The sequence below is a fragment of the Coffea arabica genome, chromosome 10c (genome assembly GCF_036785885.1).
Source record: "Coffea arabica cultivar ET-39 chromosome 10c, Coffea Arabica ET-39 HiFi, whole genome shotgun sequence".
NCBI classification, from domain to species: Eukaryota; Viridiplantae; Streptophyta; class Magnoliopsida; order Gentianales; family Rubiaceae; genus Coffea; species Coffea arabica.
Window position 1 is genome coordinate 4,068,627 of NC_092329.1, and position 57,941 is coordinate 4,126,567.

Here is a 57,941-nt window from a genome sequence, read left to right on the forward strand (position 1 = left end):
AAATTGATTTTCAAGAAAGTACAAGATTGATGATGCAATCATGCAACAATGAGATCAATGACACAGAATAATTTACCACTTCTACTAGCTTGTATTCCAGTGTTGCAACCTCAAGAGTTGCCGGTTTTTGTGGTTTCCTGTGGATTAAGGATTGTAAATTTATCAAAAGTCTTAACTGGCTTTGACAAAAAAGACACTAGCCTTTCCGGGGTAATTGGGGCCTCTTTAGGACTTAGCAGCAGGTTCCCTACATAGGTTAGTTCCCACATCGGGGTTGGGGAGGATTTGAGGTAGATTTATAAGTCTCCTCAGGAATCTCAAGAGTTGCCGGTTTTTATGGTTTCCTGTGGATTAAGGGTTGTAAATTTATCAAAAGTCTTAACTGACTTTGATAAAAAAGACACTAGCCTTTCCAAGGTAATTGGGGCCTCTTTAAGACTTAGTAGCAGGTTCCCTGCATAGGTTAGTTCCCACATCGGGGTTGGGGGGGATTTGGGGTAGATTTATAAGTCTCCTCAGGAACCTCAAGAGTTGCCGACTTTTGTGATTTTCTATGGATTAAGGATTGTAAATTTATCAAAAGTCTTCACTGGCTTTGAAAAAAAAAAAAAAAGTATTCCAGTGTTGCAATCAGAGCTTCAGGAAAAAAGTAGTGTATTGTCTCAGGCAATAGATTTGGGCAAAATCACAGAAAATCGACTTGAGGGTTGTCGTATGGATAAGGTTAAAGCTGTCGTTTTTGGAATTCTTTTACCTCATTCCAGATTGGTCTTCTGCCGTGTAAAGTGCGTGAGTAAACAGTTCTTAATTAATGAAGAATGGAGATAGCCTTCTCATCACCGACTGTACTCGGCGACTAGAATGTTGCCACGTGGACAACGAAACCAGCTCTTTTCCGATGTCGTTTTGTTCGAAGGAAGCACGCGAGACGCGGCGCAACTACCCACCTCGAAGTTTCCATGTCTATACTCTTTCCCCATTTTGATTTTTCTTCGCATTTCGGACTACGGATTCCAATTTCCAGATCCCTCAGCTGTGCTCGGCAGAGCTGATCCTTCCAATTTTCAAGACCAGCGGGAGGAACAGCAAGGCCTCAGCTATTTCCCTTCAGCAGGTCTGTCATCTCCTTCCTCTTGCTTTGTCAAATTTCTGTCTAATCTGTGGTTGAATCTTTTTTATTTAGCTTGTTCACTTGTGTTCCTAAATGTGAATTTTTAATCTTTACCAGATCTTGTATTTTTGATTGTTAAATTAGTTGGTTTCTGTGTGAAAAGTCTTTGGGAATTTATTTTGATAGTGCTTAGGAATTAATTTTAGGTGCATTCACTTAGATGCAATTTTATATGTTTTCCCGCAATTTTTGCTTCCTTTTGATAAACTTAAACCCTGTTCCGATACTGGTAAAAATGTTTATTTACCTTATTTTGGCAAAAAGAAAAGATAAAAAGACAATCTTTTGATTAGGGATGGGTTGTTTACAGAATTATTGACATTTTCATATTAAATATTGAAAGAGAAGATATTCATAGAAGTTGATTTCCTGGAAATCTTACTTTAAAGTTGGTTTATGAAAGACTTTAAAGTTGGTTTATCAAAGAGAAGCTGTTTCTTCTTCTTCCTTCACTAATCTAAGTTTCTTCTTCTTCTACATGCGACTATATCAGTTTGATGATTAGATTGTTATCAATCATGTGCTATTGTTTAGTGCGGCATCAAGTGCCTCTTCTCTGATCGATATAGACATCTTCCACCTTCCATCGAGCATCCACTCTGCTCATCCTTTTTTCCCAGGGGCTAAAACAGAAGTATTGGCATACAATTTGCTCCACTCATTCTAAATCTCTGAGTCTTCAAACATTTTGTTCCATAACTTCTTCAAGAGTTATACATTATAGAAGTACTCATCATTCCATAAGAAAAGAATCAACACATGTCAAGTTGAGCTGTCTGTTCAAATACTTGCCTGAGGCAATGCACTGCATCCCACCATAACTGTCTATGGCTACCAGCATATCAAGAAGCCTAGCAACTCATGTTTGGTTTAAAATGCACCAGTGTCAAGCCTGAAGACATGGTATCCTTGTGCTGATTGTTGCTATTTGTTCAATCCGATGACTTTGCTTTCTGCCGTGATTGTCAATCACTATGCATTATATTAAGAGGCAATGTTAAGATCTTCTTTGAATTCAACCTAGAAGAGTTGGAGAGAGTTTGCTTATATGATTCTCTTAAGGTGTTGGGTGTGAAGAAGAGAAGGGACAAAAGAAGTTGATCTGAAGGAAATCGTGGTCCAAGAATTTCTACTCCAAGAATTTCTACACGAAGCCCTTCTCTTGTTCACTAAAAGAGGCAATGCACTCTTTGATTTCTGTATGTATGGAAGCTAAATAAAACCGTGAATATTTCTTTAATTTTGTACAAACATATGAAGACTTGTGGAAATAACCCTAGCTGTGATCCTTATCGAAGATGTATTAACAGCTCTTTTCAATGATCCTTGTGTTATATGTTTCTTTGTGATTGAATGAAGGCTTCTACATGTTTTTGTTATTTACTGGATTTATGACCTTTTTTTGTTTTTTTTTTTTTAAGTATAGTGGTTTTTAGAAAGGACTTTTGTATGATTTTGCAGGGCACTTTGAGAAGTCTAATAAGCTTAAAGAGATGGCAAGTGGGTTTGGGGAATCAACAAGTAGAGCACCTTTAAGTCCATTTTGCTCAGGGAATACTAGTAATAACAGTGGTGATGCGGGTAATTTTGAGTGTAACATTTGCTTTGACTTAGCTCAAGAGCCAATTATTACACTCTGTGGTCACCTCTTCTGCTGGCCTTGCCTTTACAAGTGGCTTCATATTCACTCTCTTTCAAAGGAATGCCCAGTTTGTAAGGCCCTCATAGAGGAGGAGAAGTTGGTTCCATTATATGGTCGCGGAAAGAGCTCAACAGATCCGAGGTCTAAGTCGATTCCCGGGGTGGAGATTCCCCATCGCCCTGCTGGACAACGACCCGAGACAGCTCCTCCTCCACCACCAGATAGTAATGCTTTTGCTCAGCATGGTTTTGGGTTCACTGGTGGGTTTGGCGGATTTGCTCCGATGGCAACTGCAAGATTTGGGAACTTTACCCTCTCTGCTGCATTTGGAGGTCTGATTCCATCATTATTCAACATCCAAGTGCATGGATTTCCTGATGCCAATATGTACGGGGCGGCTGGTGGTTTCCCATACGGTTTTAGTAACACATTCCATGGTGGACACATACATGGTTTCCCTCAACGCACAAGTCAGCAGCAACAGCAGGCAGATTTCACTTTGAAGTTGCTCAGTTTGATAATTGGCATTGCTGTTATCCTTGCTCTAATTTGGAGTTGAGGTAAATAGTCATAAGTCTTCAACATCCTGGAGTACCTAGGTTAAGCGTTTGTACTCTGTAATCTGTAAATTTGGTGGTGTAGTAGATGTGATATTTTCATTTTAATTTTTTTTTTTTTTTTGCACTTGTGTTGGTTGATAGAAATTGTATGGCAATTCTTGTTGCCATTGTTATCTCCTCGCCAATATGTTCGCCAGCTTCCAAGGCTCAATGATATAATTGTATCTGTTTGCACCCTTGTATTTCTCATGCTTACAGATAGAGCATAACACACAACAGTGTCATTTGTATGGTATACACTTTACCTTTTTTTTTCTTTGGCATAGTATCTATGTTTGCTCATATTACTTTTGCTTTTACTTGGAAGATGAGTACTTAGACATTAGAACTTTACAGATTGTTCAAACCAAGTAATTAGTTTGTCTCTTGCACTTCCCTCCCCTTGCATGCATAAAATTGTGAAAGCTCAAACAGAAGTTGTTGGAACATAAATGAAAATTTCCGTTAAATTCTTTTTCACTAATTATACCATGTTGGAAGAACGTCAATATATTATTTGCACCTTTTTTCTGAAGCCTGCATGTCCAAAAAGTTGAGGTTTTAGTGGAGCTTAGAACACCACTGTTTGCTCATACAGCTAACTATTATAGTTGCGTCGATTATGCAAATTTGAGAATGTTACTTGGATGAAGTTTTAAAAAACCTTGGAGCTTGTTTGCTGACATCACTTGGTAACTCTTAAAATAGGATTGTAATGAATATTGTGAATCAATATCATTTGGTTGAGCTTGAGCTTCACTGGTTTTGTTTGGTCTTAATTTTTCGTCTCTTTCAGTTATCTAAAATAGCGTTGCACTTGCCGGTGGTCTCTTGTTCACATGGGTCCTTTCACAAGCTTTTTCCATCCTTGGCAATAGAAATTGGTAGATTGCAACTAAAATGCAGAGTATACAAATCCTTCTTTTCTTATTTGCTTTTCTGATGATAAAGCATTTTCATGAAGCAAGATGAGGATGATTATTGTCGGAATCTATATTCTTTTCCAAATTCTAGTGGAATTATTGCAAGCTGTTAGTCCTTGTTCTCTTGTTGGGAAGGGATACAAGTTTCTACACAGAAGTGGCAGAGGAGGCTGTTGTGGTATCTTAGGTAGTGCATTTGCTAAGGAGTTCAGTATCTTAAGATTTCTCACTAAAAAGAGTGAAGGAGCATTGTACTGCAAGCTTTTGGTTGTTGTTTTGGTTCATTTTCTTATCAACATTGTGCTCGGGTTCATTAGATATAGCAAAGGAGTCTTTGTAGTTCTTAAACACCTTTTTCAAGTTCCTTTTGACTCAATAATGTAAGCACCCTTGCAGTAGTAAGCTGACATTCATGTAGTTCTTTAAATTTCTGGTTTATATCTGCCATTGGCTTCCTTATCCTCCCCATTCCCTGAATTGTCTAGAGATGCATGTAGAAGTCCATCGTGAATGATATGGTAGCAGTGATTTTTGGTTTTCCCTATTCTTCTTTTAACTCATGGACTGGCTCGTCTTGCTAAGATTGTAGTGTGTATGTGCGGTTCTGCTGCTTCATTGAGTGGTGGATAAGTCTTTAAATTTTGTTAAACAAGATTATCTTCATCTCAGTTTTTCGCCCATGGACCCATTTACCTTTTGGTCGAATTTGGAAGATTTCTTTTCTCCCCTCTCCAGCTGAAGTTCTGTTGCTCCAGCCATATATTCTTTACATTTCTTTTTGCTGAAAAGATTCTTGAAGAAGATAATTAGCATATGAGATCGGGCACCAGCCTTGCCTGTCTTGGAGCCATGACACCGGGAAACCATAGTGCTTGTTGTGCTTAAGCTTTTCTTTGATGTTGTTCGGTTCAGTTGTTTTTTCTGAGTAGAAACTTCCTTCAGTGCCTCAGAAACACTATTCTGTTACTAATCAAACCTTGGGAGGCTTATTACATCTCTCCGTCTAACTTTTGGCTGCTAGGTTGGTGTATGGCAGCCAAACTTACACCTTTAGGTATATCTCATTTTTCTAGTGCTTCTAAGAAAAAGTGGTAGATTTCGCTCTATTAATGGTGGGTTTGCACTTTTTTCTGAAGGTGCATTAGGTAAAGTATCCTGAACTTTGGAAATTTGAATTTGATACTTGAAATGTTTGATGAAGTCAATTCATAGGAGTTGCAGTACTATCTACTGTTGTTGGTCTCATTGTTGCATGAAATTGTTGGCGTAGGAAAGAGATTCTCTCGTGTAATACTGGGCCTAATCAAATGGGGCGTTTCATAAAATTGTGGTAATATCACATCTTACTCAAGGTGGTCCTGATATGGTTCATTTGTGTCTGCATAACGTGCCTTTTCAATGGCATTATTTGCTATTGGAAGTTGCCTTCCTAGAACATGATTTGCTTTTAAGGGTCCTTCTCCTAAAGTAGCATCAGGTGATTACTCGTACATTAGCTTCCTAGATGACCTCTCAGTTTGATTTTTGATCACCATAAAATCAGTAGAAACGCAAGGAAAGCGAGCCCAAGTTTGCTTGCACGCTCCTGTTGTGCTCTTGTAGATTAGTTCACTATAATTGTACTTCATTTTCACATCACATCTTGCTCCAGGTGGTCCACATTTCGGTTTATTTTTCTTAGTACCTTGCCTTCTCAATGTCATCATCCACCTTTAAAAGTTTGCTTGGGACAGCTGAAAAAGAAAGTTGCCTTTGCTGGAACATTAAATATCTTGTATCGCTCTAAAACAACACAAATTTCACATGTTACGAGTTCTTGAGATAATCTTCCTTTCGATTGTGTTTTACTCAAAAATCATAGGAAGTCTGACACCTAGTGGCAACTTGCGAGGGAAATTTACCTTAGATTGCTAGCAGGCTTCTGCTGTAATCTTGGTGCATGGACACAAAAATTTTAATTTGAAGAGATGCTACTGAGTTATCTGCTCAACCTAGTTTCCTGCCTGTTGTCTTCACTTATTTGTTTGTTTATTATTTTGGGTGAAAATCCAAAAGCCATGAGAGGCATCATGAGATAAATTAATAGGGAATTTTACCTTTTACTGGCATGTCATGAACAAGAAGCGCAGGGTCTGCCAAGTCTGGCATATATGTGGGCTATGAGCCTTGTCTTTTTTTTCTTAGATTCACGCAAGTTACAATCCAATGTTTAACTCTAATAATTAGGCATCGGCAGCCAATTTCCAACTCCAATTAGACATCAGGAAAACGCGGAACAGGAAAAAAAATTTACTACCAAGGAAGCAGGCGATGCAGTAGAACTCCAATTAGACATCAGGAAATCGTTGGTTGTCCTGTAGCTTCGAGGCAAGCATTCTGCTTAGATGTTCCCACGCGGAGTACTGAACGTAGAAAATTCTGAGAGTCCCTGTTTGATGACCATTGACTCCATGATGACTGCGTGTCTGCATACACAGAATGTGCTGGAAATTTTCATTTGCATGTAGCACAACTTTGACAATATAATAGCAAGGAAGGAAACAAGAATTTATCCCTCATGTGCCATGTTCAGATTCAGTTTCCTTCCCACTAAATGATTATCGACTTCCACACGCACTCCGTTGTGGTACTATGACGACCTCAAAGTATCCAAGTACGGGGTACTTTGACAAAGAAGAGGATGTTACAGCCTCGGCCTCACTGGATGTACAAGTTCCTAGAGAGCCTAGGCCACTAAGAGCCCGAATCATGTTCCCAATGCATAACCATATTTGTGACTTTTTATGGTACGTGACACAAGCATCATCTGAGTTTGGAAAAATTTTAGCTAATATGGGGTGGTGTGATTGTAGCATCTGATTCAATAGAAGGGAGGTGAGTCTTGACAAACGTCTCCTCTACTTCTTCGAATCTCAGTTTTAACTACTAGATCAAGATCTCATCGGCTAAGGTTTAATTTTTGAAATCCCAATTTTAATTACTAGATTAAAATCTCAATAATCAGACTCTAGGATGGGCGTTGACGATAGAGAGAGCCATTATGCAAAGCTAAGGAATGCAAATTTCAAAGCTTAATCTCCGAATTTCACAAAAGGAAAAAAAGAAAAAAAGGAAGAGGAGTGGGGACTATTATGTTCTTTGATTTCTACGTACATTCCTAGAATAGACTAGTGGTGGCAATGGACAAATAAATAGATTTATGATTGTCATTTAATACCAAATTATTGAGGATAACTGGTCCCCAAATAATAATAATAATACTGCAAAGGTCGTCCCCTCCTGTGCTAAGTTGGAAAAAAGTTGCAAGTCGCAGGTAGGTGCATTAGCATTAGTCAATAGAGAGCAGCAGTCTAGAAATGGACCCAAAGTAGAGGGATGAGGGAACTATCAAATATACTTGTGCAAATGCTTAGGCAGTTTCAATTTACTTACGTACTAATCCCCCCCAGCCCCCACCCAAAAAAAAAAAAAAATGTTGCCCAAAACAGGCTATCAAACTTATTGTAAAAGATTTGGGAATGCTTCAGATTTACAGATAATTTCTCTGATACAACTATTCGCTAAACTATTTATAATACTTGTTATTGAAGTAGCAGCAATGGTATGGTGGTTGTTATCTCCTACTCGACTTGGAGCTATGTCCAATCGATGTGTTGATGTCTCACAGTCGGTGAAAATTATGCTCCATCGAATTTGCTTTCTTACTCCAGCAAGTAAACGGGAAACCATGGCGAAATCCATTCTTGGACTGCAACCTATTACCCACCCTAAAATTCTCACTCGCACAATAATTAATGTTGAAAATAGACACTACTACTTTCTTTGAGTAGGAGGGATCCTAAAATGACATTGCAACTGTCAATTCCCCTGGTTTTTCCATATTTTACTCTGGGGTGTTGTTAGGTGCCTCCTCCTAATCTCATTTTAAAACTATGGTCATGTGTTCATCAAATACCATTGAGCATGCTTCCAAAATATAACATTGAGCATGAACTAACACAACTCATAGATTCGTTCTTCCTAACATAAGTTTCAGCACTTCGATTCCTGGTTTCATAGCAGATCTAGTTGAACTTTGCTATTATTCTCCAAGCTACCAAGTGTAATTACATAAAACAAATGGAAAGTTTTTTGGTTTCTTTTGCACAACATTTTGTTTGGCAAAATCTCCGTTTGGATTCGTCTATTTTTCAATAACTAAATTTTCAAGTACAATGCTAAAATAATACATAAGTAAAAATACCTAATCCATACAATATATCAAAAAATAACTCACAAATGTACAAAAAAATGAAAAAAAAATATAAATTCTACAACATCTTTCACCTATCACCACCACTACCCCCACCTACCACTGTCACCACTCCCTCCCTCTTTCTTTCTCCTCCTCCTTCTCCCTCTTCTCCTTCCCTCTTCCTCCTCCCCTCCCCTTCCTCGCCACCTCCCACCTCCTGATCTGGTCTTGACTAGATCGCGACAGCGAAAAGGGGAAGGAAGGTGCGAGATCAAGTGGATGGGGAGGGAAAGGGCAAGGGGTATCGAGGAAGGGAAAGAGGGGAGGAATAAGGAGAGGGAGAAGGAAGAGGTAGGAGGAGGAGGGAGGGGGTGGTGGCTGTGGTAATGACTGTGAGTAGTAGTGTTAATTTTTAAAAAGTACTTAATTTTAAAAGATATCCCAAAATGCATTTCAAAAATTCCTCCAAAAATATCAAAAAAAACATTTGCAGTAAAATATTTCAAAAATAATTAATCCAAACGGAGTCTATTTCATAAAGAAGATAGATTATTTCAGAATGCCATATTTATCACGGGCTTGGGCCTAGTATTCTTTCAAACTACACAAGTGTGTACCATGATGTGCCATTTTCAAAGAAGTGGACAATGGAAACTAGAATATACTAATCGCCAATCAGCCACAAAGCCAAGCGGCACAAAAGCATAAATGCATGAAAGATTAATTTGGTCCACCGCCCGTCACAACCTTAAAAGTTAAAAACTTTAGAGTTGGTATATTCGCGTTACAAATAAAACGATGCGCTAGCACTACCACTTTTCTTGCTTTTTTGTCAATGCAATTACCGCGCATATTATTTTTTTTTTTTTAAAAAAAAAAAAAACTTCTTCTCATCATTAAGTAGTAAAAGGAACGAGTAAAACTACTAGCACCTCCATGCAAAAAAAGGCGTATTTAGAATAAACTAAAGAAAAGTAGAAAAGTCTTCGAGTATAGGATGGGAACCCAGTCTGAATCCATCAACCGCTGCAGCCTCTGAAAATCTTTGACTTGGCTAATACTAGTTCCAGTTCTTCGGACTCTGCATCCTGCCCTGCCACCCGGCCAGCCATCCAGCCTTGTTCCCTTCCATTTTTTTTTTTATTGCAACCAATTACAAAACCGTGTCTCTCAACTCCAACTATTCTTCAAAAATAATCCAAACTTGACAACCTCATTAGTCCCCCTTCTCTTACCCTGTTCCGCTTATATCCATTTCTCTTCTCTTTGGAGTTTGGCCCCCCCCTCATTTCCTAATCCATCTAACTCCCAAATGAAGCCTCAACAACTCGCAATATTCCTTCTCTTCCTTCTTTGCGTATCTTTTCCCAGTACCAGTAGTATTACTCCTTCAACTTCTTCTCCACCTTCATCAATTCCACAACGATTCAGGGAAGCCCCCGAGTTCTACAACTCGCCAGAGTGTCCTTCAATCATCAGTAGTGATGAATTAGATGCCACCGACATCATCAGCATTGACAATAATATTAATAAGAATCGCAATGATGAAGATTCCACCTCGGCCAGCGATGGTGATGATGATGACGGTGATGTTGTTGAAGACCATAATTTCATCTGCTCCGATGATGCTGTCCACGTGGCCATGACCTTAGACGCCGCCTACATCCGCGGCTCACTGGCCGCCATCCTTTCCATCCTCCAACACTCGTCTTGTCCGCAGAACATCATCTTCCACTTTGTCACCTCTGCCTCATCCAATGCGTCTCTTCTAAGCACCACCGTTGCTTCCTCTTTCCCTTACCTCAAGTTCCAAGTCTACCGTTTTGCCGACGCGGCTGTGGCCGGGCTAATATCTACATCCATCCGTTCGGCCCTCGACTGCCCTCTTAACTATGCAAGAAGTTATTTAGCTAATCTTTTACCCCTTTGCGTCCGGAAAGTTGTGTACTTGGACTCGGACTTAGTCCTAGTCGATGACATTGCTAAATTGGCGTCCATCCCATTAGGTGATGATAAGGTCTTGGCAGCTCCTGAATATTGCAATGCTAACTTCACCTCATATTTCACCCCAACTTTGTGGTCCAACCCTTCTCTTTCTTTAACATTTGCCAACAGGAAAGCCTGCTATTTTAATACAGGAGTAATGGTGATTGATCTTGATCGGTGGAGAGCGGGGGATTACACAACCAAGATTGAAGAATGGATGGAACTGCAAAAAAGGATGAGGATATATGAATTGGGATCTTTGCCTCCCTTTTTGCTTGTTTTTGCTGGAAATATAGCTCCGGTTGATCATAGATGGAATCAGCATGGTCTAGGAGGTGATAACTTTCGAGGGCTTTGCAGGGATTTGCATCCGGGTCCGGTGAGTTTGTTGCATTGGAGTGGTAAAGGCAAGCCTTGGGCAAGATTGGATGCCAACCGGCCGTGTCCCTTGGATGCTCTCTGGGCACCTTATGATCTGTTAAAGACTCCATTCGCATTTGATTCTTGACAGAAGTGTCAAAATTGTGACTTAAAGGAGAAGCCATTGCAAGGAAAGCGCGTAGCTGAACATAAATGGCTGCAAGTGTACAGGCTTTTGCTGATGATCGAGTTCATCTGGGAAATACGATACCGTACCATCTTGTCGATGCTTCATCAATTAAAGTACTGTAGATAGGAAGGATGAATGGTTCGGGGCCGTTTTTGCTTTTCCTTTTTGGGTCTGTAAATTTTTTCAGGTCCTCGCCGTTCATCAAATTTTTTTATGTTTGTTGGAATACTACTAATAAAGATGCACTAAAGATGGGAATTGAAAAAGATGGTAGAAACTCTTTTCACTTTTTGGTGGTAGTAATTTGATTTCTTCTAATTAATAATATATTGCTGTTATGAATCTCGCAAGCGATCAAATGTACACTACGGAGATTACTTGTGAAAGAAATAACATGACTTCATTTGAATTTTTTTCTATTCTTTTTTTTTTTTTGGCTGAAATGTAGACGGATGGAGATGAACTCGCTTAGAATTGTAAAAGCCTACTAGAGCATTATGTTGAGGATTAAGCAATTAATTACAGTATGGATCCAATTTTTTTTTTATCTAATAGTAAATTCATCTAGTTTTACCAAAAAAGGAAAGGAAGAAAGTAAGTAAATTTGTCCTGTATCTTCTTGCAAAGATTTTTTTTTTTTTTTTTTTGGGGTGTTGAATTAGAAGAAGCAGTCTCTCCAGGAATGCAAAGCTGGAGCTGAAACTACTATTTAATAGCAGATGTCTTTCTTTCAATTCGCTTTTTCGTAATATTTAATTGCCACCAAATATCCTTCCAAAGGCAAAGGTATGAGATGACTTCAGAAGGAAGATTACATATAGGATCACTTAACAGCGCATAGGATTTGACTAAAATATATGGAAGAGGAAGACCAGCCGTTTCAATGTCTTTCATCTTTTTTTTTTTTTTTTTGTTTTCTATTCAATTTAATTCCATCCTTGTATGTAACTTAAAATAGGATCTTGCTGCAGATTGTGTCACTGTTTTGCCAGCTAAGGCATTGCCTCTCTATTGAAAAAAATAAATAAATGAAGAGAGAACACCAGAGTTTTATATTTGTACTAATAATGTATTAGTTGCTAAGGATTTGAGCCAATTGCAGCAAAATCGTATCCCCGGGTATAAGTATAAGACCCTTTTTTTTTTTTTTTGCCTTCTCTCTCTTCTTTTTCAATTATGGTTTGAAAATTATACGCTACCATTAGTGATGTTTGCTTTTAATTAGTAGTAGTTATATTTGTTGATTCCAATAATTTCATTATTGAACTAGGGCCTTGTTTGGCAGACAAGTTTTTTGTCAAGTTTGTCTGTTACAAGTTTTTTAAATACTTTATTAGTTACATTAATCTCAAAAAAAATTTCAAAATTTTTAAACTATACACTTCAAAATATTAAAAAATTTACACACTTCAAAATTTTTTTTAAAAATATCTACAGTAAACTAAAGTAAAATTTTAGATAAACACCTAAAAAACTCACTTATCAAAACGAGATCATCCCAGACTACACGTTGTTGTCCTCCACTTTTCTTCTTTTATCCAAAGTCGTCACTTTGACGCTAAATCACGTAGTAACCCTCTATTCCATCTCAAAAAAAAAAAGAAAAAGAAAAACCCTATTCAATTATTTGTTTGCTTTTGAGCCAATCTTGTAGATCTCTTGTATTTCCACGGGAATAAAAGCCGAGTTTTTTGCCAAAATAACACTCTTATTAAAAAATATTCTCAATGTGATTCATTTTCAATTTTTATTACCATAATGATATTATTGTTCCCATCTAGTTATCCTGATTGCCATGTAGGATAACAAGAAAGGAAAGTTCTAATCCAGTTTATAGTTTTCAACATTAACTAAAATTTTAATTTTTTATTATAGAGGCACAAGAAGATTGCATAACTTTTATAATTTCCTTATAATTATCTAAAATAAAATTTACCATTATTGACCTTACTATTATTGGTCTCTGAATTTTTTTAAATGTATCAAACCTATTGCATATATTTTTTCAAAAAATAATTTTAAAAATACAAAAATTGCAACGAAAATTGTAAGCAATTACAAAAATTTCAAGGTTATCATATTTGTTTATGTTATCCTTCCTACTCTTTGAAAAGATGAGAATAATCTTCATCTACCTTAAAATTATCAACTTGCGAAACATATTTTTTAGATGCTGTTAATATAAAAATTGGCTTCTTAGATTATGTTTGACAAGGGAAAGATAACGAAAGAAAAAATGTGGGAAGGTTTATAGAGAAAATTGGAGAAGATATTAGATGAGAAAGAGAAATAGAGGACGTCTTTATCTTTATCCTCGCACATATGCAGTTTAAGTGGCAAAAAAGGATCACAAAAGTAATAAATTTTAAAATTAAGTTACTTTGGGAATATATTTTGGAAGAAGAGTTATTTTGACAATAAACTCAATAAAAGCCTACATCTCTTCCTTTTTAGCATAATTAGTAGTTCATTTTATTCGATGAGGAAGACCATACACTAGTCTAAATATTGCACATCGACTCTTCAACTTCCATCCACTAGTCTAGATGCATTGTTACAGTTTTGTGTTTGGATTGTACCTTATTTACATATATTAATTTAATTGCATCATCAACACTTTTTTAATTATCTTTTTATCTTCATATACATTATATTAAAAAAGTGCTACAGTATTTTTTTTTTAAAAAAAAATATCCCAAATAATCTCCTATCCAAACACAAAGGTATGCCGGATTTTCAAAGATTGGCAACACCTTGGAAATCTGATAAATTTGGAAATGAAAATAATCAAAACAATTAGTACATTCTACTTATTAGGCAAAATAAACACAACTAGACTGACAAGCTCCATGAGATTTGGATTTGGGGCAGGGACGGTCATCTGCACGGTTAAGGGCCAAGATTTGTCCTCAAAATTTTGTGCGGCTGAGATTACACCATGTAACTCGATTTCCGCGCTAAGTATGGGGCCCACCACTATCTGTTCTGAAAATACATCCTGTGAAAAAAAAGTTACATCGTGTTTAACCAATGTTACGCGCAGTGCAAAATGAGGACAACCGGCACAAACGGTTGCACCTGCAACCGTTTGTGCCCCGTATCCATGAGATTTTTCATTCCAAGACAAAATAAGCAAATGATAGACTAGTGTAGCACATTAAATTTGATGGTACAAAAATGAGTTGCGTAACAATTTCAAAGTCATCTTAATTGCTACTTACACACGTCCACCTAGTTTGATAGTACACCGAAGTAATTGTCCATTCGGATTGATTGACTCCTCTGTCCAGGAAATTGGCTACCGTACACCAACCAAATGGGAAAGCGATGCTTGCTACTCATAGGAGCTGTAGTGTCCAAAACGAGGGAAAAACGCGAGTTCGTCGGTGGCGCGAGGAAGGAGCAAAGAAGGATCCATGGCCTCTTCGAATTCCCAGTAACCAACATTAATTACCTTTCCTGAGGTTTTGACCATTTCACTGAGAGTGAAATCTCTCGAGATTTTAAAGTTTACACCTACTTACTTCTTCTCCTGTGCACCTAAAATGACAAATGCAATTGATACTTTACAGACAAATGATTATCATATACAGTCGTCCGATCCATAAATATTCATGATGTTTGCAGTCCTTTAAGGAAAGTCATTGGTGCTGGGTCCCTGTCGGTTCTATACCCCACACGGAATTCATTGCCGGACTGCAGGCAATGAATCTGAGTAGAACTGTAGAAGTCTTTTCGTGGTTTGGTTGTATAAGCCTTCGAGCTTATCATCTGGCTGGTTTTGCATCCGGAAAATTCAGAGGTATAAATTATTATAGTAATAGAGTAGTTGTAGCATAATTTTGGATATGCAGCTACATGATTTAGGTAAGATGGAGCTGTTTTAAGGACCTTCCTTGAGAATTTTCCTAGTTCTCTGTTGACAACGAAAGACTAGTATAATTTATTACATTTAAACGTTTGTTGGTAAATGACACCATGAAACGTCCTTTGGGTGATTTTCTCTTCTCCCTCTGCCTTACGTTTGAATAATTTTTAGTAACTCTGTGATTACTTTCTTCTTTATTAGTTGGTTAGAATAAAAGTTAGTATATTTATCCCTAAAAAAACGAATTACTACTATTTACTACTGACAAATAAGAAGAGTTCTAGTCAGCAGTTTCTATCAGTAATGTGTTCAGGATTTGTATGATAAAAATTCTCTTCCAGTTTTACTTTCACCACCTTGCTTTGTGTATAAATGTAGTGTAACTGACCTCGTTCATGCATACACTTAGTAGTAATTCTACAGAAGGAAAACGTAAATGAAGAAAGAAAAAAACAGAAACAGAAACAGAAACAAAAGAAAAAGGGTTTTGTTTGGCAACTTTTGTAGTAACTTTTTATATACTTAAAATCTAAAACAAAACATGCGTCGAATAATACAAACACAAAGTAGTGATTCTTTAGTAGGTAGTAAATCAATGAAGAAGTCACACTAAAAAGCCAAAAGGCCATTTTTTTCCGAGACACACATAATTCAAATGCTTCATCCAGTGATTCTTATCGTCAGCTCCTTTTTAGCTTTTGCTTTGCAAGCTGTTTCTTCATTCATTCATTCTTGAGACAGATAGATACCGTCAACCAGGTTCTTTTTCCCTTTTTTTTTCCTTTCTAATTTTTTTGGGAAGTAACAACCAAGCTTAGTGTAATTAGAATGATTCATTAGTATAATACGTACTTAATTTTCAAGTTCCTTAAACCTGAACTTACTGTGGCCAAGCTGATGTTGATGTTGTGCTACCTGTCAAGATTTTAATTTGCCTCCCAAGATTTTCTTGTCATCAGTGCGATTGACTTTGAAAACAAAACGTCTTACACAATAATGGGATCTAAGCTGTTGCTTCAAATCCACCATTTTTACTTTTGCTTTTACTCCAAACTAGAAGGAATGATGAAACTGAGACATGAGATCCGGTGCCCATCACCCACGGAATGCATATATATATTACGAAGTAACATAAAATCCTCTTTTGAAATCTGGTGCGTTTCTCTACAATTACAAAGTAGTGTGAAACAAAACATCTTGGTTGGCTAGCTATAAGATTTCTAAAAGTACTGAAAGTAGTTCAATAACATAAGAGTTCTAAAAACATTTTTCAGTATACATAGATCTCAACTGGACATTAACTCAATTTACTCTCCTTAATTGAGTAGATATTTTGATTTATAGTTAAACAAATTTGCAAAAGACAAATATAATTCATTATGCATGCATAACTGGTAATTTTTGGTTTTTCCCCAAATGCATCTCTTAGTCTGTTGTAAACTGTAGTGTACTTCTTTGTTGCGGAGAAACATTTGCTTGTACTTTCTGTCGTATATTCAATCCAAAAGCTAAAGAAGCACGTCCTTCCAAATCTATATGAATGTGAAAGTAAACTCGTACGTTCCTCGAATTTCTTTCCATGTTCTTTTTATTTTTTAATCCGTTGGACACTTCAAAATTAATTAACATACTTCTTGCAATAAATTAGGGATGACTTACGAATGCCGTTTTGACTCCAACACAAGATCTACTAGTCAAAATAAAAAAAAAAAGAACCCCATTAGCTAGATCTCATCTCATCAAGTAGGCTTAGGTTAAAATCTCTGTCACTCCAACAATTTCCGTTTTATGTTTTTCTTTTCCATTTTGCTATTTCCTGGAGTTTTTGTCAAATAATATATTGTGTTGATTTGATATATATGGAATAAAATTTTGATTAAAAAATATATTCATAGAAAACATAAAAAAAAAAATTTTTTAAAAAAGACTTTCCAAACGACTAGTGGGGATGACTTTAACTTACAAAGAAACTACTAGTAAATAAGTTACTTGGCCGCGTCTTTCCAAGGTACTTTCCTTACAGATTTTAAATAAATAAGACTGTCGGAAATTCTGTTGACTTAGTTAATTGTCAGCGTGATTAACATGTGTATGTCTTAATATGCTGTCGGCCGAAGCTTAAGTAAGTAAAACAAAAAAATAATCTAGAGAGGTTATCAAATGAAAGATTTACAATGTCCTCGACTAGATTTTTAGTAAGCCTAGGCGTAGTATAGGGCCAGGTTTGGTTTGACTTGTCAAATTGCTAATAAAGAATGAGAGTAAATACTCCCTCCGTTCCTTATTAGATGGCCTGAATAACTAATTCTTTTAGATTAAGAAAGTTGGTTATTCTCTAAAAGTCAACAAAAGTTTTACTTTACTTCTCAAAATTACCCTTTATCTCTCTTCAACTATACCTAATTAATACTACCTGTCATTTAATTATTTAGAGTTCCAATTCAAGAAAGTTGAAAGGGTAAGCAAGGGTAAATTTGGAAAAAAGTTCATAAATGCTTTCTTGATATCATAAAATGACAGATAAAAAGAAACAATGGATTAGAACATCTAATAAGGAACGGAGGGAGTAAATTGATAAGAATGATAGGCTTCTAGTAGCCCTCCTCGGGCAGATCGATTGGTTTCGTAGTCCCCTCATAAGGGATAGGTCACTGGTTCGACCCCGGGGAGCTAATGCGCTGTAAGCCTTGGGGCGGTACTCTCACAGCCGCAGGAGATTAATAGGGCTCAATGGTTCCGGACACCCTGTGTCGACAAAAAAAAAAAAAAAGAAGAAAAAGATAGGCTTCTAGTAGATTCGTAGCGTGACATCGATGGATTGCAAAGGTCTTCTCACAAATTCTTGTGGTCCTGGCCCAACAACAATCAAAAAGCGTCTTTTCCTTGAAATTCTTGCACCAGGGAAATTTCGTCTGCAATAAAAAACAAATTATGTGTTGATTTTTCCTAAATAGTTGCTTTCAAGTCATTTATCCACCATTTAAATTAAAGATAGGACCATGATTGCTTTTCTTTTTTTTTCTTTTTTTTTAAAAATTTTCAACAAGGAAAGGGTGGCATCTAAGAAGCAACGAGGAAGAAGAGAGACTTAAATTCAAAATCTCTAAATCTCAATTTGTCATACCAAATCTCTAAATCTTGGTTAAGGTTTCAACCTTAACCACTGTACTGGTTTTCTCGGCAGTCATGATTATTTTTTATTTCTTAATTTTTTGCTATTGGGGTTATTACTTGTAATGAACTGGAGTTGTGATTTGTATGTCCTGATTCTACCATTATAGGTTTTACTCGTATTCATATTAAAAGAGTTAAAAAAGGAAAGGTTTTAATTAATTCCATATACTGATCAAACCACTGGCTAATTATACGCGCTTAAACGCATAAGTTCCCATTTTTCTAATCCCAACAACCTTTTTGAGTTCTTTTCCGAGGATGCTTCTGTCGGACGTCTAAAAGCTGAATTCCAAAACCTGAAAAGTAACTTGAGAAAACAATTTCTTAAAACAAAGGCAGATTAGTCTGTTTCGTATTTCTGTTTTTTTTTTTTTTTTTGAGGTAAAGAAAACCAGAACAGAGTTGAACATGTAAATTTTAAAATGCCCGTACAATTCGATGATATAGCTCTGATAATGTATGCCTAGAAAGTAGAAACGAAGGGATATGAATGCCTTAAAAACAGATGAAATTGCACAATGCTGTTTGGAGGGATTCTTTGAAAAAACATTTCAGAAATTTTTGAAAACACCCGAAAAACAACCATTCTTGTTCCGGGTTTTGTTTGGAGCTGATTCATGCATGCTTTTTGTAGATCAAAATTGAATTCTCACGGTAAAAAGTAAAACGAAAACAAATGAATAGGATTAAGAAATAAAAAAAAAAATGCTGCGCTGCAAACATTTCGAGCCAAAGTTTTGATTCATCATTGTGCAAATTGCTGATAAAGTTAAACAGCCTGTTAAGTTAAAAGAAAAGGTCCAGAAATTTAAATTTCTGCCGACAGTTTGTAATTATATGACTTTTCCATGTTAATTTGCTGATTACACAATGCTCAGTTTAACAGCCTGTTAAGTTAAAAGAAAAGCTTTTCTGTCAACACTCAACAGTTTGTAATTATATGACTTTTCCATTTCTTTTTTGGGCTTAACTTTTCCATGTTGATGTACCTTTTTGGATTGCGATTTTTTTCCAAAAAATTTTTACATTTTCTGTAAATCCATTTTTCAATCATTTTTTAACCTCATACAAATCGAATCGTTACAGTACCTTTTTTTTTTAAAAAAAAAAATCAGAAAATAGCAATCCAACCTCCACTCAACGAAAACAATTTCGTCTACTTTCAAATACAAAACGCTGGCTTTTAATTTTTGAAACATCTCATATTACAATGAATTCAAAAACGCAAAAGTGAATCCCACAAGTCTCGTGTTGAAAATGAAGAGCTCATATCACATATACATCTTATACTTTCTCTTAAAAAACCATAATTTGGCCAAAGTAATTCACATTTACAAATTGTGACAAAGAACATCGATGACCGGGTCGGGCTTAAATAAATTGGATTGGGATGAAACTAGGAGAAGTTAGCCACTTGGACAGCGGAGATGAAGAAAGCCCAATCATTCAATCAAGGCAAATACTAGTGATTGCAAATCCCTGTGAAGGCAAGGTTCCAACAACTACACTGCAGTTATCAACACATTTACATTGCTGGCCGTCAACGTAAGTCGAAAAGGCGCCCAGCACATTTACATTGCTGGCCGTCAAGGGTATGCAGACTGCTTCCGGCTCCATGACGGGAAGTTTTGAGAGTTCGGCACTCGTTTGCTTGGAAATCTCAGCGCAGCGAGGCCCTGAACATTTCAAGGAAAAGTGAAAGTCAACCAACACGTCTGGATAATAGACCATCTAAGATATAGAAAGAAACTTGGCTTCGAGAAGCCTAAGCTATCCTAAGCTATGATACGTGAGAACACGGTCAACCAAAAAGCTGATTTGTGTGCAATAATGATTTTGGGTAGAATTAGCCAACAGATGGAGGAAGCCCGACTATGGAATACTTCCTTTTCTTTTGTCTGGAAGATCGGCCAATTTGATTGCACTGAGTTTTTAGAGAAGCATTAGCCAAGTCATAGAATGGAGCAAGTAAATACAAACAAATAAGATTAGTCGTATAAGAAAGAGGATAAGAATCAATCAAATCAAACTTAATAGAGCCAAGTTCAGTCTAATGCAAGCTCAGTAGGGTCCTGAGATCGAATAGGCAATAGAACACTTTTCAGTTTGTCAAATGCGCAATGAAACTAGCTTATAATATTTTTCTTTGACAAAGTACGAGTAACCTAAACTAAACACTTCCAATTTAAACGATGAAAATTGCGTGGATACCCCCAAAGTAAAATATCTTGGACAAATCCACACATGGTAAAACCAGACTTCAACCTGTTTGTAACCCGTAATTTTTACCTTCCTGAAGCACTTGGTGATAATGCTGCTACTTCATGGCGTGGGCAGTTAACCAAACTAAGACTAGTAAGTAGTTTAGGACCATGGGAAGTTTCATCTGCAATTTATGGCAGGGCAGATCGATTTCTCTCATCCAAACGTGCAAGGATCCCCAGAACAATCACAGTAGAAACACTTCTGTTTAAATCAACAATGTGTGAGCAAAAGATTTGATTAAACATCCGACTAAAACACTTACCTTTAAACCAATAAAATGGAATTAAAGATTGATTTTTTCAAAGGCTAGATCAAACACAGGAATGGGACAATATGGCTGAAAGAGGAACTAAACAGATTGTTGTAACTGTATTAGGAGAACAAACCTGAAGGTCCTAATTGCCATTGTTAAGTTTGATATTAGGAAAAATGGCTGCAAGTGTATGTAGCGAGACAATATCTATCTCAAATCGAACCCTTTCTCAAGCTCTTGCAGAATGATCATCTCATCCAAGAAAGGCGCTTTTTCTGAGATCATCAAACACACGTCACTGATGGAGACGGGCTATCTGCTAAGCATGTAACCTGAGGAGGCCTAACTGAAAGCAAGGCAACATCATTTGAAAACTTTAGCTCAACAGCATAACCATTGCATCTTAGTAAGGAAGTAAGATGTCACTATGAAGTGCTTTTGACCTTAGTGTATAATGCCTTTGAATTGGGCACATAGCCATGTATGGAAGCTTTCATTCCATCTTCCTTTTTTCCCCCCTTATAACTATCTTACTTCAAATACATGCTTTGAAGTCAAAACTGAACCTCAGCACTCCACAAAAGAATAGTGAGCTGCACAGACATGGAAATTGAGGACCAAACAGGAATGTTAGCAATTTGAGAAACTGAGGCAGATACTAATGTGATAGTATAGATGTCAATAACTGCATTTGCATCAAATATGACACATAATAATTCAATATCCAAAACACTACCTAAAAGTATGAGGTTCAACAGGATGTGACAGATACAAAACATAATAAGTACGCAAAAATTTTGTTGGTGGACAAGCAACCAAAAGAACCCGCAAAGAGGTTTAAAAAATTCCATGTCAAGTAAGATTTTGGAAAATTATTTTGGTCTTACAGACAAGACTATGATAGAAATACGAGTAGGAAAAAGAAGCCCAAATTACCTCAAATAGCCTACAGGAGTGAACTGTATGACTGAACTTCATGATCAGATGACCACAGCAACAGCAATAGCAATCCCCTTTAAAAACAGCAGGAAGAACGAGGATTGCCCTCTACCATTAGCAAATTGTTAATTGAAGGAAAAACCAAGAAATTAACAATTTTATGTATGATCTTTACTAGTTAATCATTTCAGACCACACGGACCCTCAACTTGTGAAGTAAGGCAAAAAGGTATGAATAATTAATGTTATAGAAGGCTTTGATTCGAAGTGTGTTACATGGGTGGTCTTCCCACTGAATGATGGAAACCAAAATCGAGAGTACAAGCAGATAATTACCTTACTTTATTTCAGAAAATGAGCATGCTGCCATAGATGCTAGATAGCTTCATCATCCAAAACTTAACCCCTTGACGCAACTTTTGCTGCAAAATAAAAATAACAATATGTAAGCACCAAAGAAATCTACAAGGAAACAAGGAGGGCTGCACCTAAACTAAGGATAAAAATCAGGAACTGAATCTCTTCATGTTTACCGAAGCTTTAGGTGATTTAAATAAGTATACCTTGGACCAATCTGCCATATTTTGAAAAGCTAGGATCCAGACCTGCCTCCAACATTTGATCCAAAAGCTTCTCAGATTCTTCTGAATCACCTTGTGCTTGTAGACCATAGATCAAAGTTGAGTAGGTAATGGCTGAAGGAGAAATCCCTTCTTCTATCATTGTCTCTTTGAGTTTCAAAGCTTCAGAAGTATTACCACTTTTGCAGTATCCATCAATCAAAGTATTATAGGAAATGAGATTTGGGGCTGGACCTTTCAAGCAAAGCTTGCTGTAAAGTTTTGTTGCTCGATCAAGGTTTCCAGATTTACATAGGCCATTTATAAGAGCATTATATGTAGCAATAGTCGGGATGAGACCCTTTTTCAGCATCTCATCCCGTAACTGAAATGCTCTATCGACATCACCAGACAATGACACACCATGAATCAGGGATGTGTATGTGAACTCATCTGGAATAAAACCTCTCACAGACATATCATTAATTACCTCCACAGCATTATCAACCCTGCCGTATTTACATAAACCTGCAATAGCTACATTATACAAATAGTTATTGGGAATAATGGAACTTTTGGTGCTTTTGTCAATTGACGTTGTAATTCTCTCTAAATCTTGTGATCCATCGTCAGAGTTTATCATGAGCTGGTCAGAAAAATATTTAAGACTTGGGGCACTATGTAAATCCATTACTTTCAGCAATACCTTGCTTGCTTCACCTCTCATACCAAGCCTGTACAATCCACTGATAATTGTGGTACAAATTATGGTGTTCGGAACTATACCCTTAGCTCTCATCTCGAAATAAGCATCTAGAGCTTTCTTCAGCATTCCTTCTCTGAACCAACCTGCAATGAGGGCTCCATATGTGATGATGTTTGCTTTTAATCCTCTGTTCTGCATCTCAGTGAGAACATCTGGCACTTGGCTAAATTTCCCAGCCCTAAAGAGTCCACTGATAACTGAGTTAAACATTTCAGTAGAAGCCGCAATTCTTTCCCTTTCCATGACATACAAAATTTCAAAAACTTTTTCAATATCTCCAGTTTTAGCATAACCATCACTCAGAGTCCTATACGTTACTTCATCAGGTGAAAATCCCAGTTCTTTCATCCTGTCAAACACCTGCTCCGCTTCAATTATTTTCCCCATTTTACACAATCCATTAATCATTGTATTTACAAGAATCCTACTTTTGGCAAAGCCTTGCGCTAAAACATGCTTCCACAGAATCAAAGCCTTCTCAGAAATTCCCTTGTTAAAGAGGCCATGCAAGAGAGCACCATAGCAAACTTCATCAGGAGTAACACCCCTTTTAAGCATCAAAGCCCAAAGACGCAAAGCATCATCAATAGCACCACTTTGGCACAAACCTTTCAAAAGAACACTATACGTAACAACTGTAGGTTCTACACCATCTCGAATCATTGTGTCACAGAGAATTAATGCCTGCTGTGTTTGACCTGCCTGCCAGTAGCCATTCATTAGGGTTGTGTAAGTATAAGAATCAGGTCTTAATTTCCAGTCACTCATGCTCCTGACTATTCCATGAGCTTCACTAACTTGACCAAGTTTACAATATCCATTTATCAATGAATTACAAGTAAACATGTTCATCTTCAATCCGAAACTCAACATTTCCTCCTTTATCCTAATAGCATCATCCAGTTTCCCTACTTGACAAAAGCCATCAATCAACACCCCATATGCCTGTTCATCTACAGCCATTTTGTCACCCTCCTCCGTCTTCATCACTCGAAACACATTCTCTGCTTCCTCCACCTTCCCTTGCTTGCAATAACCCTTAATCAACAATGTATATGTCACCACATTTTTCACAATCCCCCGTTCACTCATCAACCGCAACACTCCTTCCGCCTTCTCCAAATCCCCCTCCTCCACAAACGCATTTATTAAACTATGATAAATCACTGAATTCAACTCCAACCCAATCTTTTTCTCCATTTCCTCCAAAAACTCGACCGCTTTGCAAACCCTGCCATCCTTACAATAAGCATTTACCATTATACTGCACGTATATACATCCGGGACAATCCCCATTCTAACTATCTGCTCATATACACAAAAAACAGTTTGAAAGTCATGATTTTTCACCAAACCACTCAACAAACTATTGCAGGAACGTAAGCTCGGTAACCGCCCACACTTAGGCATATTATCAAACACATACAGTGCGTTCTGAATCAATCCTTTTTTAGCATAAATTTTCAAAATCATATCAAACACCGTCGGAGAGAACTTAAATTCTCCATAAATCCGAACTAATTCATCATAAACAAATGAAACCGAGCTTATATTTCTAGAGAGTTCGATTAATTCATCCAAGTACGACCTCGTCTCGTCAAAAAGTCGGGCCTTGGACAAAATGTGAACGATTTTACAGTAAGCCTTGAAATGGGGTCTGTAATTTGGCTGGTTTGAAGCTAATCTGAAGAAGTGAAGACAGGCGGAGGGGTTGAGTTTCAGTTTTTGGAGGACAGCGTCGACGAGTTCGTGGGAGAATTGGAAAGAAAGGTTCTTGAGGTCTGTATGGCGTTCGAGAACTAAAAGGCGGCAAACCCGATTGGTGAGTTCGGGCGTTGTCAAGTTGGAGGGTTCTACCCCGGAAGCCCATTTCAGGAGGGTCGCAGAAGAGTGAAAAGAGCGACGGCGGCAGAGGGGAAGATGAGTATGGAGTCTACGGGTGAAGCTGGAAATTGATTGGCAACGGATCATCGAAGTTTTGCTTTCAGTTGTCAATTGGTTTTCGCAGCAGTAGCCATCAATTTATATGTCGAGCAAAGATTTCATATTGGATGCTTCGAATATTAGACACTTGGTGTGTGGTTCTTTTCTTTTTGATTCTTCCCGCCTGCTATATATATACCCTCCTCCTACCAATTCTTCTTTCTCATCTCCTTTTTGCCCCTTTGCAGGGGACAGCTCCGCGTGGGCATAGGGCCTCGACAATAAGCAACTCTCCATGGATGGACTTTGGAGATCATTGAACACGAATGAATTTAAATTCGGTTGGCCCAAAACAGGGATTCGGGGCCCAATCACATGGTTGATTGCTTGATGCTTCGGCCTAATTGTTGTACAAGCTTTTCAATTATCAACTTTTAGCCCCTCAATTATTTTAAATCTGAAATTATGCCTTCAATCGATAAAAAAAAAAAAGCCAAAATTTGATCCTTTAGTCGATTACCACCACTAAAGCTAATGGATCTAAGAAACGGATCCAACTGATAAAAACGGATTGAAGGTTTACATTCGATAGTTTTTATCGTTGAGGAGCCAGTTCAGGATTTAAAATAAATAAGTGGCCAAAAGTTAACTATGTTGAAATAGTTTAATGATTCCCAAAGTATTACCCTCCTATGTAGGGATTAAGGCCCTGTTCTCAATTGATGATTTCGAAAAAGTTATTTTGTTGTGTTTTCAACCGCTTTTCGAAATTTTGGAAGTCAATAACGAAGGTTAGTTTATCATTGGCAGAGTGGAATCCTAAAAGAGAATGAGGTGGGGAAGAATAAGGAAATATGCTGGCAGTAACCATTTCAGCGAGTTGTTTATCATGCATGGGAAGCGAGGAATGCTTGGAATGTTAATGAAGATGATTCAAAGATCAAAGTGTCAGCTTGACTACTTGCAACGAGGTCTCTCAAGAGGTTCTAGTGGGGAAAAAGGTCACTAGAGAGGAGGAGCGGATGATGAGCAGCTGAAGCAAATTAACCTCCTACTAGGTAGGTCAAAGTCAGTGTGGACGGGGCATTTAGACGTGGCTGGAGCGGGTTAGTCAATTAGAGATGAAATGGGGATGTGGAAAGGAGGTTTCTGCATCAACTTGGGTGTAACCAGGAATGGTGAGATTGAACCCAACTTGTTTATCGTAGTTTCAATTAATCAACCATATATATATATATATATATATATAGAATACAACAATAATGCATTGACAATTGGACGGTCCAAAGTACTTCTAAGCTAAGCCAAGATGTCGCTTTAGGTTTGTAGCTTGGTTCCACAGTCTTCACAGTGTTCTTCAGATCTCTGGCTCTTCTTCCGCTTGATAAAACGGTAGAAAATGTATTGAAGGATGATCTGTGCAAAGTTAAATTAAGGTCTATCTATCGACTGAAATGTCCATGAACCAAGAAAAGAGGGCCAAATTCGGAAAAAAAAAAAGAAGCAGCAACAGTTAAAAAAAGGACCGAGTATGTAGGAGTAGTAAATAAAATAAGAGTGTAGGATACGAAAAGATCAAGCGCCACGCACACTACAGCATCTAGCAACCAAGGCATGTTTGGTTGTATCTTCTCCCGTTTAGTGCTTCTCACCAGGATGCTGCATTGGTTAATTGATTGTTAGCTTCTTCAAATTCATGTCCTTAAAGAACTAGTTCTAATTTCTTTGGCTTATTGTACGAAGGAGGAGGTTAGAGAGGAATGAGAGAATGAAAAAGGGAGGGAACCAACCTTCCCACGTAAGTAGCATTAGCAATGAGTGCAAACAGGAACATGAGAGGATTCAAGCCCTATACCAAAAGGAGATTAGAGCATAACAGAAGAACGATTAGAAACAACCAAATAAATATTCTTGAATGTATTTGAAACACCAAGTATTTCCCAAAGCAGAGATATTACCTCCACACTTCCTCTTTTAATCTGGCCAATTAACAGCGTGGAGGAGGGACACAAAATGTTAGAAAAATAAATGCAAGTTCCAAAAATATAAATTAGAAAAAAACAGAAGACTTGTGAAGAAATTAAGTAAAAGACTGACGTTCAACCAAATCTGGGGAATTCGTCCGCCCATGTATATGGCAGCCATCAACCATCCAAGCCATTGTCCATATGCTCTGCCGTGAAGTTCATATTTTTCCTGTTCATTAACAATTTTCCATCCCCAAGTTTCTGCTTCGATCAATGCATAGAAACCCAAAAAAACTACGTAAAGTTGTAAAGATGCCGGTTAAAAACCTCTAGTAATCTCCTCCCAACAAAGTTCAGCTGGGAAGCCTTACTTCCTCTTGGAATGTAGGCAGAAGCCGCAAGAAATGTCCCGTATCCCGCCTGAACAGGGTAAATTATGATTACCCATTTGCTTAATTTTTGGATAAAAACTTTTCTATTTACTAGTAGTATTAATCATTCTGCAAATTAACTCACAGGCCCTGGAATGAGGCGAGGTTGACTGACTGGTCTTTGGTAGAATTCTGGTGGGATTGCTTCTTCGTCTTCAGATGAGGACTCGCTTTGGTGCTCAAGGGCAGGTGGACCGCTCTTTGGCTTTATGTAAGACTGGATTGGAGGAGTATCACTTCCAGCCAAAGACCTAGCTGACCTATATAGATTCAAAGCAACCCAAAGAGAAAAATGAAAAATTACCCCGTGGTCAAAACGGAAAAAAAAAAAGAAAAAGAAAAAAAAAATAAGGAAGGAAGATAATAGTGTGCAAATCTCACCTGAAATGGAAGTCCCTCCGACGAGGTACCTCAATCGGAGCATTTCTTCTATCTCTACCACTTCGATCATGTAGATTTTGTTTTAAAGCACTCCTCTCGTTATCGTCCTGGAAAGAAAGATACATATACTTTGTTAAAAATTTCTTTTTTGATTATTTTTTCCTATATTGTCAGCGTATATACTTATAATAGATTTATAACATGCATGTCACATCATTTTAACATGAATTTAAATACTAAACTTTATATATGTGATATACATCTAAACATATTACTGTATACATTGACTGATTGACAGTACATAAAAGATTTATTTTTTCATTTTTTTATGTACTATACTTCATCTAATTACTAATATCTAGTGCTATATATCTATCATGTCTCTGGTTGTGCTCGGTTCGTTGGTGGGAATTGGCCTTGAACTAGAAAAAGCGTTTTTTTCTTCTTTTCAAAATTTCAATTCTGGCTTAAAACTAATTCTGAGGACATGCATATATAGAAGAAAACATTAAAGTGCGTACAGTTTTTATCTGCTACCTTATTTACTTTGGTTTTACGGCCCTTCCATATCCGGATGATATGGTCATAGTATATACATTGCAATGCCAGTACTACTGTCGTTGCTGCGTACAACTGCAAAGAAAATTAACCGTTGATTAAAGATATATCTTGCTAATATATATGCTCGAGGGACATAGTTCTTTGCAAGTTATATCCCCAAAAGTGGTAATGTTCAAGGGCAAGAGTAAGATTAGTTTTACCACTGCCGTGTAAAACTGGGTAGGTAACTGCAGAAAAAAAGAACAAAATTTCCGGTGAGAAAATAATACCCATAATTAGGTAAAGATGAAATTGATACAAACATTGCTATAGGTATAGACGAATGTCAAGTTAATTTTGGTGAGAGTGTAACATCGCTAGCCCTTCAAAAAAAATAAAAATAAAAATAAAAATTGCTAGTGATAATAAGATGACATTGAAGTAAAAGGTATCAAGTTAGGTCACAAAAGATAACCAAAAAAAACAAATATTTATTGATTTATTTAATACCTGTGCCAAACTTAATATCTTCAACAATCCTTCTAGGAACACGTGGTATAATTGTGGTCTCCACTTATGTCAACCAAAAATTTACACTAATTTAAACAGAAGAGATAGATTTTCCCTCAAAAAGGTAAAAACATAAGAGGTAGTTCATTAAAATCTACAATGACAAATTAAGCTAGTAGAATTTCTTGAAAGCCATCATCGCAATCATCAAAGACAAGACTTTGCCGGTATTCCCCGGCCACTAGTCCTCTTGTCTTCTTTCATTTCTCTACTTTTTGTTTACCCCCTTTGAAATTTTTTTTTTTTTTTGGACAATAGTACAGTGTACCCATAACATAATACGAGTTGGAGGGAAGCAAGAAATGTTTTAAACAGAAAAAAAAAAAAAAAAAAGAAAGATAATGCATAGCCCTGTACCGTGGCTGGCTCCAGAATGCAACCGACGAGGTTGAACACGTCGCTGCATATAAGATTTTTCAGTACATCAGATTTACAAAGTTTAACCAAATTTCTGTACGAGGATAAATTATGGCATATAATTAGCAGAACAGTAGTTTAAACTAGAAAGGTACTAATTAATTATTGCGTTGCATGTAACCGTGGACAAGCAAGTACCCGACAATCCAAGTGGAGATAAATGCAAGGGAGACTCCATCGGCAGATTTGCTCTTGAAGTTGGTGATGATCTGAGGAATTTCTGCTACAGCCCAACAGACCAGACTTGCTATTCCGAAAGCAAATGAGATTTCATCCTTGAGGTTGCAGAGACAGTCCTTGAAGTATTTCTCCACCCATCTAACACATGGTTTTTGCTCCACCGGGCAGTAAGAGAGTTTTAAGGGCTTCATTTTGTTGCTATCCAGGGTGATCGACAAAAAGCTTATGCAAATTTATACTAGCCGGGGCACGATGTAGCACGCGCCAATTATTGCAAGTTACCCCAAGTAAAACCATACCCTTAGAGAAACACCCCAAATTAAAAGGACCAAATCCACAATTACACCTACCAAATCCACAATTTGTGATACTTGCGATGACATCATTTCTGTTTCTTTTAGTGCTGCATTCGAATGTATTGTTTTCAAAATCAACACTCATGCGCTAGTAATAGAACTGGAAATGATTCGAATGAAATTGTGCTTTGAAAGTTGCCAGGTTCAATTCAATATTCTGGTCTCGAGCTCAATATGAGCTTAAAATTTGAGCTCGAACTTGATCCGTCCTTATATTTAGTATGCTTGAACTCGGCTTGAAAACTTGACATTAATATTTGTTTAAAGTTATTCTATTAAAACACCAATACACATATTTATCTCAAAAGAGCAGTCAAGCTCTATTGAGTCAAATGTTACGAATATTTGACCTGATCAGACACTTAAATGAATCTTAATTATGTTTTGAGGTCATATATAAAAAAATCTAATTCAGATCGAGCCCTTGATATTATACATAAAAAGAGTTCAGACTTTTTCCATTAGTTCATTTGTAGCACAGTTTCAATTTCCTTGTCCATATTCTTCTAGACAGGGAGGTCTTCATATTAATGAATGAATGGGTAGAATAGTGGCAAAAAGATTTGGAAAAAAGTTGACGAGTGATGCCAATGCAATTCTTGAAACTTACAGGGAATGGTTTTGTAATTATGACAAATATTTGTGGAGATAAAAAAGAAACAACAAAACCGCCTGCTACGTAGTGATGTTTGGTTGATTTTTGCCTTCTTTCACCAGCCACCAATGCACACACATGGGATATTCGAAATAGACCAATTTAAGATGAGTTTTATTCCTCTTACATTCGAGAGAATCAGTATCGACAATATTATAAGAAAAACAATAAAAATCAGCAAGAGCAGGTGGTGTAGCATATTCTAGGTCATATGCTTTTCTTTTCTTTTCTTTTTTTTTCCACAAACGAAGGTCATATGCTTTTCTTTTCTTTTCTTTTTTTTTCCACAAACGAAGGTCATATGCTTTTCTAAATCGTACAAATATTGGCTGTTTTCTTCTCGGAGTCGGAGGTTGGTCGCCAGCACTAAACATAAACAATACTACTAATTTATACTCTGTCAGGTGCAACGGGTTGTTTTTGTCTGGAAACAACTCGAGCTCCATAAGACAGCTGAAAATGTAGTCAAATGACTAAATGCAAGTGGCGATACAACTTGGCAATTTTATCTCTTCAAATAATCATTGATTAATTCGATGGCTTTTGGTAATCTCTAATGGATAATGGCAAAATGAGACACGTGTGCGGCCAATTTTAGAAAATATTTGCCTTAAGAGAAGAGTAAATTCAAGAAACACCATGGCATGTTGTTTCCCAAAGGACTCGTCTTGGCTTTCCCTTCCACAATATTTATTATCTTCTGAAATGACCGCACTTTCTTTAGTCTTTAGTCTTTAGCGGGGAATGAACTGAGAGCTGTCATGGGAGTAATTAACAAAAAGGAGGGAACATATCTTTGATATAATAAAAAATTTTCATCGAATTCTCCATGAGTTGTTGAAATCATTCATGCGAGTGGGGGCAAACTAGAGGTGGCAATATGGATAAATGGTTCATAATTGGTTTTGACTTAATGGATGGTGGATGAAATTTATCCAATCCATTTAGATCCATTTAATAAATGGATCTAAATGGATGGATCTAAATGGATTATATAAAAACCAATTATCCATTTATAATCCATTTATATATTTTGGTTACTTTTTTTTTTTTTGTATTACCAAGTAACTATACCCATTCCTGATCCTACCAAGTAAGAATTTCATGAAAATACTAAAGTATTTCCATGTAACTGTCATCTTATATGATCCAAGACAGAGGACAATCAAATGAACAATATTGCTGGTTGAACGATGTACATTAGTATTTCCATGTAACTGTCATCTTATATGATCCAAGACAGAGGACAATCAAATGAACAATATTGCTGGTTGAACGATGTAATGTACAAGACTTATGCAGCAAGAGCCATTGTCCTTGAAGATTTCCATGCAAGCTCTAGCTTGAACAGCATCCAATCTCTTCCAAGAAGATCCCTCATCTTTGATATTGATCGTCTCTCCTTTAGGAGGAACAGATGAAGGAGCACCTTCATCAATGGCCTCGACTGCCTTCCTACACGAGTAAAGCACCAACAGCTCCTCTGTAGTAAGCACTGGTAATGGCATGGTACCTGCAGCGGGCAAAGGAAGCATATGAATGCAGAAGTTAAATGCTTTACAATTTATTTATGCAATTCCAACTACTTGTCATAATTCAGAAATGCATTACAGCTCAAGTACTTGATTTCAGCTGTAGTGCATATGAGCTAAATACTCCTTTAACTTGGGCATAAAAAAAAGTTCACAAAAATTAGATTTAAACACAAAAGTTTGCAAGAAATAAGAACAAACAGAAAAAGTGATTAGAGGATGCTATAAAGAAATGCTAATATGATTAAAATTTCTTGGTAGAGATATGGTCTTAACAAAAGTGCAGAGAAAGTATGCATGCTAAAAAATTACACACAACATGGCCTAGGAAGCATATGATGCTGCCACTGAGAAGTTTGTAGTGCTATAGATCATAACCTTCCCAAAACACAGCTCCTCTTTTAGTCCAGCAAGGGCAGTGAATACTAGTCCCTAAGGAGTGAAAGAAGACACGAACAAAGGGCCCATCAAGAAGCTGCAAAACTAGAAACCATACCAAATAAGCAACAGCTAGGAGTCTACAATCCCATCCAATCATCCATGAAGGCACTCTAATAAAATACTTAATTGCTTCATAAATCAGTAACCATATTACCTTTGAGCAATCCAATAAGTCACATGACTAGATTTCCTCTTCGTAAACCTCCCTATTGGAGCCAAGAAGTTTTGTAACTAATGGAGCAAAATCTGTAATTAATGCAGCTTCTTCCTCGGCATTTTCTTGTGAAACTATATTAATATCATAAAACAGCAAATACGTCATTTCTAAATAAAGAAAAATAATAATTTAACTACCGTAAATATTATGTGCAGTAAAAGAAATTTTTAACAAAATAAAGAATATATAAAATACTTACATTTTTCACCATATAACCAATCTTTAGTGCATATTAAAGCTTCTACATTCTCTGGCAAGATGGTACTACGATATTTGTTGATAATCCGACCGCCAACGCTGAAAGCGGACTCTGAAGCCACTGTAGTAATAGGAATACTCAAAATGTCTTGTGCCATCAATGAAATCGCTGGATATCGATTTCTATTTTCTTTCCAAAATTGAAGAACATCCAAATCTTCTTTTGCTGGAAGCCTATTCTCATTTAAATACAAATCCAACTGTGATGTATTCCTGTTCAAATTATAGTGTTCACTTTCATACATGGTAAACTCATCTATTTCATCAGCAAGATTAGAAGAAACTCCCTCACTAAAAGATGCTACTTGTGATGAATCTGCCATAACGGAGGGATATAATTGCATATAATCATCAAACATGAAATGCAGTTTCTCACGAATCTCCCTCACACGTGTAGAAAAAGTTCTCGGGTATATCTTTGTCAAACAAAACTCTACCCATTGCAACTTAAAACGTGGATCCAATATCACAGCAAAACTCAAAACAAAACTGTAACACTCCCAATATTTGTTAAATTTATCATGCATTTTCATAGCCATTTGCACAAAATCATCATCTTGACTATGCATTTCTTCACAAATCAACTGCTGAATTTTCCAAACCCCATGAAAATATAAATTAGCAGTAGGATAATGAGATCCAGAAAACAATGTAGTGATATCATAAAACGGTTTTAAAAACAGAGATATGCGATGAACCTTTTTCCACTCTTCATCTGTTGGAAACCATTTATAATTTGGATCAACTAACTGCAATTCTTGAAATGTTCCTCGATGCTCCAAAGCAGATTCACACATAAGATATGTTGAATTCCATCTTATTGAAATATCTTGTCGAACTTTCTTTTTGCAATTGATAGAGACTCTAGCAATGCATTCAGCAAATTTGACTTTTCTTGCTTCACTTGACCGAACATACTTGACAGATTCCCGTATTTTTGAAAGAGGTTGCTCAACTATTTCTAAACCTGCTTTTACTATCAAGTTTAGAATGTGTGCTCCACAACGTACATGAAAGAATTCTCCATCACACACCAACGGACCAGCAATCTTCAAATGACGCTTCAAAACATTCACCAAAACATCATTGTAGGCTGCATTATCCATAGTCAATGAGAAAATTTTCTTTTCAATTCCCCATTCTCTAATTAAATCCATTACCCCTGTTGCCAAAGAGACACCATTATGTGGTGGAGGAATATGACGGAAATTCAATATCCGTTTTTGGAGCACCCAATTTTCATCAATATAATGAGCCGTAAGTGCCAAGTAACCATCTGTAGTGGATGAACTCCATAGATCGAATGTCAAACATATTCTACTCTTCACATTCTCTAAGGCATGTTTAAGAGTTTCTTTTTCTCTCGAGTACATTCTCACAACATCTGCTTTGATTGTGTTTCTTGATACAGGTTTTGACTCTTCACATAAGAAGTTATGCAGATCTTGAATGCCCTCATGTTCCACAAATTCAAAAGGGTAATTATGTTTTATAATAGCAACTGCAATTTTTTCACGATACATATGTTGATCCAAAGGAGCCCCAAAGCTTGTATTCTTCAACTCTCTCCACTTGCAAGATTCAAAATGCTTGAGCATATTAGATGTTCCAGAATTACCTTTTAATAAATATGTTTGTGCACACCATTTACACTTAATTTTTTTCCTTCCATCAGCAGTCACTGCTACAGTATCAAAACCATCCCAAGCAATTGATGTTTGCCTCCTAATTCGCTTGGCTGAACTTTCTCCGGTAGCCTCTCCACTTTCAGGTATAGAATCTGTTGATGAAACTCGCTCAACATTGTGCTCTTCTTCTCCTTCCATTTGAACAAGTACCTAATATTCATTGCACCAAAGAATAGAAAAAAAATTCAGATCTTATTAAGTGCAAAATGACAGCAAAAAAATACTAGTTAGAGGAAAGGATTAAGATAACATTAAACATTTAGAAGTCCAGAAATCCCAAGCTTGCAATTTATCATGCATTACTTACTCTAAAAACTAAATTTTGATCAGTTTGCCAGATTTCGATGCATGCAATCATATGTCATGTCTTCTAATTAATGTTAGACATAACAACTCTAACTAAATTTCCTAATGTCCTCATCACAGTAATGAATTCAACTAGGAATAAGGACCTGGGAATTAGTTGTCTGCTATAACATGAATCATTCTAGAGAAAAATATTGTACAGAATCTCATTCCAGGTATCAGTGACTCCAGGGAAGCTCTCGTTGAAGTATCCATTTTATCTTGTAGTGCCAATTGACAAGTCCCTTCCCAACTTAGTTGGGATTTCTGAACCACAAATTCTGTGGTGCCAGGCTTGCACTCTAATCCTCCACAAGGAATCGTTGGGAAAAAGTAATGGGTTTGCTTCAAAGCCAATCGAATCTCACTTGTTTCAGCATTACAACCAAAAGACTTACAACTCCTAGTCGTCACAGCAGCTAGCCACATGCAAATGAAATGCGATAACCCCAATAATTCAAGTTAATTAGCCAGCCCAAAAGCTTTGATTTAACAAATATTGATTGGAAACTCAACAACCTAGAACCAGAAACAGAGACAGACCCGTTCCCTCCTAATTATCAAACAATTTAAGCGCAAACGGAAAACAAAGACGAAGATATCAGCAAGAAAAGGATGAAGATTTACCTCCGATCACTTGCCCGCAAAATTCATCCTCACTCGATCTGGGATCCTGGGTTGGGTAAAATTTTAGGAGGATTCAGACAGAGAGGATGGATTTAGTTAAGTAGTGATTAGAACAGAGGGGAATGGGAGGCGATGGCCGTGAAGGAGGGAACGAAACCGGTGAAAACGAGGGAGCACGGGGACGGCATTTTCACATCCCAACGTTCTATTTTAGAATAGCTCATTTTTTAGTCATTTGCTGTCCGTTTCTTTTATTTGGTTTTCAAGTAAATGGATATATGTGGTTTTTGTGGATAATCCATATAAATCCATTTAATTTAATGGTTTTACTTTGATAAACCATTTAAAACCAATATTATAAATGGATAATCCAAATCCATTTAATTATGGTTTATATGGATGGATAAATGGATTTCAATCCAAATTGCCACCTCTAGGGCAAACCGTATCCTCCCAAAGAGGTGTCCACATTATAACGACATTCTAATGATAATCTTCCAGTTTCTTTTTTTTTATTCATGGACAGGGAACATAAGAAGCTTTATCAGACCTTTAATTTCCAATTTTTTTCTCTTTTTTATTTTTAAAAAAAAAGTTTTCGGAGCCGGCCAATCAAAGTATTTAAGAAAATCGTTCGATCAGGGGATTGTTCTCTGATTAATTGTTTTAATTGATTATAGATTTTGATTTTGAGTGATTAATTTTTTTTTAATGTTCTTGGTTGCTTTTACAGTATCATTATATAGATATGTTAAAATTTAAAAGTGCTAAGTATGCAGGAGATTGACGTTGAAACCCGGATGTCTTTGTCAAATATCGCCATTAAGCAGCGGATAATGACAAAAAGAGACGTGAAGAACGCCATCGATGCGCAGCATCTATCCTGCAAACCAACCAGGATTGTCGGTATGTGCAGCACCCCACAAAGATTACTTACAGCTATGCCGTCCGATATTTGATATTTCTGTTAATCTAACGGTGCAGAAGAAATCCAACTTTGGGAAACGAGTATTGATATTAACCATAACATACTTTATCATGGACTACTTCACAGGAAATGGATATTCAACGAAAAGACCCTTTGCTCGACTTTGCTTGACCTTATCATCTACTTTAGCCAATTTAAAAGATGGCAAAAGTTTTAAGGTTCAACGTTCGTTTCATTTCCGAGTAGAAGGCCCCCGCACTCTCCAAGAAGTTCATTTTAATACTGGGAAAATTGTCCGAAGCTTTCATTACATTTCGTCCAATATATTTGTCCGTCCTTTACTTTAAAATATTAAGTTTACATCCTTTGTAAATTTAAATTAACAAAATTTGATCGCAACTTAAATTTTTGATCACTTTTTAGTTTGAAATTACTACGTGACCGATATGTTGTCCATTTTTATATATATAAAAAAGTCAAATCTCAATTTTTACTGTAAAATGAATATGGATTGGATTGGATCCCACTTTTTTGAGGGAAAAAAATATGTTTTGAGTCAGAACCTACTTTTTCTAAAACAAAAATGAATATGAACCGAGTAATTTGTTTAACTACGAATATGACCTAACATGTTTGCCCCTAAAAAAATGGCCCTATGTGGGTCACATAATGGATTCAGACTAAAAAGTAGTACAAAAAAAAAACTTAGGTTGAAACCAAAGTTTACTAATTTAAATTTTGTAAGAGACGTAAAATAAAAATTTTGACTAAATATGAGGGAGGTTTTGACCAAATTTTCCTTTAGTATTTGTTAAACTTAAGTAAGCTTGAACTATTTATTTTTATTATATATGTACATGCTCTTGAATTCAGCTTCCAAACAAATATGTCCTGTATCTACACTTGCAAATTACATACATACAAACATATCTATCTATGATCCTACCTCTGAAAAAGAAGTTTTTTTTTCAAGGGACTAACAGACATATTATACACGATTAGTTACAAAAACCTGACCAGGTTCAATGTATGATGCTTAGTTTATATTGCATGAAAAAGGAAAGAACATAATGAAGAGATAAAAGGGAAAAAAAAAAACTCAAAGAAAACTCTCGCTTGGCACCTTATGTAACTAACTGCGTCCAGATACAATGTATCAATTGGGAGCCAGCACTATGGCAGCTGCCGTCGGGACTAAACTATGAATTCGGGAGTGACTCATCACGGGTCGTCGGATCCATATAGGATTTTACGTCCTCCATTTATCAAATTTCCAATGCATGGCTAAATCTATTACGAAAAACATATTCATCAATAAAATGAAACAAAATTCCACGCATTCCAGTAGCCAAACAATTGAAAGTGTTCATAAATAAACCTTCGGTGCACTTGAGCATGCATGCATGAATTCTTGCAGTCTTACAACATTTACGATTAAATATTCATCAATTTACTTGATGAGGCCTAAGTTATAACCCCACCCAGTCTTGCCTTTTGTGTAGAAGTTACATAGCTTTTCTTACCGAAAACTTTTTACTTGCTATCAACTCATTCCAACCAGATAAATTAGCATCCCAAGTACTAAAATGGTCGAGGATGAAGCAACGAAGTCTATTATAAGATGCATGTGTTAATGCTGATTGCAGCACTCCCCATCCTGCAGGTATCACATGTACCCAACTTTTTACCAATCTTCCCACGACAATCGACGTACATATTTGAGTTGCGTGAATGGTTACGATGACACACGTAATGCACGGACGCCATTTGTATAGTAGCAATCAAGGAGACGAATTGATAACATGACTAGTCACTATGATCTGCCTGTCAAAATGAGATTTTTTATGAATTTTTTGCTATATTTTTTAATTTTTTATTATATATTGCTTTTTTGAAGTTACTGTATTTATATTTTACTTAATTAATAGTTATTGGATCTTAAGGAAACAAAAAGAACTTAAACGTGATGTTTATGTAGGAGAAATAACAATATAATAAAAAATGGGACAGAGAGTGATACAGGATGTGGGACAGAAGATCTGTTGCGTGTCACAACCCTCCTTTTTTTTTTCTTTTTTGTTTGATATTATCCCTCCCACATTCTTAACTTGTTCGTTCGAATACATTTAGTGATTTAGATGTTAGGTGCGTAGCAGCAGTTTTATGGACGGTAGTGAAGGAAAAGGTTGCTATCCAAAGATCAACCGGCTGGTTGAGGATAAGGCGCTCTTCAGTCAGTCTTAATTTTGTGCGTGCAAGCGGGCAAATTAATGTTTGCTGGCTTTCCTGAATCATGACAGCACAAGGGGCCTGGGGATTAATTAATTTGCTTTTAGAACCGGAGTTGCGGAATTTTGAAGCTCATCGGCGTATGTCACCATCGTTCATTGGCAGTTCAAGTCGACACAAGTTCTGGGTTCTGCGGAGAGACAGGTGTTGGCTTAAGCTATAGGATGGATGGATTTACATGCACGAGTCACCAGGATTGATATGAGCCGTAGTTCTTTAATGCTTCCGTGATTGTTCTTTGATCTTTTGTTCTGCATTTGGGATGGGAGGTATACCTCTCCTGAAACATCCGTTTGTCGCGTAAAGGTTATTTAATGCGTTTTACATTTTCGTGTGATTGACAGGTTATTGCATGAGTCGAAATTCATCCGGTGCGCACTCTCGCGTAACGACATTGGCTTCCTTTGTCAACAAAATAATTCCAGACCCTTTCCATGCAAAATTCCTAATATAAAATCTTACCGTTTTGCACATCGATGCTTGGAATTAAAATATGTTGCTGGTACTAACAAGGGTTTCTCCCTTCCAATCGTGGGAATTATTTATGTTAGCGAATTAATAGTACTCTACCACAGATTATACCTTTGAGACATGGATTCATGAGCCAATCACTACTACATTAAAACTGCCATTGCCCATATCTTAGCTGGAATGGTGAAGGGCACTTTTTTGGTTGAAGGAAAAGGGGGGAAAAAAAAAAGGAAGGAAAGAAAGGGTGAAGGGCGCTTCTTAAAGCCAACGAACAAAGACTATATACACTTGTAATATGATCAATAGCTGGAACAAGCCATCATAACCTGAACGTATTCTAAATTATATGAACACTCGGAAACTGACCCTTTAAGTTCCCATACATAATTAGATAGTAAAAGAAATAAAACAACATGCAGTATAAATTGAGAACTATATAGTTACAGAATCATTGCATCAAGTTCACTGGGAATGCTTGTTCACGTCGTACAAGGGGATTACTCTATATTTGTTTTCTTGATATAGTGGTGAAAATTTTTCCCAAAACAAGCAACATGGGCCGTTTACCCATGACCCAATCTCCAGTCCAAAACACTAAACTTGTCATAGTTGTCATTTCGACAGGGTACCCATTTATAACTGGCTGATTACTTTCAAAAATTTTAGAAGATGGGCACGGTCTATTTTGCAGACTAACATACGTGCGGACTTATTTGTCTGCAGCCCAAAAAGGCATGGTTTATGTGCAGACTTGCATAGACAGTTAAGTAAATATTGTCGATGCTTGTTCATTTTTTTCTATTGTTTGTGTGGGATGTGATTTTTTTTTTTTTTAAGATTTGGGATTTCTTATATCTATCTCGTCAGTTGTCACGACAATATCAGAACTTGAAATAGTTAATTAGCAGATGTGGTGTTGGCAATTGAACATGTATAGATGTTCTCGGTGTTTTATCTTTGAATATGTTTAGAGTTTCACGGCGAAATCTTTCTTTTTATCAAATTTTCAAATCTATAGTATTTGTTCTTTGAGATTTATTATGCATGCATATGTCTGATGTAATTTCTACCATTAATACAAATTTAATAACATTTTGATGTTTTATCCAAAAAAAATTTAAAAAAAAGTATGAGAAAAGCTCATAGTTAGTTGGGTATCGAAAGGTACTAGAAACTTTTTTAAACTCCCAATGGAAATATTTTGCAACCATAATTATATAAACCAAATGAAACTAATGCAGATAGTACGGCAGCCTCCTGCATCCTTGTCTTTCACATACAGCGTGACATAGATAGAAGACAATTCTGATAAATTTCTCTGCTACTAATTATGCTCCTCATGCATGCGATTACGATGAACAGTTATAATATATGTAGAGATCGAGACTGAAGTTACAGCTATTAGTGATTTCTCCAATTATTTGTGTTTAAAACGTCATCTATAGAAAAATTTATTCTGCAAAGTGCGTTGTTAGGCAGGTCAAAACGTTAACCAACTTTACGGAACCTATTGCAAAAGCTTCTATACTCTATAGTGTTTGCCTAACACTGCCTATGTAGCAAGATAGTGCAGGTACACTTAATTATTCTTGCCATGTTCAATTCGGCAGGTTTGGTTTGTGCCTGTGCGGTTGGCCATCAATTGAGCGGTCATGCATGTAAGCATTGACGAATGAATGTGTGATACAGCCCAAATTGATTTGATGTGTTTTTAGTGGCCCAACTTGCTCAGAGGTTTCCCAAAAGAATTGTTGTTTAGTACATCATAGATTGAGACGGAATGAAGAGATTAAGGAAAAGGATAAACATCACATAATGTTAGCCGCACACCAAATTATTGCCACAATTTCAGGGGTCTTTCACGGAAGATGCAGCAAGAAGAACCTTACGAAAGTTAAAATCTTAAAAAGGGTACCAAAATTTCCAGTAACTTTCCGGGAGAAAAGTTACTAGTACTACCATTTTCAGTTTCAGGTGAAGTCAGCTCCAATTTCAATCCAAGCAACTACGAAGTTGCCATGCAATTTCATTAAAGACTGCCAGCCATTATTGTTATAGTTGTTTCTACGTTATTTCTCTGCAAGTTTCCTTCCGACCGTACCTCTCCGCTCAACTTGCTTGAATATCTCGACAAACAATTGTTGTACGAGATATTCATTCAGCATAAGTGCCTATTCATCTGTATTACACAGCGAGTACTTTTTTGCTTCAGAATCTATACACACTATCCCTCAAAAACAAAAGGTCATCCACCAAACAATGGCAACAGCTACCACCATTGCTGCCAAACCATCAAAATGGTTCGCCAACAAAACTTTAAAGCTAAGCCTCCCTCGTTTTCGTTCAAAATCTAGATCTTCGACCACTTCTTCCTCCTCCGCCAATTCTTCACCAAAAACTAGCACCAGTACCAAAGAAAATGAACTTCGACAAGTTTTTAGCTACTTTGATGATAACAAAGATGGCAAGATTTCGGTCGAGGAACTTAGAGCATATTTCTCTTCTGTCGGTGATTCAATGTCCCGTGACGAGGCTCAAAGGGTGATTCTGGAGTTCGATAAAGATGGAGACAATTTGTTAGAGTTTGGAGACTTTGTTCAATTAATTGAAATGGACAACAAGGGTGACGAGGCTAATGATTACGTTAAGAAAGCCTTCGAGATGTTTGAGGATGACAAGGGCTCGGGATGCATCACTCCTAAAGGACTGCAACTAGTTTTGAACCGTCTTGGAGATCCAAAATCCTTGGAAGAATGTGAAGCCATGATTCGAGCTTATGATCTTGATGGCAATGGAGTTCTAGATTTCAATGAATTCCATACAATGATGTCCTAGGCTCCCATGATTCCCCAACACACGCACGCACCACCCAAAAACTCCCCCCCGGGCGGGAACATGTTGAACTTTGTTTGCTGTTTTTTTTTTTTTTTAATTGTACTATAAAGCCTGTTATCGTAAGTGTTTTTACAAATTGCGTAGTTAGTAGTGTTAGAAATTCTACATATATATATTTTTTTAATTTCATTAGAATTATGCAGTATGGAGGGCAATGGGTACTATTTGATCGTGCAAATTCCCAGAGACAGTAATGGGGCCTTTAGAGGATTTTCTGCGGTACTGGGATGTAAGGCTTGTGAGTTTAGATGTTAACTTGACCCCGTGTCTCAAGGCCCAATTAAATGTCTTGGAGATGTCGTAATTCCAGCCCTCCTTAACCATTTGAAGCCCAGCGCCTTCAGGCCTAGTAGGCCCATCACATCGTTTTAAATTTCAACCCGTTTCGCAAGAGCTTGATTTGGTTCCCCCTTGACTTGATTTTACGAAAACTGATCACGAAAAGAGATTATAAAGAATAATTAAAATTAGGTAAAACTAAAAGAGTAGCTACTCTTTGATAGGTCTTAAAAGTAAAGCTACTCTTTGCTGAGTAAATTTACTCAGGAAAGATGGCTGTCTTTGCCATTGCATAAATGTTTCAATATCTGTCACAGGTGAAAGAAAAGGGCTCTTGAATTCAGCAAGGCATAAAGTTAGAAGTCAGGTTTTGAAACTGAGCAAGAGGAAGATCAAAAATGATTTCTATTAATGTCTCTGTCATCAATGTACATCAATATAGATGATATCTACAAGGTATAAGAATTTTATCCTTTCTCTGAACTACTACTATATTCAGAAAAAAAATTCCTGTAAGTGGCCAAAGTTTTGCTCTGACAAAAATCTGAACAAATCTTCTCAAGTATAGCTAATGTTCAATACGGCAAGCTGCCCGTCATTCGGACGTGGTCCAAGGTATTACCCAGGCCATATTTAAGAACCGCTAGATTAGCAGCCCTGAAACCATTTCCATAGATTGGTGATGTATCTGATTCAATCTGATGTTTGAAAAATTCACCAAGTTTCCTCTCAAATGGGGACCTCGTCCCTTGCTTTGAAGATGCAGAAGCAGAAGACGATGAGGTTGAGGCAACATTATTGATCCTGGCTATGTGAATAAGCTGAGATTCTAACCACATGCGAGCTAGAACCTGACAGATACCTTCTTCAATGTCCTGACTGAGAGTTCGGTAACCTATCAAACAAAGCTCAGACATATTAGTGTCCTCTTTACTTCAAAAATCTGGCATGTTTGTGGCAATTGCCGGAATTAAAGAGGTCTTAATTCCAAAATCTGGCATTTGGGTGTCATTGCCAGATATTAAGCATCCCTACTCTCAATCACCATCTTTTAGTGCTTTGCTTCTAAAACATTTGCAGAACACACCTCCAACAAAATTGCACTTTTAATAGAGACAAGTGCACATGTACAACATATTTCTCTTTAAAATAGCCAGAGACAAAACTTATAACATGTTTAAAGATAATCATAAACAAATTTGAACAAATTTGATTCGTTATTCCTTTTCCAAGAAATGTTATAATAGTCTCGTAAAAAAGACACACAGTCATAGATCCTGTGTTTCTTGTCAAACAAAACCACCTCATAAAGGAAATAGAATTAATCACTTAAATTCAAATGAACTACTAGTGCATTTTTATGTAGAAATTAAAAAAAAAAAATTCTCAAAGAATATTAGCAATCCAATGAAATAGCACCATCTAGTAGTAAAGCTATTGGAAAATGGAAAAACAATGACCATAACAACAAAGCAATATATCACAAATCCCCAAAAAGCTGATAGTTGATGAAAAAGTATTTGTTCAAATCAGGAAAACATAAAATCTGAATGTCACAAAATAATTAGTCAAAAAGAATCTACTTTCTCTTATCTTCAATTTCAATTTTCTCTTGATTCCTCAAATATATTCAGAAACATGATCTGTGACATAAAAAAAAAACTGGACATGTTTATGCTGAATAGCCAAAAGTGAGACTACTATCAGTTTATTTAGCTAAAGCAGGAGAAGTTTGAAGTACCTCTTAGTCGCAACCATGCATGCATCATCTCATGAGCTAGGATTGATCCGGTCAGCAACCTGCAGGCAGCAAATTCTATTTGTATCATACACTGATATTGAAACTAACATCTGGCAGCACATACAATCAAAACAGTGAGCAACATGGAAACAGTGTCTATAGACTCAAAGAATCACCTGTCTGTTTCCAAGAAGAACAGTAATGGCCACAGGCATATTACTTACATGACAAAGCCAAAGACTTCCTAATTGTCGATGTTAACTTTACATAACGTACCTTGCCCAAATGAACTAAAGTGTAAAAGTAAATTTATTTACACACTTCGAAGGACATGAGGGATGATATATCCTTGACTCCATAATTAGTAGCAATGAAGCAATTAAGGCATATTCAATTCCATGGCCTTATGCCAAATTGCTCAAGACCTGATTATGATGTGGCTAAGAACATAAAAGCCTAATACCAGTAATCCACCCAACTATAAGGGAAAAAAAAAAATCTACCATGCCTCTCACATAAGTTCAATTCCCCCTCGCAAAGTGCTTTCCACTCACTATTGCAGCTTCCACATGCATAATTAGAGTAAACATGCTGACCATGTTAAGGCCGTCATAGTGCAACATGTCAATGCAATTCGAATGCACTTTAGAAGACTCTCAAGATTACAAGATCTAGGACGCATGCACTAACGTAATGCAAGGAAAAAGGAAAATCTCTTTATGTAGACGAGGGATTGCAGCAAATCTGTAAAGTTTATGCTTCAGTCATGTGGCACCTGAAATTAGTTTTCTATTGGCCTGTTGAACTTCTTTTCACTTGATCTCTGCCCAAATTGAACGTCTTATAGTCTCAGTTGAGCATTAAGATTTAGAAGGATATTTTGTGATTTTGGTCCCTTCATTTTTGAACCATTCCTAAACTCTCGATGTCTCGCTTTTTAACATATTCATCATTTCTTACTTCCTGTGGGCGTTTGCCCAACCTCCAAGTTTGAATTTCAACAATTAGTACCTTCAAAAATTTTATCTCTGGTGCAATTCATATGAATGGAAGGGGCCAATTATGTCCAAATTGAGAATGGGTCCAAGAGATAGCAAAAATAGAGAAACTTAGAATGTGTCTAAGCCAATCAAGAGAATATCTAATACTAAACTTCATCCATCTACGACACTTCCAGAAATCATGCTGTTTTCATCTTTCTCAAGCAACTTAATTTTATGAGCAGCATGGAAAAAATTTTCTCATACACCTTGTGTGACCTGCCAAACCCCAACCCAGTATAAGAAATGAAAGAAATCTAAGAGGTGGAGAGTCTAACATAAAACTTATCCTCAAGTCTCACCAAAGAGGTGGAATATTACCTCGGAAGACCATATAAGATGAGAATTGCCGTTACTTCACAACGACGAATCAGCTTAAATGGCTCTGTTCTCATGTCCATTACTCGATTTCCATCTCCTATCCTCGGTCGCCTCGAAATCTTGTAATTCCAGAGAGACATTTAGCTAATCATTTACTTGGATAACAAAATGCATGTGTGTATCCATAATCCCGGAAAAATAAAAAACAAATTCTTACTGTGCTGACTGTTTGCTCCTCAGAAAGACAGAGCCCTCTTGTCTCAGGCATGTGATGATGCCCCTGGTTTAAATGAAATAACTTAGATATAGTTAGTACTTAATCTCTTAGATATAGTTCGTACTTAATCTCTTCCAGCATATATCACAAAGAATCAAGACAAGCAAAATAAAGGAAAGGAATCTTCCTTATTTCTTGGTTCAACCCCAAAAAATATTTCTTACATATTTCTCTCCATCCCTGGCTTCATTCAGTGCTTGTCTCTCAACTAAAAGTAATGGTACTTGCTGCTCCACTTTCATATTTAATCCCTCGTAAAACTCTTGTATATCAAGATAAAGCTGTTGACACTTATTGGTGTCCATTATTGCAGAGTCCAGGCACTCCAGGCAAAGCTTACGACCATCATCAAGGGCAACGTATCTTGTATCCCGGGGCTGCTTGCAGCAATCAAGAGGTATTTTACTCATCAATTATGCACATACAAGACTAGTTTGTTTACATCTTTATTGCATACAGAGAGAGAGGAAACTGGAACATTTTAGGAAAGGCTGTATCAGACTAACCTCCATTCGCTCACAGCTGCAACAGCGAGGAGTGCCATCATGCTCATGAAAAGGGCAGTATTTCTGGGACCAGAAAGGGTGTGCCCGATATTCAATAAGGCCAGCTGCATTTGTTGGAATCTGAAGATGCCCAAAAAATAAATAAATAAAACTTATTTTGAAGAATAATTAAAATTTGAAGTAAAAAATCAAAAGCAACTGCTCTACAGCAGCTTAATATTCTCAAACTTACATTTCAAATAAAAAGAAAATTTTAAAAACTTATCAATTACTAACTACAAAAAATCTGCACCATTCCTAAGCGCTCCCTAACATGTGAATAAGTATTTCTCTGCAAAAACATAATTCAATTCTTAGAAAGCCAAGAAAATTTTTCCACTTTGGCGATCCACTTGCAAAGTGGCTTGGACATATTTTTGCTTCTTACTCTCAAAAACTAAAAGCAACAGCGCAGAGTACGTGCTGGAAAACAGTAGTTGGTAGAGTACAATATCAGTACTTGTGCAGCTGTATGAGTTGAATTAAGCAAGTCTTTACAAGAGCCCAAAGAAAAAAATTTACAAGAGTCACTTGGCCGAACATTTTTATGATAGAAGAATTACTTACAAAGTGTTTGCAAACATCACATTTTGGGTGATAATGCTCCTTGTAGCAAGCTTTGTGATAAGGGTATCTGTCATACGTTGAAAACTAGATAGAATAGAAGCATACATTAAAGGACCGTTAGAAAAAACTTTTCAGACACAGTAAGGAAAGTCAAGAATGAATAGCTAGGTTTCATAACATAAGATACACATATTGCCCCAGAAGACAGAATGCCAAAAAATTGCCAAAGTTTACAAGAAAAACTTCAACAGATCATGCGCTGACATTATATCTTATTCAGCTGCTACCAATGAATAATGGCCATGAATAAAAACGTTTATATGATAATTTAAGCATTTTTCGCAAATGAAATACAGTAGAGACATACAAGTCAAGATTTTTGCATTTCAATCTGGGAAGTTATTTTGAAATATTGACAATCAAAAAAAGGATACACTAGTGATCTTTTTCCGCTTCTTTTCAAACAAAATGTTTTCACATTTAAAATTGTCCCATTGAAAAAAGAAATGACATGCACTACACGAACTATCACAGAGGATGAAAGATACAAGAAACTCCCAAACATCTTTCACAAAATCAAGCAAAAAATATATAAAAAAAAAACTCTAATCTTTGCTTTCCTCATTGGGGGATTAAGTAAAGCAGAGTAATGTAAGATAAGAGTCAGCTAAAACCTTGCAGGCATGGTACAACTTATTTGGAATATTTTTTTTTACCTCATAATCAGCTATTGGATGGTTACAGGCATGGCAACGGAAACATTCTGGATGCCACACTGCACCCATGCAATTCAAAAGTCGTCCATGCCCAATCTCAGTATTACAGCCAGCGCATATCCTGCCACAACAGAAGTAGATAAGAGAACCAACCACACTGCAATGGTAGTAGCTCAAAAACATGCAGATTCCCAAAAGCTTAATGGCACAAAAGTTTGACAGTTCATAGGAGAACAAACATGTTCTACCTTGTCATATGTAAAGGTGGTTCCCAAGAGGTTTGACCAATCCTATCTTTGCTTGTCAAAGAGAAGCATATCTTACACAGTTATTTTTAACACTAAAATTTTCCAAAAGCTTTTCCTCTTTCGCGAAAAGCTACAAGTTTACATTCTAAGGAAGTGAAGGATGACTTGTCAACCAAAAAAGACCTCAAAAAGAGTTGAAAGAACAGTACATGGAACTGAAAACCATAGACTTGGTTCAAGGATAGGAGAAAAACATGAATTGTTTCTAAACTCTTATCCAATGAATTTGAGACTGAATGCCAACTAAAGAGAACATGAAGCCAGTTGTACGTGTTAATTAAGAAAACACAGACTGAGAACAACTAAACAGGGCAGAAAACTCATCAGATACTGTATCTGGAACACAAACTTCCATGTTTTAAGTGATAGAAAAAACTGCCCACTGAAAGTAAGAGAGCTAATTTAGCAAGCTCAAAAGTTTTCACATACCTGAACCCTGTTGAGTAGTGGTAAGGAATAGGTTGATAAAAATTTCCTGTCCCATGTCCATTTTCAAATGGAACGCTACCTCTATTTCCATATTGAGGTGGAGATTCACAAGTCAAGCTCTCCTGAAGAGCTCTGGCAAGTTCTTCATCTTCTTTCAGTTGAGCCTCACTATCTAATCAAAATTGAGCAATTTGTTAAGTTCGAAAATTGTATATCGAAGAGTTTGTTTTATTCTACCATTTAAGGCTCTCACACATACATGAATGTTTATCTTACAGAGTGGCAATAATGCAATTCTCCATGACATAACAGAGACCTATTTATCTCAATTCATCATTCTAAAAGGTTATCAGCAACCAAGATGGTACTATTTGAAAGGGAAAAACAAAGAAAAATCAAGGTAAAGTTTGAAAAGTTAAAAAGAGGAAAGCTAAAATAAGAAAATCAATCAACATCAGACAGGATAAAATGGTATATTCCAAGTAGAAGACGAATTACATCGTTTGACATTCACTGATGACTTTGGTTATAGCTTTGTACAAATAAATACCAGCATACAGATGTTATAAACTAATTAAACATGTAGAACCATCGACCATGTGCGCTGGCAACTTAATCTGCTGCACTAAAACTACTTTTATTACCATTGCTTATATGTGTTTTCAAGTAGTGCACATTAGCTAAGATCTTTGAAATAAAGTATGGCCCAAACAACATTGACAAGAAAATGATATGCAAGTTACTCACCAACCACATGTTTCCCTTTCTCATCCTCTTCTGCAAGGGATAATGCAATAGCTCTGTCTATATCTTCTGCCTCGGACAATGTATCCTGCTGCAAGGCTTTCCAAACAAATTAAGCTTTGAATGAAGCAGAGGCAGTACTCAGGGAAGAACACGATTAGTAGTAAGAAACTACAACCAATAATTTGAAAGCAAGCTAATCTCTCCTCAACTATAAAACCACTTCAGGGAACCACAAACCAATCTTTGCAACAGAGAGATTAATTGACTAAAATAAGCTCAACACCATATGGAAAGTCCCAGAGGAACTCCGGAGTCCACCAGAATCCAGGGGTACAAATGAATCACAAGTAGTACATACATACTAGAGAAGTTCGTGTAACTTTTCTGACAGAATGCCACACCAAACTCTTAGCATAACTCATAACATACATAGGCCAAGCTTCAGCCAACTTATTTCAAATATTCAAGCAAGCATTGAGCTATAGACAACAAGAACTATATCAGATTTCAGGGTGTATAGAAAGTTTCACTGCTGTAGTGTAGGACAAGAGGAGCGAGAAACATATAGTAGCTGTTGTCTAAAACTCATAAATGTCATAAGAAAAAGCAGAGACAGCAGCTTAGAAAAGACACTCACCAATGAAGTGGAAGGAAAATTTCCTGGAAAATCTGCTCTGTATCTGCTTCTGTATCCACCATCTGAAACATTATGATTTGATCCTTTAAAAATTTTACTGAACCAACCCATTATGTGCTTAGAGGAAGTTCCCCCAGTGGTCTTCTCCTAAAAAATTTATGACATCATGGCAAATGACACTTCTATCTGCTAAGAATTAGTGGCAGAAAAGCAATGAGACACGGATTTGTCCATGAAATGCATTAAAAACTTAACAAAATTACACACAAATTCATCACAAGAGTAATTATTAATAAACATGATAGACAGGCTCCCTCTGGAAGTTTGATCTAGGTAATATTACTGTGAAACTATAATGAGGCAATCTGCAGGTTCTAATCCACCATCAGGATGTTCTACTTTTCAGAAAAGACAGCTAATTTCTAGCACCAAAGAAAACTTTTACTAGTTCTGTTGCTGATATAAATAGCTCAAATGTGTCAGGCACCCGCCTTTGAATTTAAATCACACATCAAATCTAAAATTTAAGATCTTGCATGGCCTACAGAAAAAAAATAAAAAGTACGACCATCTCAACAGTAATCATTTAACCAACTGAAGATCATAGATCATACCCGCTTAGTATGTTTATAGGAAAAGCAAGCTAACGAAACACTGTAGTTACATGGATTTCCAGTTCCCATCCAAAAGCTTCACCTTCTCCGTGAAAAGGTGCCGCAAAATAGGTGCAAATTTATGATTAGAGTAATGCAGACTACCTTTATCACATTAAGTAACACTGCATGAAAATGCATCGCATAAAACTCATTATAAACAAGATGCAATGCATCTAAACAACCCATTATTCTGCAATTGGATGCATTACAAACTTGAAAAAAAAGGAGGCAAAATAAGAACAAGAAACGAACCAGCAAAAAACACAGACATGTCATAACTCACATAATCAAACAATGCACACTAACCAAATTGCTCAGAGACTAATGCATAAGCTAATGCCGATTATATCACAGCTAAATATATCAGAAAAAAGTTTTGATCCTATTTTGATCACAATCAGCTAATATCTGTTCAGAAACAACGACAGAAGACACAAAAAATACAGAAAATATTGGAGAAGTAACTCACCTTAAGCATACCAATAATCTGCAGAGGAACGAATGGTGGATGCAACAAGAGCCCAGATCAGATTTTTAATCCAAGAATTGCATATTCTCAATGGGAATCAGTTTCAACTTTCATATAGCTCAAAAACTGAAACTTTAGACGAATAATAATACTCCTATTTATACCCTTTGAAATCCCTTTAATTAATTGTGAGAAAAATAAAAATGGGAAACCTTTATAAGAATGGACTGTATGGAGGAGGAGGAAAATTGAGAATGTGAAAGCTCAAAACTTTAATCATACGGAACAATTCAAAGTCAAAGAAAAACAAACGTGTGGAAGTAAATTTATGTGTTGTAACGTCGCTTTTTGGCTAAACCCAAAAGGGTTTGACAAAGGAATTATCAAACCCAGTTGGGGATTTCTGTTGATCGGAAATTGAGGATCGGAATGGGATTTGATTGTTGAACTTTGGAGAGGTCTTATGTCGTCATGGTGGGGTCTCTTATGTTTCTTTTGACAAAATTTGCCCCGCAGAAAAAGTGCTGGCAGAATTGTGGGGAAATATACATCAGATGCACAAAATTGGGCAACCGATTATATAATCGAAGGTCAATTGACTTCTTGACAAAAGATTATATAATCGAAGGGAGGGACTTAAGTCCCTGCAGCCAAGTCCCTCACCTGCAGCGAAAAAAATCTAAGATTGTGTCATAACACTCTCTTAATCTAGTTATGTCTATATATTCACTAGCTTTTTATCACAGCTCATTAGGATAGAGTAGGTTATACCGTTGCTGAAAAAAAAAAGATTATATAATCGAAACTTGAAAAGACAACTTCTTTTTTGGGTGGAGGAAAAACCATTTCCTTTTCTTTTTTATTAAAAAAAACTTAAGTTACTATATTGAAACTTAAAAAACCGTTTAAGTTACCATTCTAAAATTGCTAGGCGCGTTTGAATTACGAGTTTTCAAAGAAAATTTTATGAAATATTTTTCCATCGCATTTTTAATTATTTTTTAGCTCATATATATATATATATATATATCATATTATTATAGTATTTTTTTAAAAAAATTACAATCCAAATGAACAAAATTATTCTTTTTGATTAGAAAAAAGTTAATGATTGGCTTGTCAATTTAACGAAGTGTCATATTATGAAGTTTGAAAAAAATTTAAAGGTAAGAATCTAAGCTTAAAAAGATTAACTCATTCATTGATTCAACTAAAACTTATTGGAGCTATATAAAAAGAATTACTCTCACAAAAAATTGTTGAAGTTAATGCTTTCATATAATTATAACCAAGTCACAAACTCGATTTTCAAGCAGATTTAATATGAAGTAGATTTAATACTTCATATTACGAGAGTTTTTAGTGCGTCCGAGAGATAAATATAAAATAAAAGAGTGTGAATTATTGCATCACAAATAAGTAACAACACCAACATGTCATTTCTTTTCATAGCAGAATATTACTACTAGAAACAATCCTTTTATTTTCCCACTGGTAACCCTTCCGGCGTAAAAAAGGGAATTTTATTTTTTCATTTTGTACAGAAATTGGATTTGAATCACAAATTTTCTCCTTTTGCCCAGGCAATTCTACATGTACGACCATCAGAATTGGGCCTTGTATGCTGCAACGTCCTGGCCTGACTGGACAAATGGGTCGTGGCCCAGCGAATCCTTCCTAAGGAATTTTGTGACAAAACACAAGTGTTTTGTTGCAAGTAGGGGTGTTTCGCGAATCGAGCCGCTCGCGATTACGAGCTCGTCAATATCGAGCTCAAGTCGAACTCGACCTAATTAAGTCGATCTCGAACTCGAGCTCGAATTCAAAAACATTGAGCTCGTTGGCTCGCGAGCTCAATTATATATATATTTTTTATTTTAATAGTAAAATTATATATATATCCCTACTATTTTATTATTTATTAAAAAAATTATTATTTTATTCATTTTTAAAAATAAATAATTATTTTTTATTTTTTAAAAATAAAATAATAATAATTATTTTTTTATTTTTTAAGCTCGAGCTCGAGCTTGATATTTTGAGCTCGTCGAGCTCGAGCTCGAGTTCGAACTTCACAAAATTAACTCGAGTTCGGTTCGATTAGCCAAAACTTGACTCTAATTCGGCTCGTTTGCACCCCTAGTCCCAAGGAAAGTGGACGACAAGTGTGGGAAAATAGGATTCTTGTAATTTTTTTTTTTATCGCCAAAACTCATCCTGCAAAAATCGCAGGAAAGCAAATGACGGGAAAATCTTAACGGATAAAGCCCACGAAAAAATTTTCCAATATTTTATAGGTAAAATTGTTAATTTTAAAATCTCAACTCAAATCTTTTTATCTGTTTCAATCATCTGCATATAACACTAATAAGAAGGCATAGAAACATCATCATCATATTAAAATCTTTCATCTTTTCTCCTTCCAGAAAAATATCTTCCTCTCTTCTCTTTATGTACATGTCCATGAAAATTTTTCAGTAAGTTACATTACAATTAATAGTCTGATTTTTTCCCTATTTAAATGACCTTATAAACAATTGTAGGAATAAATCTGTGGCAATTATACAGAGAAATGCAACAATTTGGGTGAGAAAGAGATCAGTGCATTTTTATGTTTTCTTTATTTTCATTGTATGAAGTTGAATAAAACGCTTATATGTAATAGTGTAAAAGTAGTTGATGTTGTCGATCGGTTTCTATTTATTTTTATGAAATCAATATTTACCTTTGATTTATATATACACATAAGCTAACAATTCTAACCAGTTATCCTGTAACTTTTCTGTTAACCAAACATAACAATTTAAATTTTCTTGCACTATTTTCTTGTCAACCAAACACATGTAAAAACCTTAGTTTCCTTTTTCTTTACCTCACTTTTCTCACAATGCACTCCTAAAGTAAACTACCCTCAAACCAACGGACCCTAAAGTAAAAGAAAATTGATGGTTCTTGCCTTCTTGGCCTATTGCTATTGTTGCCTTCAGCCATCAAACTGTGAAAAACTGCTAAATCAAGGAAAAGATTTGCAGAATCGTTGATGCTGATAGCTCATGCATCAAGCGCAGGTTCTCGACATATTCATTTATTTATTTCTTTTTCTTTTTTTGGGTATCCGATGGATATTAATAAATAATACAACCTGTACCTGTACTGGTTAGAGCAAAGAACTCAAGGGAAATTATTAATTATGGGGAGAGGGAGAAGTACAGCCAATATATATTGGAGAAGAGAAGTATCTTTCCACTTCAGATTTGTACCTATACAGCTTGTAGTTTTCATCAGGAAAGCGACGTACTGAAACTTCACAAAAACAAAGAGTAAATGAGGTAATGGTGCAAGTTGGGCGTTAAGCTCAATTAAAACCAAACTTTTCCGATTTGTCTATGTCGCACCAATTATCTCTATCATCTCTTCCTGGATGAAGAGGAAAAAAAGCAACCTGGGATTTATGACATTAAAGCTAAGTTTGCAACAAATAATATGCGATTCAATTTCTTGGTTTGGAGTCGTCCAGCCTCGGGAAGAATTTGAGCTAGCTATGAATATATTTTTCACCTGAACTCTTTCTACTAGAAAGATTACGTGTTCCGTGAAGTTTTAAACTTGCATGATCACATACAATATGGGGGGAAATATGCTATCAAGCATGGATAAATGGAAATGATACTTAGAAAGTGTTTGGTGAGTGAGTTTTAAGGGACAGGAATGAGTTTTAATTTCAATCATATATACCCATACCCAATGTTTGTTTAAAGGTCAATCTGAATCAGTTAATGGGTTTCATATGCCGTTTCTATTGGTTTTTATAATTAACAAGTAAACAGCAGAGCTTCACTTATTCATTTTACTATAAAGTTACCAAATATTCTATATGTTTCTATCAAACCTATTTCTCTATTCTCCAATTTATCATATATACATACTCATAGCGACGGTGATCGTGAAGTTTGAAGCAAACGGCTCCTAAAAAGGAAGAAACAAAAAATAGAATAGATAATGGTGTGGAAATCCTTAACTACAAGCTTTGCATTTCATTTCTTTCTCCCGTTTGGCTATAGAAAAAAAAAAAAAAAAAAAAAAGCGATTGGCATCTGATGGTTATAGGCAAGGTTGTAGGTCCAAGCATTAAGGAAGGTAGGCAGTTCAAGTTCAATAGACAAGTGACAATTCTGGGTGGAATAGTAGCGGTATCCCCATGCAACTGAGTGCAACACCTTGGCATTACCTCTATAAGGAGTCCAAAAATGAATGGCTGTTGTATGTGTTGACACCAACGGCTGTTTACATCTATTTAAATGAACCAAGTTTCTGAGTATGTTTCACCTGTGCAATTCAACGTTTGAATTGGAAACTCTAAATATACTCTAAATGCATAGATGCTTCTAAATTTTTTAATACAAAAGTCTATAGATGCTTCTAATTTCTAAATTTCAAAGTTTCTGAGTATGTTTCACCTGTGCAATTCAACGTTTGAATTGGAAACTCTAAATATACTCTAAATGCATAGATGCTTCTAAATTTTTTAATACAAAAGTCTATACAGTGAGCCTTTCATGCATAATCAAAGCAAATAAGTTTTCCGAAAATTGGTATTCCACATTATATTGTACACTTGTTAACATTATAAATTTAACAGACATCCTTTTAAGTCTTTTAGGCATATCAAAGTAGATTATGTCTTAAAAAAAAAAAAAGAGTAGATTATGTCTACCCAAGTATTATGCCGAACGCTATTTATCATAGTTATAAAATTCGGCTCGGCCCGACGATTGAACCGGTCGGCCCAGTGATCCAGTCCCTCTGCCGGATTTCTTATCGGACCGAGTTTAATAACTATGCTATTTCGCCGAACGCCGGAAAAAAAAAGAGTAGATTATGTCTACCCAAGTATTACGCCGAGCGCTATTTATCATAATTATAAAATTCTGCCCGACCTGGCGATTGAACCGATCGGCCTAGTGACCCAGCCCCTCTGCCGGGTTCCTTACCAGACCGAGTTTAATAACTATGCTATATTACTGTGGAAAATGTAAATAGGTTTTTTTTTCTTTTGGGGTTTTGAGTAAAATGTAAGGTAGAATATCAAATTTCAATTTCATCAAGGTGAATAATGATATGTATGCTCCAAAAGAATCTTCTCACACTCTACATTTCTTCACGTACTAAATTGTTGAAATGATGTGCTAGGAGCTATTTTTGAAGTTTAAGCTCAAATATCACTTACCTTTCACCAATCCAACTTTCATCAATGATTGTTTCTAAATCATCATCTAGTTTTCATTTCTTAAACTGAGTTAGCCATGCCCATGTTTTTACTAATCATACAGGGACATGGCGGAATAGAAGTAAGCTAGGTACGTCTGCGATTTAACTCTAAACTCTTTACAGAGCAAGAGTAATCGAGTTGGTTATAATAAGCATCACTTTCACCATGCACTACAGAACATCGATGGAGTACTCCGTATAAAGTTTAGGGTAAAAAAGAGGTAATTGCATCAGATTAAACTAATGGGAACAAGACTAATTTTATCGATCACTAGCGCCTTTTATGGAGAAGTAGCATACACATTATAAAATTTTTCCGACCATTTCATCACCTAGGCCAGGAGATAATGGTGGTTGTCGCCATCTATGCACATCTTTTTGGTAGTCCCCCACACTCACTCACAAACTCATAATTTAACAGGGAAGGCCGTTGTATCTTCTCCTCTGATGAGTCACAAAGGGCACCTCATAACACCTCCGACAAGAGAAGAGTGGTCCCTTTCGACTAAAGTTACCACACAAGCCGTTAGCTATAGATCCACAACTTGTTTCAGAATGAGTCTCCTTTTTGCTTACCAGCTTTAAGCAATCATACTCTCTAATTAATAAACAACTTCCATCATTTTGTTGTGATTACTTTCCGTTTCATGCCCATGTAAAATGTTACATTAACTGCAGGAGTCATTGTCTCTGATGTTTGATCCCTCCCACCTCCAAAACCCTCGTCTCTGGCTACCATTACGTAAGTGAGAATATATATATATATATAAGGGTACATGATAAAAGGCGAGGTCAGTGGTATTTTACCTGCAAAAGTTTCATTCTCAAGCAAAATTGTACGCAAAATAAGGGTGAGAAAGTTATTTATAACCATGCCAAATTAATTGCTAATGACTGAAAAAAGGCACAAAACTAGCATAATCTTCTCTGTTAATTCATACGCATTGTTGTAACACTTGACCACATATTTGTAATCTTAAGCAATTTTGTAACTTAAACCTAAGTGTCTAGTTTGATGGCTCAGTAGTTTTTTTTTGGCTTTCAATGTTAAAATTGGTTCAGTGCGCAAGTGTTTTGACTCGTAGATAGTGTCTAGACTATGCTGCAAATAATAGTACTAGTCTACGAACTTTTTGGCATAGTTCAAATACGCAGACGCCTTTGTAACTATTTCAAAAAGTAAACATATATATATAACCAAACAACCGTTAATATATAAATGGTGCATTTACCATCACAACCTCTTACAAAGACATGCAACTTAATTATTGTCAAGATAATGCTTTCTTCCTTAGTCCCGGAAAAGTTATACAGAGTATGAATCTCTATATATCTATAGCCTTCTATCTTTTTTATCAGCTGTTTGCTTTAGTAAAATAAGATAGAAGTGTTTAGGCTTGAATTTTAACTTTAGAGTATAGTTAAGAAATCATACTGATCTGTTGACAAAGCTTGGAATACCGATTATGAATTTTCAGTTTTTTGAGTCTTGATATGAGCTTTTCCAAAAAAATTCAACAACCATTCAGGTGACTATACTATACAGGGACTCCGATTTCGGATACTTGTTGCAACTTTCCTTCTTCTTTTATCAGAAATTCAATATTGGAGTGGTTGGAGGTTTTAATGGAACCCTCATATTTTATTAACTGAAACGATGATGCTGGAAATTAAATCAAGGACATACAAACCACAACTACAGTGAAAATTAAGAACAAAACTCTAAGATGATTAAGAGTAGATCAACCTATCTAGCCTAGCTAATAAGATGTCAAATATGCGATGAAGTGGTCCCTGAATGCAGGGGGGGAAAAAGAATTGGAAATCATGTCCTTCATTTTCTATACCAAATAGCCAAGAAGCTATATTAGTTTCCAACTGTGAAGAAGAATTTCCAAGT

The 57,941-nt window shown here is 36.3% G+C and overlaps 6 protein-coding genes across 11 annotated transcripts; 3 read left to right on the plus strand and 3 right to left on the minus strand.

Annotated features, from left to right (window-relative positions):
* The first annotated feature begins 833 nt into the window (after positions 1-833).
* Positions 834-3,615, plus strand: LOC113713244 (uncharacterized). Its single transcript, XM_027236926.2, has 2 exons — positions 834-1,114; positions 2,633-3,615. The coding sequence occupies exons 1-2, from the start codon at positions 862-864 to the stop codon at positions 3,370-3,372; spliced, it is 993 nt and encodes a 330-aa protein (XP_027092727.2). The 5' UTR covers positions 834-861; the 3' UTR covers positions 3,373-3,615.
* A 5,947-nt stretch (positions 3,616-9,562) lies between these two features.
* On the plus strand, positions 9,563-11,517 carry LOC113713714 (probable galacturonosyltransferase-like 1). The gene has a single exon (XM_027237504.2). It carries the CDS (start codon positions 9,882-9,884, stop codon positions 11,061-11,063), a length of 1,182 nt encoding a protein of 393 aa, XP_027093305.1. The 5' UTR covers positions 9,563-9,881; the 3' UTR covers positions 11,064-11,517.
* A 7,861-nt stretch (positions 11,518-19,378) lies between these two features.
* On the minus strand, positions 19,379-25,112 carry LOC113713514 (uncharacterized). Of its 4 annotated transcripts, none has more exons than XM_072069527.1 (7): positions 22,168-25,112; positions 21,946-22,026; positions 21,602-21,678; positions 21,109-21,258; positions 20,799-21,011; positions 20,437-20,613; positions 19,379-19,823 (listed from the first exon to the last, which is right to left on the minus strand). In XM_072069527.1, exons 1-2 carry the CDS (start codon positions 24,899-24,901, stop codon positions 22,004-22,006), a joined length of 2,757 nt encoding a protein of 918 aa, XP_071925628.1. In that variant the 5' UTR covers positions 24,902-25,112; the 3' UTR covers positions 19,379-19,823; positions 20,437-20,613; positions 20,799-21,011; positions 21,109-21,258; positions 21,602-21,678; positions 21,946-22,003. The 4 variants fall into 4 exon arrangements, with proteins under 4 accessions (XP_071925628.1, XP_071925629.1, XP_027093050.1 ...); XM_072069528.1 differs by having other exon boundaries at positions 20,799-21,007; positions 21,941-22,026; XM_027237249.2 differs by having other exon boundaries at positions 21,941-22,026.
* A 925-nt stretch (positions 25,113-26,037) lies between these two features.
* Positions 26,038-29,552, minus strand: LOC113714976 (vacuolar lysine transporter YPQ1-like). Of its 2 annotated transcripts, XM_027239119.2 has the most exons (12): positions 29,298-29,552; positions 29,100-29,142; positions 28,394-28,420; positions 28,170-28,265; positions 27,633-27,739; positions 27,337-27,511; positions 27,148-27,240; positions 26,951-27,049; positions 26,812-26,832; positions 26,644-26,702; positions 26,422-26,512; positions 26,038-26,269 (listed from the first exon to the last, which is right to left on the minus strand). In XM_027239119.2, exons 1-12 carry the CDS (start codon positions 29,528-29,530, stop codon positions 26,171-26,173), a joined length of 1,143 nt encoding a protein of 380 aa, XP_027094920.1. In that variant the 5' UTR covers positions 29,531-29,552; the 3' UTR covers positions 26,038-26,170. The 2 variants fall into 2 exon arrangements, with proteins under 2 accessions (XP_027094920.1, XP_071925917.1); XM_072069816.1 differs by lacking the exon at positions 28,394-28,420.
* Positions 29,553-41,163: 11,611 nt separating this feature from the next.
* On the plus strand, positions 41,164-42,486 carry LOC113710920 (probable calcium-binding protein CML41). Its single transcript, XM_027233995.2, has one exon. The coding sequence runs from the start codon at positions 41,406-41,408 to the stop codon at positions 41,979-41,981; it is 576 nt and encodes a 191-aa protein (XP_027089796.1). The 5' UTR covers positions 41,164-41,405; the 3' UTR covers positions 41,982-42,486.
* A 224-nt stretch (positions 42,487-42,710) lies between these two features.
* LOC113712364 (protein DA1-like) lies at positions 42,711-51,413 on the minus strand. 2 transcript variants are annotated; one of them, XM_027235756.2, is made up of 12 exons: positions 50,774-51,413; positions 49,649-49,834; positions 49,012-49,099; positions 48,265-48,436; positions 47,528-47,648; positions 46,812-46,895; positions 46,206-46,325; positions 45,864-46,076; positions 45,640-45,702; positions 45,423-45,541; positions 44,062-44,120; positions 42,711-43,215 (listed from the first exon to the last, which is right to left on the minus strand). In XM_027235756.2, exons 2-12 carry the CDS (start codon positions 49,757-49,759, stop codon positions 42,896-42,898), a joined length of 1,470 nt encoding a protein of 489 aa, XP_027091557.1. In that variant the 5' UTR covers positions 49,760-49,834; positions 50,774-51,413; the 3' UTR covers positions 42,711-42,895. The 2 variants fall into 2 exon arrangements, with proteins under 2 accessions (XP_027091557.1, XP_027091558.1); XM_027235757.2 differs by having other exon boundaries at positions 49,649-49,837.
* Between the last annotated feature and the right edge of the window lie 6,528 nt (positions 51,414-57,941).

Excerpts from the sequence above, each read along its gene's own strand:
- LOC113713244 (XM_027236926.2), top strand. The coding sequence starts at position 862 with ATGTTGCCACGTGGACAACGAAACCAGCTCTTTTCCGATGTCGTTTTG. Across the intron at positions 1,115-2,632 it reads CAGCTATTTCCCTTCAGCAG|GGCACTTTGAGAAGTCTAAT; the intron begins GTCTGTCATCTC and ends ATGATTTTGCAG.
- LOC113713714 (XM_027237504.2), top strand. The coding sequence starts at position 9,882 with ATGAAGCCTCAACAACTCGCAATATTCCTTCTCTTCCTTCTTTGCGTA.
- LOC113713514 (XM_072069527.1), bottom strand. The coding sequence starts at position 24,901 with ATGATCCGTTGCCAATCAATTTCCAGCTTCACCCGTAGACTCCATACT. Across the intron at positions 22,027-22,167 it reads ATATGGCAGATTGGTCCAAG|CAAAAGTTGCGTCAAGGGGT; the intron begins GTATACTTATTT and ends TTTATTTTGCAG.
- LOC113714976 (XM_027239119.2), bottom strand. The coding sequence starts at position 29,530 with ATGAAGCCCTTAAAACTCTCTTACTGCCCGGTGGAGCAAAAACCATGT. Across the intron at positions 27,512-27,632 it reads CGGAGGGACTTCCATTTCAG|GTCAGCTAGGTCTTTGGCTG; the intron begins GTGAGATTTGCA and ends GAATCTATATAG. Across the intron at positions 26,270-26,421 it reads GCGTGGCGCTTGATCTTTTC|ATCATCCTTCAATACATTTT; the intron begins GTATCCTACACT and ends AACTTTGCACAG.
- LOC113710920 (XM_027233995.2), top strand. The coding sequence starts at position 41,406 with ATGGCAACAGCTACCACCATTGCTGCCAAACCATCAAAATGGTTCGCC.
- LOC113712364 (XM_027235756.2), bottom strand. The coding sequence starts at position 49,759 with ATGGGTTGGTTCAGTAAAATTTTTAAAGGATCAAATCATAATGTTTCA. Across the intron at positions 45,542-45,639 it reads AGGAGCAAACAGTCAGCACA|ATTTCGAGGCGACCGAGGAT; the intron begins GTAAGAATTTGT and ends TGGAATTACAAG. Across the intron at positions 43,216-44,061 it reads TGCATGGTTGCGACTAAGAG|GTTACCGAACTCTCAGTCAG; the intron begins GTACTTCAAACT and ends TTTGTTTGATAG.